Source organism: Opisthocomus hoazin, chromosome 22 (genome assembly GCF_030867145.1).
Source record: "Opisthocomus hoazin isolate bOpiHoa1 chromosome 22, bOpiHoa1.hap1, whole genome shotgun sequence".
NCBI classification, from domain to species: domain Eukaryota; kingdom Metazoa; phylum Chordata; class Aves; order Opisthocomiformes; family Opisthocomidae; genus Opisthocomus; species Opisthocomus hoazin.
This window is the reverse complement of record NC_134435.1, coordinates 7101286-7171012: the sequence shown is the minus strand read 5'-3', so window position 1 is coordinate 7171012 and position 69727 is coordinate 7101286. Positions and strand designations below refer to the sequence as shown.

The 69727-nt window shown below is 48.7% G+C and overlaps 3 protein-coding genes across 6 annotated transcripts; 2 read left to right on the top strand and 1 right to left on the bottom strand.

Annotated features, from left to right (window-relative positions):
* Positions 1-9410: 9410 nt before the first annotated feature.
* G3BP1 (G3BP stress granule assembly factor 1) lies at positions 9411-32199 on the bottom strand. 3 transcript variants are annotated; one of them, XM_075441402.1, is made up of 13 exons: positions 32080-32199; positions 21148-21169; positions 20407-20520; positions 19058-19139; positions 18487-18660; positions 17608-17698; positions 17035-17128; positions 16441-16645; positions 15567-15668; positions 14836-14947; positions 14293-14418; positions 14075-14205; positions 9411-11991 (listed from the first exon to the last, which is right to left on the bottom strand). In XM_075441402.1, exons 3-13 carry the CDS (start codon positions 20499-20501, stop codon positions 11785-11787), a joined length of 1419 nt encoding a protein of 472 aa, XP_075297517.1. In that variant the 5' UTR covers positions 20502-20520; positions 21148-21169; positions 32080-32199; the 3' UTR covers positions 9411-11784. The 3 variants fall into 3 exon arrangements, with proteins under 3 accessions (XP_075297517.1, XP_075297516.1, XP_075297518.1); XM_075441401.1 differs by lacking the exon at positions 21148-21169; XM_075441403.1 differs by lacking the exon at positions 21148-21169 and having other exon boundaries at positions 14075-14184.
* Positions 32200-35260: 3061 nt separating this feature from the next.
* ATOX1 (antioxidant 1 copper chaperone) lies at positions 35261-40414 on the top strand. 2 transcript variants are annotated; one of them, XM_075441790.1, is made up of 4 exons: positions 35261-35352; positions 36422-36497; positions 37846-38003; positions 40188-40414. In XM_075441790.1, the coding sequence occupies exons 1-3, from the start codon at positions 35347-35349 to the stop codon at positions 37977-37979; spliced, it is 216 nt and encodes a 71-aa protein (XP_075297905.1). In that variant the 5' UTR covers positions 35261-35346; the 3' UTR covers positions 37980-38003; positions 40188-40414. The 2 variants fall into 2 exon arrangements, with proteins under 2 accessions (XP_075297905.1, XP_075297906.1); XM_075441791.1 differs by lacking the exon at positions 40188-40414 and adding an exon at positions 39126-40172.
* Positions 40415-56319: 15905 nt separating this feature from the next.
* Positions 56320-66911, top strand: SPARC (secreted protein acidic and cysteine rich). The gene is made up of 10 exons (XM_075441745.1): positions 56320-56465; positions 62408-62477; positions 62694-62744; positions 62915-62999; positions 63417-63538; positions 63786-63906; positions 64071-64204; positions 64375-64523; positions 65228-65376; positions 65574-66911. Exons 2-10 carry the CDS (start codon positions 62421-62423, stop codon positions 65600-65602), a joined length of 897 nt encoding a protein of 298 aa, XP_075297860.1. The 5' UTR covers positions 56320-56465; positions 62408-62420; the 3' UTR covers positions 65603-66911.
* Positions 66912-69727: the final 2816 nt, after the last annotated feature.

The window sequence follows — 69727 nt, the reverse complement described above, 5'->3', positions numbered from 1 at the left end:
TTTTTTTTTCTTTTGCCTCTTCTGAAGATCTTAAATTTTAAGGCAAATCCAAGGCAATTCATATTATACTATTGGTTGTCCTTTATCTCAACTGCAATTTGAAGACCTTGCTTGATTTCCTAGTGCTGGTGGAAAAAAAGATTAAAGTAGTTATAATATATATTTTTTAAAAAAGAAAGGAACTTGTGAAAGGAGAAAAGGCTATTTTCAATGGTGCCATATTTTTCACAGATTTTATATAATCCTATTTTTGTACTGTACTACCATTCTTTAATAAAGCATAGTTCTTCTCCCTGTGCCAAGGACAGGTAATCTCTTCCAATATCCCATTCCTTCCTCCAAAACCTTGCTACCGGCAGCAGTAGATAAGCAATATGGAGCCCTTCTCCCTCAAAACCCAATCCCACCAGCGCAGCTGCAGCTCTGGGGTTGCTGCCTGCCAGCTGGACACTGTGCATCTCCTGTCTGGGTAACTGCAAGCAGCGGGTCCTGCCCTGCTAGAGCATCCCCCAGAGCTCAGTTCAGCAAAAGAAGTATCTGATCCCTTCCCTGCTAGAAAGCACATAAAACTCTCCCATTGCCTTCTCCAAGGGAGATGTAAGGGATATCTAGTGCTGCTTCTCCTACAATCGATATCTATCATTTGTATGGAGACATATAGTATTTAAACACAAAATTAAGATACTTGAGTATTCTTCAGAGTGCTAGGACGAGCAGCAAAGCAGAATCCAGTATTTATTCATTTTAGCATCTTCAAAATTACTTCAGGTCCTTTAAGTCTTCCCATCCCATCATCTCCTTAACAATTATTTCTTAAGGGCAGTTGCACATCTCTCTCACTCAAATGAATCTACACAAATCTCTTTATTCAAGTACATTGAATGTTCCTGTGTTCATCTCCCTTTTGTGACTTGAACTTTCATTTCTATGGGACTGTTCCTCAGCTCTGCAATGTTTGTAGGGCCTCACACAGATAGGTGTCTCAGTAAATACAATGCAAAATATGTGAATAAAACCATTCCTCCTAAGCGGGTAGAGTAAGAGAGTTACCAGGGAAGCGGTCTGATAGCAAAGCATGCACGAAGAGGACTCCTGGGGAACGCAAGGGGGGCCAGCAAGGTCTTTTTTGATTGTGCTCTGTGTGAAAGCAAAGCAGCGTAAGTCCGAGAGAAAGCAGATGTTTTGGCTATTCTCCCTGCAGGGCTCCACTTTTTTTAGTGATCTAGGTAGAGAGCAGCTGTTCATTGGAAATCAGGTTCTTACAGTCCCCATCTCCTGCTGGTTCTTCTAGTCCCAGTCTCCTTCTACTGTGGTGTGCAACAGAGGGCCCGAGAAGAAATAAGTTGTTGTGAACCAGGCAATGTGTAAGGAGTTGTTACACATTTTGCACAGGGTATCTGCTTGGAGCTACTCTAGGCTCTGCTCACAGCTGATGGGGAGAGATGGTGCTTGCATTGGGCACATTATTCTCCTCGGAGAACTGCTGGGATGAGCAGCCCTTGGGTGATGCCCTCAGGCGATCCCACACTAAGGGAACACTGAAGTGCACAGCCTGGACCGGAGACAGTGGAGTTAGCTTGGTAATAAGCAGCACAGGCTGAGCCAGGTGAGGAATCCCACCCTGTGATCTCTCTTGCAGCAGGCATGCTGTGCCCAGGAAAACGGACCTTATAATTTGTAGTTCTGCAGCTTTCCCGGTTCATCTCTACCCTCACTCACCCTGTCATGCTGTCCCAGCATCACGGTGCCAGCAAAGGACCAAAGGTCCTGGTACATGGTGGAGAACACAAACTACACGGCTGTCTATAAAGAGAGGGATGATTTCAGCACCTAGCAGAGGAAATTACGGTTAAATTGTCACATGAGGGTCCTGGCACAGACTGGAAGAGAAGGGGAAGGAAAAGGAAAAGCAAGAGCAGAGATCCATTTGCATGCCCCATCGCTGTCTTCTCCTGGCATTCAAGGCAGACAGTGCTAACAGGTATGATGCAAGAGTCAAAGCCGGCAACAGGAATTACGAGATTGTATTAAGTAATTGTGACCATAAAGTTTAGCAAATCTGGGTTGCAGTCCTCAGGCACTTTATTGCCAGTCTTCTGAGTAGAAATTGTGAGGGAGTCTGATCTTTGTGATGTTCCTGCTCCTGGGTCCATTGCAGACAGAGCACTGCAGCCCATCCTGGGGTAGGGCCGGCTGACAGCAATGCTGGAGACGGGTCAGCATTTGACCCGGGCCACGCACAGAGAGGGCATGTGCACTGGCAACAGACTCACAAAGGGGATGTTGCCACTTTGAGGGAAGGCAGGGATGACTTCGCATTGGCTTAACAAGCTTGCATGCTGTGCTTAATGGTGCCACCACTCCCACGTGCACTAAGAAGTCAGCCATAAAAAGCACAAGGGAGAAGGACCTCAGCAGCTTCCCAACAGCAGTAGTTCTCAGCAAGGAGAGAGGATACAAAACCCTACTACCTATTCCCAACCTGAGGTTCAAGTAAGTTGGTGCTTTCATTACAAAATCATCCATCTTTTCCTGGAAATGGGATACCATCACAAATAAGCCTGGCTTGAAATTAGATTTTAGATTTGCCACTTGAACTGCTTAAGTAGCTTAAGCCAGACAAGGACATCCTCTTCACCTGCCCAGGAAACTTGGCTGAGCCTGGCTGGGGCACGAAGTACCATCATTAACTACGTGCTCCAGCTCAGAGCTGCAAGTGTATCATTGCTGTGGCAGGTGAGTCAAGCTTGGCACAAGCAGAGACAAGTAGAGCTGGCCTGGAGCTGCCAGGTCTGAGGGACACAGAGCTCATGAGTAACTTTTGCTGCTAGCGCTTTTAGAAAGCTGGTCCCAGGATTGCTGGCACCATAGCAGGCTGAAGTCACCATCCCCAGCGGGTCTGCAGGAGGACAGGCCTGCCTTATTTAGGCACTTGGAGATACTAGGACACTCCTGGGTTACTTGTCTGACAAAAACATGAATCAAGCTTTAGACTGCAGACCAGTTGAGCCAGCTGGCCTGGGTTGAGCACACCACAGAACTTGGGCACTAAATTACAGGTCCAGGTTCAAGCCTGGATCAACCTTGCAGTAAAGACACCCGCACAGTCACAATTACAGTGGACGCCTAATAGTAGTGTTGCTTAAGTCAGCATTGCCCTGTCATAGCCCTGCAGAGATCAACAGGCTGCGACTTCTAACGATAGCATAATTGGGGCTTGGACTTCAGTGTTCCTTGCCCAACACCTAACCCCCCCCAAACACTGACCTTTATTGAACTAAAACTATGCAATATTGAACAGATTGTGCCAAGGGTGGTACCTTAGCCACCTCTCCTGGATATGCACTTAACACATTTTTAAATGTATCCTCATCACGGTTGCTTGTGATGGGCTACAGAACCAACACACAAGCTCCTGAGGAGCAGGGCCAGCTCTGGAGCTTGTGATGTGCCACAGATGGACACAGCTGTGTTGTGACCACAACTCCTAGGCCAGCTCTGCTCCTCTGAGGCTGCAGTGTTAGAATCATAGAAGTCCTAAAAGTTCAGCTCCCTACCCAAGAGTAGAGTGAGGGCAGGGAATCAGAAATGAGAAGGGAAGAGCCGATCAAGACTCACATAAGGCACATGAGCTTGTAGTAGTTACTCCTCACTGTAGTAAGTGCAGTCGTAATTGCAACCCCAGTCCATGTGGTCCTCCTGGAATTTGAGGCTTTAAATGCTACAGCTTGTTCTTTGAGGGGTTGGGAAGACAATTCATGAGGCTTGGCTTGCCCGGCAGAGGAAGAGGTATGGTACAGCATGGGCAGTGTCACCTCTAAAAACAAAGCTTGAGACACCAGTAAATAAAACAAGGAGGCAGAGAAGCGGCAGCCTCTGCAGCACAAGAACGCTGCTGGAAATACATCTTGCTGAACAACTGCACGCTAAGCTGACGGACACCAGTACATCCTTCACAGGCAGGAGTATAACAATCCCAGCAAGTGCTTGATTAGATGCATGCTTCCACTTGCCATCAATCCCACTTTTTATCAGGAAAAATGAAGAACAATGAAAAACACCACCACTAATGCACTAGGCTATTTTTGTATCTTCTTAGCATTCTGTTTAAGTAACCGTGGCCAGTGATACTGGTCACAGCAGTCGAGCTCAGCTCTACAAGAAATGCTCAGCTAGAGGCTGACTCCACAATATCTTCACAGAAAGGAGCACAAGCTCCTTTACCTTATGCTTGCCTAGGTTGGGGGAACCAAGGCTTTGAAACATTCTGCTCTGCCCTTTCCTACACTAAACTTGTACTGTTTCCTTTCTGTCCCCCTCTTCCCAAAACCACTTATGTTTCTGTCCAGAACACTTGTATTCTTCCAATTCCAGGGTTAGATCAGAAGCAGGCAGGGAAAATAAGCTCAGAAGCAGCACAGACCAAGCTGACAAATCCCCAAGTTCACCTACTCAAAGTGGAGAACTTGTAAGAACAGCACCTCCACCCCAGGCTGATGCCCCCTTCACCATGCTCCAGCACTGAGCGGGGTTACTAAAGCTGACAGGACAGTTGAAAGATACCCGCATTTCAAAACCATGATTGATAGGTCCCTCCCTTAAATCGGGTCAAGACAGCAGGTTAATTGGGGGATGTCAGCTTTGGGAGCACCCAAATGTGGATTTTGGGGAAATGAACAGTAAGGTCCAAACATTGACATTACGTGAGAATTTGAGACAGGAATGTAATCCACCTTCCCCTCACTGGGAAGAGCGATCTGTTGTGCTTGAACTCTGCCATTGAGCTCCATCCCTGCTCACCGCAATGTCAGAGCATCTCGCTGTACAGTCAGCGCTGCACTCCCTGCGACTGGTGCGGCAGGTCAGGAGGCACAGGCCAGCTCCAGAGGCGTATGAGGTGACAGACACAGACATTGAGGCACAAAGGCCAAGTGACTTAACTCACCATGTGCATGTGGAACGAATTATCCTGAAAAATGCACTGCCTGGAACATCTCAAGCCTGCTACGAAATGGAATTCATCTGCAAAAATATATGTTTGTGTGGCTCCCGAGTCTGGCCACGACACACTGACAGCACTGATCATGGCCGGAGCTCACCTCTTCTTTCATGGACTTACCGAGCTGAAGGAGAGAGATGACTGTTTCAAAGGAACTGAAACAGAAGGCAACTGTGCTAAAAGCCATCCACATGTGCGTTTGAGATGCAGTAAGACTTCAGTGAATTAGGATCAATAGATAGATGCCAAGATGAAGCAACACGCTACGGACTTCACCTAAAAATGGCCTGACACGCAGAGGTCACAGTGCATTTCATCGCAGCTTACCATCCCTGCAGCATTCTGGAAGCAGCCTTTGAAACCTGAAGATGCACAAGCCTGTCCCAAGCAGCTGTTTGTAACCACTCACCCGAGATCAAACAACAGCCATAAGCAGGCATAACACTGTTGTTGACTGACATTTCACAGACTGTGTTGTCTACTCACATTCCACCAGAGTGTACAGCATATCATGCTTATATTAAAACCAAGACGAGGAGTAACGAAAAACTTGCAACACTTAAACAATATAAAAAAAGGGAGAACCCAGAAATCTGTCCCTTGCAACTACAGACGCACACCCATTTACACTGTTTTGTAAATGAATTTATCTTTAGAAGAAAAATAAAATACTTAAGATATTTCTCTTCAGGACAACCATTGCACATTTGGTTTTACTTTGGAGGGGAGATACAAAGACACACAGCACGAATACTTTCTAATTGAAAACATACAAAACAAATAGAAGGGGGAACAGTTCAGGACATAGAGAGTGCATTTTCTCTGTGCCCTTGACAAACATTGCTCCCAGAAGCATTCACCTCACTGGTCAAGCCCCCAGAAATTTGGCATCTAGGTAGAATACCCCCTAAAAACTGAAAAAAGCAAATGAAGTAGTGGCATTGTTTTGTCCCATTTTCTGTATCCCATCTGCAAGCCATTTGTATGAAGAAAATCTTTGTTTCCAAGCCTGACTTAAAGCTCATTTGTTCCAAAATACAACAGCACCTTGATGCTGTTTATACCAGGGACAGCCAAGGGCTCTTGCAAACGAAGTGGGCAGGGTTTAGCAGTTCACAGCATTAGATGCTCGTGGCTGCCCCATCCCTCCGCCAGCAGTCAGTCGTCGTCCCCCCCCCACCCCGAGAGGGCAATACCAGTCACCCTCCGCTCTCCAGCAGAGCTCAGGGTAAGAAACACATGGTTTGCCAACACAGACCAAGACCTCAGCTACAGGACAGACTGCTGTGGATTATACCCTCAACCTCACCCATCCCTCAGAGTGCATTTATCACTCTTCTGTAAATACTAAATCCAGATTCAAACTACTTTTGCAATTTTTTTGTGTGTGCTTGTTAAAAAAAAGCAGGATACAGATATTTTCCTCAAGTTTGCTCACAATCCAGAAAGGAACAGCAATAAGGTCATAGCATTTTCTTTTCATTCTTCCATCTTAATGAGTCCTCAGAAGAAAACAGTGGCATTAAAACTGCCCCAGTTTAATCAACTCTTAATAGCAGCTGCCTCTTCCTTCGCTTAAGAGGACAAAACTCACCTCCCTTTAACTTCAAATAAGCTTCTTTGAAATACACATAGAAATAGTTCATATTCACCTGGTTTGGTTTCCTTCCTTGCAAGGTGGGTGCTAAAATACCAGCATCTCACAGGACAGAATCAGAAAAGGATTCACAGAGTAAGAGTTAATCAGTGGGCTTAAGGTAAGAAGAGAGGAGTGGGCAACGCCAGTGCTCTCCGAGTACCTCTACCGGTTCATTAACACAAGTCTTAAAATAATGGAAAAAGTCATTGCTTACGACTTTTCATGCTATTCTCCACCCAAGAACAGAGGAGGGACTAAAGAAATACAGAATATAAAGTATAGTACCCATACTTAGAACAAATTCAAAAAGTATAAGCATAATCATGAAGTGTCTTCTCCCTACCCACCTTAAAAAGGTATCTCCCTGGCTTTTCTACATAAATTTGTTATATATACTTGTATATAAATATATACATACACAAAATTGGTATGGCCTTACACTCCATTTAAGAATATTTTGCTACATTGGTCAGAGCGCAAAGCAACTGCTTCCTTAAAAGCAGCATTTTTACATCATGATGAAATAAACCTGTGACTTATACAATTTGCATGACCACGCAGAAACAGTGGCAGATTATTTTTCTGGCTTGTAAAAAAATTTTAAAATGGAAGATCTATTTCAGCAGTTTGAAGATGGAATGTAAAGTTTCTGCTGTTACATGTATATATTATATTTATTGAATCATAACATTCATGCTGATTCCAATAAAAAAATAAAGATTTTTCTGAAATTCTCTCCATGGGTTTTCAGTGCCAGAGGTTCAGTGCTGCAGCCTACACTGCTGGTGCATTTGTGCTAATGTAACATTTCACAAAAACACAGCAAAAGACTAGTTTTACTGTTAAGCCTTTTATTCTGAAGAATAATCTCTCCCATCTGTGACCTCCTGAGCTCCACCACAAAGGAATTCCTACAACAGCAGCAGTATCAGCCTTGTAACATGGAGAACCATAGCCTTCAGACTCCTGAACTGCTCCTTACTGCAAGTCCAGTCAGCAGAACCAAGCTTTCCACAAGCGTCATCAAGTGGGATGTATCATATCTCTAGTCTGTATAAGACACCTCTAAGCTGCTCTGGTCTTTCACACAGCAATGACAGGTACCCAAACAGAAAGTTCTGTTTGTGTTGTCATTACAGTACCCTGGATTTTAAAATCAGACACAAATGAACAGCAGTACTTTCAGAGCCAAACTATGCCTTATACTCTCATGCAAGCTGAAACAGGTTCTGGCGAAGAGCTCAGATGTTTGGGCCTAGGGTCCATATTAAAAAGGAAAAAGGTATTTCATGTACCATTTTGCAACCTAGGACATGGCATTATTTATACATAGCCTTAAACCTCTTCGGTAGACAAACTGACCTTGGTGCAGACACCAAAAGTGACATTTCAGAATGTTCAAGTACTGCCACTCGTGCTGATTCTCAAAAATGGACACGATAAAGTGCTTTTCCTTTCATAGCCACATGCTTTGTCAGGCTTGAAATATCGTCAGTGGAACACCAGATCCCACTTGGCTTGGCAAGTGGCATTTTGCAACAGAAAACAGAAGGGCAACATCCTGCCCTTCAAATATGAAAACACACCATTACTCTAAAATCTGCTATCTTTAAGGGATGATGGCATTTGAAAGTGTTTTACTCAATTGTTTCCTGTCTCATAACTAGATAAGTTATTAACAAACCCATCTTCCACACAACATGTAAACAAGATTATCAAGATCTTAGGAGAGCAGTTTTTCAAGTTACCAGGCAGGGTAAGCATGGTACTGCTGGGAAATGAAATAATCAGAGATAATTACTTCCTGCTAAAGCATGCAATAACTTAAGGAAACTGCTAGTGTGCCATGCGCTCTTTGCCTGAGGCAGCAATGTGTAAAAGAAGAGAAGCAATTAAAAAATTCACATTTTGTTCAAAAGAGATGTCCCTCCGAGAGATGCAGAATCAGCAGCTGCAGATATCGACTCCAAATCTTCAGATGTGCATCCAGAGCCACCCTTTCCACCAAGGAAATAAGTCTCCCAGGTCTACAGGACAATCCTCCCATGTGACATTGAAGAACGTTTCTCATTCAGATTCATGTTTCTCATTCAGATTCAAGTCAGAGCTCGCTGTTACCACATACCATGTCAGCACACAGGCTGTTTCCTACTCCAGGAGTAAATCTTCTCTGCGAAGCCCTACTTTCAATATGAATGTGGCTCATGTGGGTGCAACAGCAGCCTATGACAGGTCTGACCAACTTTTCTCCAATTCCTACTCCCCAAGAGCACTGGGACACCATAAGCACTGCAAACACCACCTCATCGTCTCGATTAAGTGGAGGTGCTAGCAGGGAAAGACAGTCTTATTCATTTGAGACTTCCCTGGGATTATTTTCGTTCCAGAGAGAGCTAGCCTACCTTTATTCTTAGAGGTTAGCCTTGTAGCTGTTCTAGCTCACTGTGGCCAGCTGAGGCAAATTGTATCATGATTTCTTCAGTCACCTTAATTATTAATGCACACAAACACTGCAGACATCAGACAAGAGATACTGAGGTTTTAACAGCACAGTCAAGGCAGAAACCAGAAGGGCTTGAGGCTACTAGAAAGTTTAAACAAAAAAGCCAATGCAACAACATTTTACAGCATGTCTTTTCAGCATACTTTGTTATTAGCTAGTCACAGAACCACCAAAATGGAAATACTAAAAGTCACTCTACATTTTGTTCAAGATGCTGTCAACATAACTTGCTCCTGAAAAGTGTTTCTTTACAAGACATTCCAAGAAAATGTTATGTAAATATTTTATTTTGCCTGTCAATCTGGACAAGAACATCACTTTCTGGGTTTTTTATTATTTAACATGTTGAGAGTCTGATTCATATAAAACAAGCATACACTTCACCTTAGGCCTTGAAATTCTTCACTGACATTCCTCAGCTTTCTCAACCCAGATGACAATGAGTCAGAACTGTCCAAGTCACACTACACAAACGGTGTTTCAGGCTTATGGGTGCTTTCACAGATTTAGTTAAGAGGTATAAAAGCTTCTATTAATAGCACTTTGATAAGTCTGAAGTGCAACCTGTTACTGCAGTTTTGGATTTAACATCAAGAACAGTAGAAACCCAACAAATGAGAAAAGTCACAAAGAACAAGGACAGTTCAACGAAAGACTTCCACTGCACACCTTCACCTCACAGTCATTCCTGATACAAAAAAAATGCAGAAAGCTTTCTTTTTTAGAAAAATACCGGTTACCACCACAAGAGGAAGCAGTATGTATTTCTAGGATGCTGGCTGTGAGAGCATACCACAGCTATTGCCATCACACTTTGCTCTCATCCAATTCACCAAGATTTAAGTCTTCAGGAACAGACTAAGCAAGTCAATCTGAGAAATATTCGTACGGAGGGAAGGGACAAATAGGGTAACACAACTCTGAAGATGAAGGTAAAATGAAACAGAAACCAAAACTCTACAGACATTTAGTACAACCAGGCTCAACCACTAGGTCTGGCAAGTAAAAGGCTAAAATTACTGTTCTGGAGCAGGTAACACCTATCTGCCCTTTGGGCAAGGGCAGCTCTGCTCTAGCTTTAAAGCAAGCAAAGGTCCAGATATATATATACACACCGCATACGCACAGCAATTATGTTAATAGAACAAAACATAGAAACAATGAACCCTGACACATATAAGCAGACTCACTAAGCAGCTCTTTCATATTACCCAGAGCTCTGAAGGTCTTATGTCGACTCAAAATTGCCATTTTCATCCAGATGTTTAACACCACACATTACAGAAATAATACTGCTTTGTGCAGTACAGTCTTACAAGATCTTTGAATGAAATTACATAGGTTTGTATTTTATTTTCCATTTCATCTTCTTTCAGAGGCAGTGGAAAGCATTCAACATCTTAACACCAGGACAGGCAGGTACCTCCTGTACTTCCAACAAAAATGCCATCCATCCACTTTAGGTCTGAAACAGGGGATGAAATTAACACCTGAACTGCAAAAATAACTATCACATACAGTATTTTGAGCTGTAAAGGATGTGACAGAAGTACTTCTGCTTCAGTTCTACTTCTGCAACATTTGCAATGGGGCCTGCCCAGCCTCAAAGTTATTAAATTCTGCATCCAAAAAGTACTTGCTTTCAATTATTTGAATGCAGCCAAACTGACGAACAGAAGGTATTATAAACCTCAGCTATAACCACCTCTACCTAGTAAACCTAGTGACTGAAGGAAGAACCTCTTCCCCTTGGAAGAATTCCAACATACTCTTGACTTGATAAAGCAAATCTAGACCTTTTTTATTTTTACTTTTTTTAAACAATTTGCCAAGACTGGAATGAGAGATAAATAGAAGGCACAACAATTTTGCTTTTTTTATACAAATACAAACTAAACATGAAAAAAACCTCCCTATTTCAATAAAAAAATTTCACAAGTTCAGGAAAAGTGTTTTAAGAGTCAAGTTCTAGATATTTAAAACTTCTCCCACAATCCAAAATTTTAAAGTGGTAAAACAGTAGTTCGAATTCCTTTCCATGATCATGTAATCAAACGAAAAGTTTCTACGGATACCCATTATTCCACTTTTACAGCGCCACAAAGAGAAAGGTAAATGTCAATTTTTCAAGTGGCAATATCTCCGGACCAGAGGATGTTCATATGACCCTCAAAGAATAAATCAATAGTTTTGTTTTCTGCCCTTGAAATGCTTGCCAAGTACTATGCTTTCCTACAGGCTCTTGAACGCATGCATGTGAAATATTCCACTGACTGAAATGCACCCAAACTCAGTAGAAAGGGGGAAGAAAAAGGAAAAAGAAAAAAAATTAAGAGACATTCCTTTAGGAAAGACCACTGGTACCAAAAAAATCCAGTCCATAAGTTTGAGGTGAACAAGAAAATTCAGTTCTTTCCTTTTTAAAATTCACTTTTCCTAAAACGTTGTTCCACAAAGCTGGAATCTGGGACAAGGACTAGAAAAAAAATCACAAAACCATAACACAAACAAAAAGGGGCCAAAATAGTATCAAACGTAGCAGTCTATAACAGGCTAGGGCCACATTCCAAGATACTCAAGGCTGAAATTCACAAATCTGCAGGAAAAAGGGTTTGCGCCACCATGTCAACATCCATGATGCATTCACTGGCGTTGCCCGATCCCCCTTCCAGCTCCAAATCCTGGCTTCTGGGACATTCCTCCACGTGGAGGCCCTCGAATCCCACCTCCCAGCCCCCCACGAGTGCCTCCAGGTCCACGTGGTCTGTTATCTCTGCGGTCACCCTCCCTGGCAGCTCGTGTTTTCTTCTCCTCCACATTCAGGCGCACCTCTCCCCTGAACATGATGGGCTGCAACAAAAGCAGAAAAGGTACTTCCATTAATGACTCACCAGTAACTCTGCCATGTCAAGCAGATTTCTGCAACCTTGTCTCTCATCCTCCTCTCCACAAAGAAAATTAAAGTGTTTTACAATTGGTTACTAGAAAATGGCAATGGTCAAATTATGCATCCAGTCTTATGGATGCACTGGAGAAGATATAAAAAGATGTGGAAGAGTGGCATTTGAAAAGCCATCTCAGGCTTAACACTGAGGATTCTGACACCATTTAGAAAAGGAATTGAACTATTAACAGTAACCTCCTTCTGTCAATACACGGCAATTCACAGTCTGACACCATGCGGAGTCCCAGCTGATTTTTCTTACAGCACAAAGACTGTCAGATCCCCTCTGCCACCTTGCTATACAGGCCAGTTAAGTCTTTCACTTAGGTCAAGCTCAATTTTCACAACTTCAGCATCAAGTGGTCACTTGATTGGGAAACCTCACTGACAAGAATAGAGAGGAGCAGGACTACAACATCCCACACAAAATGTTGAAGTCTGCAAGAACGAAGAACTACAGGAATAAGGACTCACTTGCTTCAAATTATTCCTGCAGTTGCACAACAGGCAAGAAGATCAAAAATATCACCCACCATCAGCACAGGCACAATGTTTGCTCATCAAGTGGAAAGACTATCCATTCTCTTCTACTGAACTGACTAGAGAAGTAGAACAGATCTAAGGATGCAGCACACTGCCCTCCTCTAGCCATCAGCTGTGCAAGAAGATCAAAGCATCATGTTACAGCCTGATAACTCCCACATTTTGCATCAGACAGCGGGTGCAGCTTCATTGGCTAACAGCCTTACAAACTCATTTATAGCAAAGCTTATCCTGAGAGAAGTCCTACAGTTTCAGGACATATCTTTGCTCAAAGCACTGGGCCCATTTGCAAAACAATTCAAAGTGTGGATACTACAAACAAAATTTAGTGCTGTTCAAAGCACGGCAGATGTGTGAAACAGCTTTTACAGGACTTTAGTCTACATAAAACAAAAAATATGACTACAGAAAATCATGCCCATCCATTACAATTTAAGCATTTACATGGGCTTGCAAAAAAACAAAAAAACCACAAACAATAAGAGATATTTTGAGTGCACCAACTTTGAAAGCTTAATACACATTCAAAGCCTAACTTGGAAGCCAGCATCCACTCTTTTCTAGCTCCAGTTACACAGAGTGGCACAACTGAACAAGTAAACAAAGTCCACAAATCCCTCAGCTGAGTGCACCTTTGGCACTCCCTGGACACGCAGTCTGGCACTCTGCTCTCTCCCACTGCAAGAGAACTCATCAGTGAACATTTCTGGTTTGTTTCAGCAAGAACACAAACATGCACATTTGTCACTGCTGAATGTGTTTACATACTGCTTACAGCTAAGAAATCGCTTAAGAACCCACTGTCACTGTACTACTTGATTGACTTTGGCCTGAATTGGAGTGGGAACAGATCTACTCAGCCTACTTTTAGCATTGGTTTCAAATCACCTGCTTTAGACTTTATCCTAGACCACACTGGAACTGCTCAGCACACAACAGTAGGAAAACACGTATGGGAGCAGCTCTTTACCAGTATTCAGATCTTGAGTCACTTCTCCTTGTGAGAGCTCCTAGGGCTGCTAGGCTTCAGGTGCATTAACTCGTCAAGCATTGCTACAAATGGTGCTGACATCCCACAGCTAAAGGTGTCTAGCCACATGAAATATCCCAAACTCAGACCAAATACCAAGCCTTAAAAATCTGCACCCAAGCTACCTTTCCTGTGTAGAGCTCAGCAACTTACCATTGGAAAAAGGCTCTACAATCAATCAGTTTATTATGTTCAAAGTTGTTATAAGCTACTTCAATGACAAAAAGATTCAACCTGTACAAATGTCATACAAGTCTTGGTAATAGGAGGGAAAGATACCCCACCTACTTTAAGATGCTTAAGAAAGGGCAAAGGGACCAAAGAACGGGATCAAGTAAAATCTTTTCTTGTTAGAGCAAGAAAAAACTCTGCCTGTTACCAACAGACCAAAACCCACCGACTAGAAGTTTATTTACCCTGCTGCTAAGGATCTTCTGAACTGGTTCAGGATCATCAAACACCACAAACCCAAAATTGGGAAGCTTTCCACCACTGTTGATGCGAAGTTCAACAACATTGCCATAGCCTGCAAGAGAAAAGCCAAGTTCTTCGGTCATACATTAGAATGCTCTGTTGACCACGCTTATGGCGGCAACCCCCAAACCCCAAGAGCACAGCAAAGCAACTAGCTTACTTTGGAAAAAGTCTTTAAGTTCACTTTTATCCACATCATGGGGAAGGTTCCCAACAAACAGCTGATGACTGTCTGGGTATCTCACAATCCGTCTAGTCTCCACATCGCCTTGTTCACCCTCACGAACTTGGAACAGAAAAGTAAAGCATGTTTAAGAAAAGCCAGTCCCCACAACAAACAAAAAAAAAACAAGTCATGGTCAGAATTAGAACCTTATAAAAGAATCAGAATACACACTCTATTCACAAAAAAAGGTAAGCATTCTACAACTAGCAAGTTTGCAACTGTTTGCTTTTTATCACCAGACTGAAGCCAAACGCTTGAGTAGAAATCTAGATACTTGAGCAAAATGCTAGTGAAACTCATCTCTAAAGGCTGCCAGACATTCAGACCAAGATCATTTAAAATAACCATATCCACAGAAGAAGTCATTCACTTACTGACAAAATTAATGACATTTTAAAAGCTGTAATCATCATATTGCTTCCCCAAAACCATCAAATAGCAGAAACCAACAGGTTTACTCTTTGTAGCTTCTCTTACTTGGTCTAGGACCCCTCTGTGGTGGGATGCTTGTTCGCTGCTCCCTCACTCGCTGATCCCTCTGAGGTCTCTGAGGTGGGGTCTGAGATTCAGGCTTTGCCTCAGGGCGGGGCTGTATAAATTCAAAAAGGAATTAAGAAGAACAAATCAGACATAACAGTAGGATTCAGCTTTTAAGAGCTCACTATCAAGTTGTTGATAAGGTAGCTTGAAAATACAGGAAAAAATCATAGTTATTACCACCTGTGACTAAAATGCATGTTAGCTCATAGTGGTCTACATGCTAAAAGCTCACGTCACTTGACTAAGTTCGAATTTCAAAGTCCCCCCCATTCAGAGTTATATACAATAAATTGTCTGCCCAAAGTGCAGTGGTAGTTACAGATAGACAGTATTAGATAAACTTATTTGGTACAAAATATCATACATGAATAGGCAGTGAAAAAAAATTAGAAGATTTGTCTCTTCTGTTAAGAGGGTGTAAACATTTCAGATGGCAGCTACATCCAGCACTTACATGAACACTCTCTGCTTCTCCATGAGAAACAATTCCTTTTCAACTCAAAAGCCAAGGACATTTTTATGAAGTCTATAATGAAACACTGAATTTGAAAGTCTTTGTAGTCTCCCTGAATTCAGATCATAAAGTAGGTTTCACTGTATTTTTCCCCACCTCAGTTTACTGTGAGCCAGTGTAGCACTTAAAACTTCTCTAGATGCTGGATTCCTACCTGCGAGACTGGTACTTTCACAACATGAGGTGGTATTCCTGATACTGGAACAGCTCCACTGGGAGGGAGGTTCTTACTGGTTACTGATGCCCAGGAAAATGTCTAGAAAAAAAAAATTGTAACTCAACTCCAGATGCCTTTATCCTTCTGAAACATATTCCTGACAGTATAGCTGACACACACAGGATAACAGTAACGAATTTTAACCTGTCTTTGAAATCATGGATCCAGCCAACAGCAGTTTCTCCACAACTTCCTTCAAGTCATTTCAATTTAAAAGACTTAGTGTAATGACAATACAGTCACACTTACACCCTATTTCTAAATTCTACATAGAGTTGAAATAGGACACAGCAGTGGCCTAAGACCAAGTAGCACATCAAGGTTAACCAAAGCACTGGTTTTTTGAGTACTCATTTGTCCACTTCTGCCTCCCTTAATACTCAAAGGTGACAAAAGTCCCCACACAGAAATAAAGGCACATTTCGCCCATTTTCCCAATTCAGCATGTTGTTTGCAGTCTGCTCAGAATCTCAGAAGCTCTTTACAAACAAGGAATCTCAGCCTCCCACTGCTGTCACAGTTCCCACACCTATCAAATATATAAGCCTTACCTTAGCTGCTGGTATTTTAACCAACTAGTTACTAGCTAGAATTTCATCCACCTGTTAGAGTACAGGAACTAATGAGAAGGTGGCAACTGGTCATGACAAGAGTAATTGGGGCAGGGGAGGAAAAACTACAAAGCATTTAAACACTTCTAACTCCAGATGTTCTTCCTCTTGCCAGAGAGAGGATCATGTTCTGCAAAATGACAGAAGAGTCAAACACACCGATGACACCACCACAGCACAGAGCCATCCTCTGTCATTACCCTGGAATCCTCTTGCACTGCAGGAGCTGGATCAGCAGGAGCTGGAGAAGGACTCTTTTCCACAGTCTCTTCTGGAGCTGACTCCTCTAATACCGGCTCAGATTTTTCTTCCTGCACCTCTGGTTCAGGCTCCTGTTCAGGTTCTGGCTCTGGCTCCGGCTCTGCCTCTGCAGTTGTCTCTTCCAGATGTTCCTCAATGTCATTGCTATTAGACAGCACCACAAAAAAAAGAAAAAGAGGAGGTATTGTACTTGATTCTATTACTGGGTGGTAAGGAATGTTATTTGTCCAATACAGAATCAGGTACACCACATTTGAGAGGAAGAACAAGGCTAATCTGTCTAAATAAGGCCACACTGCACAGGGATGCAAGTTTTGCATTGTTGCACTACAGAGCGGCAAAAGCATTACATCTACTGAAAATCCAGAGTCTCTGCGTTTAGCCTAACAGAACTTTGGTTTCAGCTGCCCAATAAACAGAAATCTTTTGACTATTAAAGAGCAAAATCACAGGTAGCAATAAATTCGTCTGACCTGTTCTACAAGCCATCTGTATTACACAACATCTGACTTCATCTAATAAGGTATTATTACCTGACAGCCTGCTCATAATAAGCACCAGTATCATCAGGAACAGCCTCAGGTGTCTGCTGTCTTTCCTCAGGTTCTTCCCCTTCCTCCTCTGATTCTAAATGAAATTAGAAAAGGAAAAAATACAGCACACACATCTTTAGTACTCAGTTCCAGTGTTAGGTATCTTCCACAGCATGCAGGTAAAGTCTCTGCTGAAGGGCACACGGGAAGCACTATCAAGATGTGACATGGAACAAACCTTTCCTTATACTTCTGTTATCATTTCAGTTACTCAGTTTCGACCAAGGTCAAATAACATGTTTCAAATACTTCAGAAAAGGAGATTTATAGCCAAAGAATCTGACTGCGACTGCTAAAATAAATCTTCCAGTTCTTTTAATAGAAACAGAATATGCCACAAAAATAACAATCATCTGCACATCACGATTCCTTGCTGGAGCTCAAGAACACTACAGGCAAGGAAAAAACACCTAGAACATGAAGCTTAAGATTTCCTCTGGTCTGGGAATGAAATGTTGATATAGACCTAGAAACAAGCATCTGCAGAACAATCCAAAAACTCCTGCTACTTACCTTCTGGAGGCTCAGTGTCAGAGTCACCAAAAACCTCATCTTGGTAGCGGAAGATATCATTGTGGACATAGAATTTGTTTGCAACAGAACCCTAGAAGCAAATTAAGGGGAGGAACCAATTCAGTTACACCAGTTGCAGTAAAATTGAAATAATGAGAAAACCAGAACAGCTTTAGCAAATCATCCTTTCCACATAAGATTAATCCAAACTTGCCTCCTTCAACAAAATGTGCATTATTCAGGAAAAAACAAAAAAGATGCACTATGCTAGCAAGTCAAGTACGTATTGAGCAATGGGAAAGATTCATATTAGTGCTTTTAGTCCAGCAGGAGCAAGAACTTCCTGGGGTTTAAAGTATCAATCCTCAGCTCCAAGTCAAACTGAAAAATAAAGTGATATTGCAATCCTCCTTCTTATTATTATTTTGTTATGTAAACTGTTTTGTTCAATAAAAGGTGACTATTTCAAAAGCCACCTCAAATGCTGAGTCAGCATTTTATACAAGTCTGGAACCCACATCCCCAAACAGCAAGCATTTTCCTCTTTCTACTAATTCTCTTCAATACGAGCACCAGTTGCTAGGAGGGCAAATCAAACATAAAATAACTTTAAAACATGTAAGGAATAAAATACATTCCATATACCTAGTAGCCAAAAGTTAGGACATTTACAACTGTAATTCTGATATCCAAGGTTAACATATGACGATACAGAAGTAGAGTCATTTCCTAAGGAATGTGCAGAACATTACTGCTGCATTTTGTGGCAAACTACCCTCCCAGTCTAACCCTCCAGATTCCAACACCAAACCAGACAAGCCTCATTACTCCTGACATATTAGAAGCACTATAATAACACTAGCACTCCATACAACATACCTCAGGTGCAAGTACAAATGTTTGCATGAATCTGCGCACAGGCTGCATGTTATTGGAGAGCTCTCCCATCACCTGGACTACAACACCATCATTGAGAGTAGCATGGGCATCCACATGACGAATCTTTGTGTGGCAATCCTTGAAGTTTAATGACAGCACCTTCTTGTGGATATCCTATGAAAGAATGGTATACAGGTTACACTGCAGAACCCATTTCTTCTAAGTCAGCAGCTTTCAAAGAAAGCAAAAACTTAACACACTGTTTCAGAATATATTCCCCAACTCCAAGCAAAAGCTTGGCAGCACGCTCTTTAAGTTTGCTTCGTAAGCAATTTTACATTATGAACTTTAATAAAAGAAGCATATGTTGCCTAACTATTGCTGTTTACAGTTAGAGAGTATTCTGGCATTTTGTCTGGTTTTTTGGTGTTTTTTTTTTTTTTTTTTTTTTTTTTTTACAGCCAGCACTTGGACAAAGGGGGCATGAATCACAGCTGGATACGTGTCTCTTCTCAACCATGCAGGTGACAAAAAAAGAAGGAAAGAACAGTAACTTTTTTCATGTACTTACAGATTGCCCATAGACCGCGTCAGCTGGTTTTCCATTGGAATCCAAGCCACCATGGACATAAGAAGAGTTCTTTCCATAAAACCTGTTGGAAAGAAATATTCTAACACTAAGCTTTGTTATGTAAGAACACTGAGCCTCTACATTAGAGTGCACTATGAATAATATACTTTCAAGCAAGTTTTCTGTCTGAATTATTGGAATACAGCCATATAATTCCCTTATCCTGTTAGCAGTTTGGGGGTGGGGTTTTTTCCATCAAAGGGGAAAAAGCAAAGTTCTCCTGTGTAAGCTGTAGCATTCAGATATGTCAGATACCCAAGCACTAACAGCCAAAACCAAAATCTCACAGGAGCTAGATGATCCAATCCCATTCTCCCCTTTCCGTACGAGGTCCCTACAGCAACTTAGTACCCTGAACAACCAGGATGCTAAAGGCTTCCCCTCAAGTTCTAGTTTAAAACTTGAGCAAGGAGCAATGGTACTTTTTCCTTTATCTAAAGTGAGGAAAGCACTATGGGTAAATGTTTCATTTTACAACTGAGGGATTACAAGCTAAAGTGTCATAAACACCATGGGACTGCATTCTGACAGCAGATAAAAGACTAGAACTGAATTCCACAGCACATTGTAAGCTTTCCTCTGACAAAAATGGACAAGGTCAGCTGTCCACCTAAGTGAAGAAATACTATGAATAAGTATTTCAGAGTTTGGAAGAACGAAGGTTTCAGAAATCACTTGTCTAGCTACTCAAAGCACAGCAAAACAAAGTATCTTCAAAAATGAGGTTAGTTCTAGCAATGTAGGACACCTGTCAAATCAAACACGACCAATACACATAGGTAACAGATTGTAGTTTGCTGTGCATTCATAATTTCCTTTAAGAAAGAGCTGCCGGTATGGCTGAGACATACCAATATAGAAGCATACACTTTTTACAATGCTTTTCCTATAGTCAGGGGATAGTCAGGGGGCACTGTATTAAGACATACTACAGAAATGCTTAACTAAATAACATTTACCCAATTTTCATTGATATTCATTAAAACTAGAAGTAGCAAGCAACACATTTCATTTTTTCTTCTTTTTCACTTAGAGTACATGTATAGCAGCATTTCAGTAACAACTAGAACACAGATATTTAAAGAATTCCTGTAACCTTTACTATCCATGTTTTAACCCAGCAGATCAAAATGAAAGCAAATTACACCCAGAGCCTGTCTTGAGTAAATGTGATTTTTTAATGTCCAAATTCAGCAAGCCCAGATGTGGTAATAAGCTTATCATCAATTTTAAAACACAAATTAAGAAATTCACACAGAAAAACAGATCAAAGTGAAGTAGAGCTTCACCTGTGCAAGTAGTCAGGTGCTTGGTTCAGCAGAGTATAGTACTGCCTCACGAATTCCCGCCCGACCAGCAGGGGACTTGGCTTCTCCATCACCATTTCTTTGGTCAACTGAAAACTACAAAAAACCCAAAAGCTCCATAAGACACAAGCATTTCACACTGCTGTTCATACTGAGAGCATAAGCCAGATAAGCACAGTGCAAAGCATGAACCAAAACTCATTAGCAGTATTACAGATCTGTTTTCAGAGTCATCACTCTGGTGCTAAGGGGAGGAGTGTTGGGTACCAAACCAGCGGTCGGAGAGCTTGCACGGGCAAACAACATTACCTCGTAACATGCCAGCATTTAACCATCCTACATACCCTCAGTAAAAAGCAGGTGGCAAGCAAGTATGGTTCTTCAAGAGGATTTTCTTAGGGGCTAAGTCATTTACAGTTGATCCAAGTTCTACTTACCTCACTTGACTTCACAATCAGAATTAAAAGTCAGACATTCTAAGGCAAAGCCTGTGCTACTGTATTAAGGGCATTTCTAAAAGATCAGAACAAGTCCAGTCTATTTTTATCAGCAGCACAGCACTCCTTGCTTGTGAGTAACAAGCGCTGTAGAGGAATATCGGATTATATTAAAATTACTGGCTACAAACAAATGCATGCTGCTCTTCACCTCTTGCTTAAATCCAGAAGACCAAATGAACAGTATCACCCATACCAAGGCCCAGGGGCAAATCGATCTACGTACCTTCTACCTAATTTCCATGGATCTGTAGATTACAAAAAGAAAGTCTTTACAGGTAGTTTACACAATATGTATAGCTTCAGTCCAGGTCAGTCAAAATCAAAGCACATTCCTGCATTTCCTTCCTTTCAAATACTCATACACACGGTCCAAACTCATAAAGTAGGTTCAAACTGGTAGGGAAAAATAACGACACCAGAGCACATTCTTGCTACCCAATACAGAAACAAAAGTAGATTTTCTGCTTCATACTCCTTTATACCAACAGGTAGCAGAATGGGTGCTTAGCAGACAGTTTTGCTGTTGATGTATCACAGACTATATATGATAGCCAGTTTTCCTGCAACTATTCAGCCCTGTAGTGCTGACAATAAAGAGCTAGTGAAAGCCCCAGCTGCGGCCAGTCAAGCAGATGTTATCCAAAAGGGCACTGAAAGACCACATGTGGCAGGTAGAAGAACTTTCTCACCATTATTGACCCCCTTCCCCTACACAACACTTCCCCAAACACATAGTATGCAAATTCAATATGCACATACTTCAGGTGTGTCTTGCAAATCAAAACTAATAGACTACTAACTAGAACCCCCTAAAAAGCAACTCAGGAGTCATCATTTACTTATCTACTTTTATTTAAGACTGCACAACTATAAATAGCTTCAAGAAGTGGTGGCAGCAACTGAAAAAAGAAAGTCAAACGAAGTAGTCCGCTAGCATAGACTAATCCGGATGGAGTCTGCAAAGTTCATGCCTAGGCAGTTACATTAGGACAAGCTTTCTCTAGTCACCGTACATAATGGCATCCTGTACCCTGGACAAACAGAGCTGCCCAGAACTACCATCTGAACAAAGCACGGGGGAAGAAAAAGCAGCTGCCTCTCCCATGTACTTGTACTAAGCCTTGTTACAGTTCACCCATCCAACTCCTTACATTTGTTGAATTTCAGAGTAGTAGTCCTTTAAATGCTAAGAAGTGACAACAGACTATGGCTTCAAAACACAGATGTGACCTACCAGGTTAGTGTTGTTACACTGACAGTTTCAAATGCACACCATATACAGTCCTCCCAAGGAAGTTACAACCACACTGCTGGATGTACCAGGAATGCAAAACAGAAGCTTCAAATCCCAGAGAGAAGAGCATACAAAAGAAGGCAACCTGGAAGTTGGTAGCTGGACAAAGCTAAGTGCAAATCAACCTGGCAAACTCCTTACTTAAACTGTGGACTAACATGTAACATACTGTAACCAAAAGACAACACAATGTTTATCCATATAGGCAAAAAGTGCATTTGTGTACTGTAAGTTTAAATACAGGGGAGGAAGATCTGACAGGCTCCAGAGGATCTGTACATGAGTGCCTGCCCTTTCAGAAGTGTGAGCATCACCGCCATACAAGGAAATGGTACTTGCATGATAACATGCAGAAAGGGCAAGACCAAGCATGACTTTGAACTTGAAAATATCCTCAAACAGCTGAAAGCTTCTGAATGTATTGAAAACCCTTTTTAAGGGCTAATTGCACAGAAAGAAAGCAATACTCCACGGCTGGGTCCAGCCCACAGGAAGTGCTCAGATTCTGCAGAACCCTTTCATTTTAGGAAGTTCCCAGTCATCTGTGGTTTTGAAGAAGCTTTCGAATTGCTAGTATAATGTATTACAGATACAGATGTTCAAGACCAAGCACAGTCTGAAGTGACAAAAGCCTCAAAGATATAAACTCATTTGTTTTCTAGTGCATGTTAAATTAAATCCCCACAAAACATCAGATGAGAAGAAAAAATGCCACAGTTAAAGGCTAAGTTGTGGGTACCACTGCTGACTTCCTCATTTAATTTTGTTTCCTGTCAAGCACTTGTGAAGTTTTATCATTACAAGGGGCAGGACAACCCCCTAAAGCAGTGGGAGTAGAAATGGCAGACAGACAAGACCTTCACTTTTAGATCCAGTTGTCTTAACTGACAATGCAAGACTTAACTGCTCCACAACAGTTAAAAAAAAACTTGCCTCTGTACTGTGAGTTTACTATTAGAAAATCAGTCCTATCATATCCCCCACAATCACTCTTGAGTATGACGACAAGAGCTCTACATAAAAGAGCATACACATGTTGCTTCTTCACTCTTCCTTTTTTTCTTTTTGGGGGTGAGGGGGAAGGTGCAGGAGGTGCACTGAAATTATCTGCAAAGACCAATTCCCCCTGGAATTCAACCTTATTCCTACAGATGTCAACAGGCAGGTTTTCTACTCAATTCCATTAAGTGCTGAATCAGGCTCTTTTGAGAATTATTTTCAATTGCTTCTAGAATATGAATGTACAAAGCTTCTCATCTTCAAATAATGGTGAGTTGTTACCTGTAGCACTCAAATCTCAACAGCTCATTCAACAAAAGCTCTTTCAGATTTCTCCAGTAAAAGAGACCTCATCTGTATTAATCCACTAGCACGTCATCTTCAATGCTGTACTGAAGACATACTGAAAGTAAAGTGGCTTGTGCTGATTATGTCTGTCATATTTACATGCTACAAAAATAACAATAAAAAAAAAAATCAAAGGACTTCCCTATTGCTAAGCATGAAAAAAAAAAAAAAAAATCTATCAGAACTAACTCAACATGGAAAGCAGAATAGCAGAGTGCCCAGTTCTCATTAAGCAGATCCGAAAAGAAATAGGAAAAACCTTTACATGACCTAATCAGGGGACAATCTGTTTTTACTCCTGCTGCACCTGCTGCTACGCCACCAGTTGCCATCTGCTCTTCTTCTCCAGCCAGCACAACCTGAATGATGGAAGCCAAGCATCTCCAGAGAGAATATTTACTCCCTACCATCATGAGCAATTCATTACTCTATTCCTTGACCTAAGAATAATCGCAAATATTTTATACCATATTTCTACTGCACAGAGCACAATAGTACCAAATGCTTGAACTGTCACTACATTGCTTCCGACAGCAGCTTATCCACACATTTTCAAGTCAACGGAAATACTGATGAAAGGGTGAAAATTGACAGGAAAAGCTGAAAATCAGATGATTTAAGATTCATTCATAAACAATCATTCATGTTACTCCATATCTGTAAAACAACATGGAGAACTCAAATTCTAACAAATACAACAACCCTGCAACATAACTAAGCCCTTTCCTTAAGCTAAGAGACTTACGGGAAGACAAATACCTCCTTTACAGTGGTTATCACCTGGCTGGCGGAAAATTCCACCATCTGTTATAATGCTCCTACTTGGCAGAAAATCAATGCTAGGCACTGAATTTCTAAAGTATGGTTATATAAATTAGAGCCATTTATGTAAATTCTGTATTAGCAAATTTAGATTTAGGTCCACAAAACCTATTAGCATATTTGTATTCAGAAAAATAACAGCCTCAAAGAACACCTAACATCTAGCATTGGTCAGTATTTTCTCACCAAATTGCTACACAGTGAAAGTGAAGTAACCATTGCTGTAAACTATTTTATATATTTTTTAAATCAGACAAAGAGTTTAGTCTGAATCTTGTTTCTACTAGACTTCCTACACATTATAAAAATCTCTAATGTCCATCATACAAGGTTCAGGCTCTCAGAACCCACTTAGCCTGATATAACAAGCCAGACAACGAGACTCCATTGAAATAAAAGCTGCAAGTCAGAAAATCCCAAGCTTCATTTCCTGAAGTGCATGGTAATTTTAAACCATTTCTGTCAAGAAAAATGTCAGCACTAACAGAAAGACAAGTCCATATTTGCACTGAAGTATATTCTAAACAGGTCACCGTTTGTTTTTAACATTATGCTTATACCTTTGCTCTCTGCTATTTTCACTTCCATATTTTTGACCTGTACTTCAGTACAAGAAACAGTCTCAAAAAATCCAAAGTTACTACAATGCATTATAGGTCTGTGATTGGAATATTGCACAGCAGACACAGTGAACAACCCTACAGCAGTTCATACTCTTTTGGCTACTTGCATGGTATAAGGTGACTCAATTGATACCACACTCCTGCCCATCTCTACAAGTTGGTAGAGTTTAGAGTATCAAAACAGTCATGTTCCACCCCTCCCCATCCTTTAATTACAGATTTAACTAAGACATTCTCACAGGGCTGTTATATTGCTTCCAACAACCTACTTGGCTTCTATGAAAAGCAATTCAGATCTTTCATTTCTACAACTTCATCTCTAACTATACAAAAGCAACTCTGTATGATTGATGTTACTCAGTTGTTTTACCCCTCTAAACCAGAATGCCAAACTTCTCACGCAACTCTACTCCCTTATTTTGATATAAATTAATTCCTTAACATAGAAAGGCTTTTTGAAAACTTAAGAAACACCCAGAGAACCACACTTGGAAAAGAAGTATCTGTATCTGATTCCATCACACTACAAACTTAGCAAACAGCAATTTTCCTGGGCATTAAGGGTCTGGTCAATAGTTAATAGGATTGCATAATTAAGTGTCATTTGGGATTTCTCCAAGTTGCTTAGCAACATGTGAGCATGTTCAAAGCCACAAACCATCTACACGGAGTAACCAGCACTAGAAGCAGTTACTACTGTTGATTAGGACAAGAAAAAAAATAGCTGGTACAAAAAAAACATGAAGAAAACTCCTAATATACCTCTTAACAGGCATGATATAGATTAAAAGTTAAACAGAAGCAAAACAATTCCAGTTAATTCCAACTCTTCATACATTTTACATGACTAGCATCTGCTAGTGCTGCTGACTAAGCAAAAAAAGGAAGCTGGTACCTATGTGAACTATGATACAAAACATTAGAGTGAACAATGAAACACAAACAAGCTAAACTTGCATCACCAGGCAAATTCCAGTGGCCATCTCAGCTGGGGATTTATATTGTTACACCAGCTTGCTTTCAAGTAGGAAGAGTAATGTAAACCTTTTCAAGGAAATGTATATTTAAAACACTACAAGATACCAGATACACTGAGATGCAAGATACCCTTCTTATTTTAATACAGCCTTAACTAGTTGAGGGGAACAAAAAATACCTCAGTTGTTGACCCCAAGCCTAAATTACGAAGTGCTGAAAAAGCACCTCAAATAAGTAGGCAACCAAAGTATCAAAACACTAATCTCCTTTAAAAAAAATGGTTCTCATTACTTGCCTCCCACTGGATGCAGGAGACAATGTCACAAAGAACAGTGTCACAGCAATACAGCCTGTATTTTATACAGAAGCCATTACGGACTTCTGTAACCGGTTCAACTCTTCTGTATTTTTGACAGATTCTGAGGGAAAGTATCCTGTTTGAAAGTTGTCTTAAAGGTAGCACTATTTCACAGGAGGCAAGACGCTTGGAAGCCAGATCCTGAAAGCTAAGTGATGGGATAACCTATCCAATAAATAATGAAATATTTAAAGATCAAACTGGAACAAGTTGTGAGGTTACCAGCATTCAACTCTTACTAGTATCTTCTGGAAACACATATTCACTAGGAACTTCCAGAAGCAGGCACTCCCCAGCCAAGATCAGAGCAGCGTGAAGTGCTAGATATTCTAATGCAGACAGAACCTTTATTAAAAATCTTTAAAACCACCACCTGATAAAACTTGGATCTGGATCCTCAAACTTAACGCAGCCATTTCTCCATTCACTACAGTAACTAGTTTCTACTGTATGACAACCACACAACCCCCAAGGTTCATAGGGTACTTGAGGTGTTACTAGGAGCTGCATCCTAAAAAAATAATCATGTAGCAATCAGAATGCAGAATCTTTGGGCAAACAGCTTTCTCTCTGCTTAATTATGCTGATGCTGCAGAAAGGCCGAGCAATACCTGAACCCCTTTCTGAAGCTCTTTGAGACATACTGATGAGGGACGCTAAAGAAAAGTTAGACATTACACCAACATATGGGTAAGAAAAACCAAATTAGAAGCTTAACTATTTTCTAATCAAAGTATCCAAGCAATCAATCCAAATTTAAGTGCAAAAACATTTTCGTTACAAGATTAAAAAAATAATTCAGAGCTACATTCAACAATGCCCATGCTAGTACTGAAAAACCCCTCTGCTTGCCAGTGGCAGATGGGAAGCCTTACTCAGCACAGCCCTTTAAACACTATCAGAATACAGATAAACAAACCATGAATTAATGCAGAAAAGCTATCGCTCTAGAAGTCAGCCTGTGTTTTTGCTAACCAACCTAAGTGTGATCCACAAGTTGATGGATACGATGGGGTCTGCCAGTTTGTAGACAAAATTCAGTGTTCCTTGTGTTGTTCAGCTCTGCCAAGCAAGAGATGAACTGAAGATGTCTAATGCTATTATTCAGAATCTAAAAGAACACTGAGAAATAATTCCTAGAGCATTAAGCTGAAAAGCAGAGACACAAAATACACAGAAGACTACCTAAAGTGTAAGGTTAAGCTAGTTGAGACCAGCATCTATACCTGTACAGTAAGGCATGTTCATCTGGGGAAGGAAAGAGATACTGGATACCATTCCTGCAGTTAGGAGCATAAAGGTCCACCTACTGTCCAAAGACAAACAGCAAATTATGTCTCACCATACAAGTCAGTCAGTATTTTTACTTTTGAACCACATATAGACAATTTGATCGGCCCCCAAGACAGTCACAATAGTCTGTACGTGCACCAATTCCTTTGAATTCCATTATGCATTTCCAGAAGTACAATTCTCAATTGCTGAGAAGCTGTATCCAGGTATGCTAGGTAAACAGTTCTAAAACTAATGGAACAGCTTCATCCCCTCTCCTTTTTGTACTAAAACAATTCTGGGAGCTGCTCATATCCTGCTTCAGTTTGACAGAAAAAAGCTGAAAATAATCTTGCCACTGTAAAAAAGTTAATCAAGGCTGCTGTAGAGGGACCTGTTGCAACATTCAGTTAAGATGATCTGCCCTGAGCCTAACTACTAATGCCTCACACCACCACAAGAAGATAGCTATGCTGCATTTAGCATTGCAGAAAAAAATATGGCCCTTGCGAATTGACAGAAGTCTAAAGTTAACTCCTTTCGAAAATCTGAGTTCTCAAAACCCAAAGCCTTGAGAATTCACAGAAATTTTCCTACACTGCTTTTTAATAATTCTAAATCAGATTATCCTATTTCTTTTTAATAATCCTGAATCAGCTTTCTCCTACACCTGGGTGAAGGACTTTCATTTCTAACTGGACTTATTCCAGCCTTTTTTACCCTAAAATTAGAAGTAATGTTTTCCTGTAAAATTATATTTTAACCATGCAAATTTCATCCTAGAGGGTGGTGTAGGATAGTGCCAGTCTGAATGGCTTGTTTACTCAATTTTTAATGAAAAAAAGTCAGATTTATGCCTATACTGCTCTTCAGATTGCTTCATGATAAAGCAGCTACTCAGACCCTATGATTTTGCCATTAGAATAGGTTTTGTTTTGACATCCAAGAGCTGCTTCAACAACTCGATGAAGCTGGCAGCTGGTCCAGTCTTCTTCTCTTAGGTCTGCAGTTTTTCCATTTGGCTCCACTGCAGCTTCTTAAAGCAAAAAGCAAAAGTTACTCACAAGCAGTCAGAAGAGGCAGATTAGAACACCTAGCTACACAGACATCACAATGAAATTCAAGCTCTCTCCCACTTGGATTCAAATCACCAGAACTAAGATTTAACAAAATATTTTCTGCATGCCAAGCAACAGATACCTATGAAGAGAGTCAACTCTTTCACTTCTACCCATTTTAGCCACAGAATACTCTTAACCTTCATAGATAGGCTGGATCCTGGCACTTAAAGCTGATCCATCACTGCATTGTTACACACTTAAAAACACATCAGAAAGCCTAACAGCAGCCAGAAGCAAAACAGGAAAACAGTACAGTGCAATGCAGAAGAAAATGGAAGACGGCCACCAATATTTTACAATGCAGTATTTCACATTTGTCTCAGCAAGGAATCAGGTTCATACCAGATTATTCGTACATAACTGACAGTTCACAATCTTCTAGCTCTGAAAGCAGTACTCCACCAGCCATGTCTTTCTGGAAGAGGTCCAGACTTAAAATAGCAAAACTAGGACCTCAGACTAGTATAATATTCACTGCCTGCAAAGTTTCAGAAGTTTTAGGGATTCTTTTAGAGTAGCTGAAGATCAGACTTTTTAATTTTTCCTTCTTTTTTTTCTTTATTACTCAATGAGATCGCTGAAGATTATCAAGTCTATTAGCAGTTTCAGCAAGAAGTTAGTAATTACTTCAACTCTGTAGATTTTATACAGGTACCTGTAAAAAAGTATCCAGTCTTCTAGACAAAACTATCACTTTCTCCTCTGGTTTGTTTCAAGCACAGCAGACTACAGCCAGCATAGCAACTAGCACCACCCTGCTAGGGTCTTGCTCTGCATTGATTTCCTCTGATTCTTCAGTCATCACTTAGCTAGACAAAAAGGCTCAAGTTCTAATATTAAAAAGTAGAATAATCAATTTAAATGTTTCCTAAGTCAAACAGGCCATTTATGCTAACCTTATGAGTGTTCTCAACAGGTACTACTGTTATGAACGGAAATATCAATACATACTTGTAGTAACACAATCTTTGCTCTATTTTACCTTCATCAGAAAGCGTTCCTCTGTATGTTTGCCTTACAATTCACAAGGCAAAAAAAGAAAACACTAGCTTTCCAGACCAACAAAGAGCTTACTGTTTCACCAGGTGCATAAAGATTTCATGTTTAAAATTACGATGTTCAAACCTAGAGTATCATCAGTTGTGCTGAACTCTGTCAATGCTGTTGTGCCAGCAGCTAAATGAACAGCAGAGCACTGGTCTTATAATCACAGCACAAAGAAGTCTTCTTGTATGTTTTTGTTGTTTCTTAGACTGCAAATGCAAAGAATCACTACAGAGGATCCTGATGTTTACACTTGACCCACATACACAAAGGAAATCTTGTCCACCACGTCTTCTACCTTAGCTTCAATTATGTTTTCTAGCCTTCAACTTAAGGAGTTCACACTTAAAAGAATACAACCTAGCAAAAAAAAAAAAAAAAGTAGTTCTCTAATTCACACAAGTCAAGAACTGGAGACCATTATTTAACATCCAATGTACATCAGATTCTTTTTAGAAAGATTTATACTTTAAAATAAGACACACACTTGTAAAGGTTCCACTGTTGATTTGATTATTTTTCCTAATAGATTTTGTACAATTACGCTTTCTAGCATGTTTTAACACCCCTGGAACATGCAATGCTATCAAAAACGTTGAGAGATCTTCATCACAAAAATGCCCTGTGACTACTAGAATATAAGACCTTTAGCACGTAAATACTTACACAGCTAAACTTCAATTTAGCTATACGGTCCATCCATTAAGCTTTTTTTTCTTTTAAAGCTAGACTCATGACTTCACCACATTAAGTATACTGACTGAAACACCCCAGGAAAAGGTGAGCTCAGTTCACAGGATGTGAACATGCTACCACCAATGTCACGGAAGTCTCACAGAACTATCTTTTTAGCAAAATCATTAGGCTTATTCTTTATGGACAGAGAATTAGAAAAGTAAAAACTTAGTCAAAGCAAAGATTTCAGAAAACGTTTGAAATGCAGTTTTTCTCTGTCAACTTCTGTACTCCCTTATTTTCCCAACAGCAATCTAAAGTGTCTTGTTAGCTAAAAAAAGTCCAATACACACATGCCACATTTGATTTGTGGCACCTGGAAGCATTAGCTTTCAGAGCTTGGTAGCAGTGTCCACATTTCCTAAAGCTGTCACTCCTGGCTGTGAGAGCACAGGCTAGACAAAAATAGCATACACTAGAAAGATGGCGGCTTGCTGCAAATGCTGCTTTCAACCAATTGTGAAAAAAAGAAAGACACTTCCTTTGTAAATACTTATTATATGCACGCAACCTTTAACACAAAAAGTCGCCAGGTAAGCCCGTTGAGAATTAACAACACATCAGGTCACCCAGATCAATACTAAAGTGTACCTGAAAGATGTGTTGAAGCCTTTTCTCTGGTTTTCCTCCAGCAAGTACATCTAAGGCCTTACAAGGGGCTGGAAAGTCTTCATACAAGCACTACTTGGCATTTAAATCTTGGCTCAACCTCAGATCCAGCCAAGGTCATGCGGTAAGCCAGGGCAAGATACACGCTCTCCCTCTGCTCGAATTATGACTCCTTTCATCTACAAAGATGGGGCACGGGAGACACCCACGACCCGAGGCACCGCCACGGACGACCTCACTGCATAGGCACCCAGCCTCCCTCCCTCAATCTACGGCTACAACGAACTACTGAGAGGAGCTACCTCAGCCGCACGCCAGGCTCCAGGGCGTCCCGCACCTAACCCCCGCCTCACTCAAAAAAAACAAAAAACGAAAAATGAAAAAGTGGAAGAACCCCCCCCCCCGAGTCCGTGAAGCCGAGAACAAAGCTCGCAGCTCCGCATCTCGGCTCGCACAATGAAGGCCCGCGAACAGCCGATCCCCCCCTCCACTCCCCCCCCTTCCCGCAAACAACGCTCCCTGGTAAGCAACCGCCGGCCAAGCGACGCCCCGCTGCACCGCGCTCCCGCCTCGGAGATCTCCGCCGGAGCAGGAGGCCCCTCCCGCCGCAGGGCCCCGCTGCGCAGCCTCACCGGGGGCTGCGAAAGCCCGGCGGCAGGGTGGGACGGGAGGGCGCTCGCCACAAAGCGCCGCCGGGACCAGGCGGGCCTCGCGCGCGGGACCGGGGCAACGGGACTGCTTCGGCGCCGGGAACGCGGGGGCCTAACGGGCGCCCAACGGCAGCCACCCCCCACCCCACCCCCCGCAACGGACCGCGGCCTAGCGGAGGGGGGGGAGGGGGGGGAGGGGGGGCAGGCCCGGTGCGTGCGGCCCGCAGCCGTCCCCCGGGAGGACGCGACCCCGCCGGTGGCTCCCGCCCGCTCCCCCCGCGGCCGCGGGCCCTCCCACTCACCTGCGGGCGGAGCGGGACGGGAGCGGGAGGCGTCGCTTCACCACAGGCCTGCCCGGCGGACGAGAAGCACCTCACGCAACGGCGTGCTCTGCCGCCGGCTAGATATATCCGGCGCGCAGCCTACCCCAGCGGGAGGCGGATGAGCCAATCAAAGAACGGCGGTCGCCTTCGCTCGGATGCTAGTTGGCCCGCAGCGGGAAAACAGGCGGGCAGATGGCTGAGAGGCAGCTCGGTTTACCAACCATGCGGCCTGGCTCTGCGGAGCAGTGAGAGTGATCGACACCTAGCAGAACCAATGGGCGATGGCGTTCCCCTGTCGCGGTGGGAAGGAAACTGATGGACTGCCCCTTCAGCCAATAGGACGATGTTACCCGCGCTACCAGGCGCGAAGGGCTGTGCCGGCCTGACGCCGTAGTGTGGTTGAGCCGCACAGGAGCGCCCTTGAGAAGGTGCTGGTAAACCCCGTTATAGATCGGGGCGGCCCCCTCTGCGCGGCACGGAGCGCGGCGGCCAATGGGAGAGCGCAGCGGGCCCTGACGGACAGGCCACCTCCGGCGTTCTTAAAGGGACAGGCAGGGCGCCACAAGGGGCGGCGTTCCGCGCCCAGCACCACCCCCTGCTGGAGGGAAGGGGACGGCGCCCAAGATGGCGGCGGGCGGGCCAATGCGCAGCAGGCCGAGCCCCTGACCGCTGCCTCTGCGGCACCCGGTCCCCCGCGGGGCCAAGCAGGGCCATTTCCTAACCCGCCTCGCAAGGCCCAAGGGGTCCCGAAGAGGAGGAGAGGGCCCTGGAAGCTCGCAGATCCTTCCTCGCCAGCAGACGCTGGTCCAGGGAGCCCGAGGAGAGCAGGAGGGGGAGGCAGCCGGCCTCCGCCAGCCAGCTCCCAGAAGGCCGTTGCTTCCCATTTCTTCGTGTCGCGTCCCATCCCAAACGCGTCTCTGAGGTGAAGCTCTCGGAGAGACATTTCGCCCTGTAGAAGCGAATCCCTCCCCACCACCGCGTCCCCGAACGCTGCCGGACACCCTCCCTGCGCTGCCTTGCAGCGAGAGACGCAGCCAGGGGACTGGCACGGGGCCACACTCAGCATTAATATCCTTCCCTCCCCCACGCACACCCTGGCTATTTATAGACTAAACTGCATCGCAATCTGCCAGTTCATAAATCAGCAGCGCAGGCTTTTGCAGAACCTCAGGTGAGACCAGCGACGCAGTGCACCAGCCGGCCAAAATCAGCTCTGCCAGGGGGACCCTGGGCACCCCAGAGCAACAGGGGGAGAGGAAATTCCTTATTTATAAGAAGGTCCCTGCAACGACAGCGTCCTATGCACGTCAAAACGCACGCCCTCACTCCCCCCCCCATGACGGAAGCTCGCTAGGAAAGGCAGTCGCGTCATCCTCGGCTCAGCCGTTCCTGGCAGGGACTCAGCCTGTGCGAGGGGAAGGGTCAGCCAAGGCCAGCTGACATCCCAGGACGCAGCTCCGGTCCGTCTGGCAGCAAACAACCAGAACCCTCCGCGATTATTTTCTCCGCGACAGGTTAGGCTCCTTGACGGGAAGATGCTGAGGCCCGGCACGTGGTCAGGAAGCATCGGTCCCCACGCAGCTCTGCCAGCTCTCCTCAGCCCTGACGTACCGCACCGTCTCCTTCCCTGGTTACCCACCGCCTGCCGAAGCACCCGGGCGGCTCCCGGCCTCCACCACAGCCTCGAGTTTGTAAGCAAGAAGCCTCTTTCAAAGGGCCAAACAGCCAGGGGAAAAAAACCCACAAACCAACAAACCACCCCAAAGCAGGCACAGAAACATCTTCAGGGGCCGCATCTCAACCTACCCTGAAGCAGAGACCCCCCCCCATCCAACAACCCTCTTTCAATGACTCAGTCTGCCAGAGCTCTCCTAAGCCAGCAGATCTCAGAACCTCAGAAGACAGAGAGGAACAAGCTTTCTGAAGCAGCCCAGCCACCCCTCACGCCTCTTGCCCCATCTTTATGGCCGTTCCCACCTCCCCCCCACAGCCGCTCTGTCTCTGTGCCGAGCCGTAGCCTTCGATGCGGGCAGGCAGAGCACCTGGCAGCGTGCCGGCAGCTGGTAGGGATCCACACCCAGCACAAACTTTCCCCACCGCTTTCTCCTTAACCCCTTCTGGCAGCTGTTGCCTTCGGATGGCCTCAGCCTTATCCCGCCTTGGGCTTTGTTGTTAACCCGGGTGGCATCGGTCCAGACACAGCCTCGGCGCATCTCCTCATGAGGAGTGGCAGCATTTTAGCATCAGAAAAACGGAGAGAGAAACATAACCGTGACAACTGGGGCTGGGTTTCAGCAACGAAGATGATGAGGGGACTGGAGCATCTCTGCTATGAGGAAAGGCTGAGGGAGCTGGGCTTGTTCAGCCTGAAGAAGAGAAGGCTGAGGGGGATCTTACAAATATCTTAAGGGTGGGTGTCAGGAGGATGGGGCCAGGCTCTTCAGTGGTGCCCAGTGACAGGACAAGGGGCAATGGGCACAAACTGAGGCACAGGAAGTTCCAGCTGAACATGAGGAAGAACTTCTTCCCTCTGAGGGTGATGGAGCACTGGAACAGGCTGCCCAGGGAGGCTGTGGAGTTTCCTTCTCTGGAGATATTCAAACCCCCCCTGGACGTGGTGCTGTGCAGCCTGCTGTAGGTGACCCTGCTTCAGCAGGGGGTTGGACTGGGTGACCCACAGAGGTCCCTTCCAACCCCTGCCATGCTGGGATCCTGTGTAACACACACAAAGAATTACATTCTGTCCCCAAAGGGCCACAAAGAGCAGCGTGGTCAGCGTCAAGACCAGGCCAAGGCGGGTCTGCACACCGGCAGCCCTCGGCCTAAGCCGGCTCAGGTCAGCGCAAAGCCAAGCCAGCTGCCCCCGACCCGGCTGCCCGACCCGGCTCCTCGGCCCCGACCCCCGCCCCCGGCCCGCGGGTGACTCCGCACCTCCCCCCCGCAATCCCGTGCGGTGGAGCTGCGGGGTAGAGCTGAGGGCGGCAGGGTTCTGCCCGTGCGAGGTCACCGAGAGGGGCCGGGGCCCTCCCGCCTGCCCCGCCGCTGCCCCCGGGGCACGGGACGAGGCAAGCCCGGTCCCCGGGGCGCTGGGGCCGGGGGCTGCGCGGGGCCGCTGTGCGGGGCCGGCCCGGGGGCGCTGTGCGGGGCCGGCTCTCAGGGCCCGGCCTCGGCCCGCGGGAGCTCGGCCGCGGCCCGCCCCTTCCTCCGCGCCGCGCCGGGAGCCGGGAGCCGCCGCCGCGCTCCGCCATGCCGGTGGGTGCCGGGCCCGGGGGCGGCTCATCGCGGCCCTCGGCCGGGCCTGGGGCGGGCGGGCCGGGGGGGGGCCGGGGGCCTGCGTGGGCCCGGGGACGCGGAGCGGGGCGGGCAGGGCGCTCTCCGGGAGCGGGAGGAGCCGGCGGGGCTCCCCCAGCCGCCGGGGCTTGGGCGCGCAGGCCGGCCCCGGGGGTCCCCGCGCTGGGCCCCGGCCCCGCGGCCCCCGGAGCTCACGGGGCGTTTGTGGGATAAAAATCATAAAAACGCCGGTTAAACTGGGCAGGGCTAACGGGAGCGGCCGGTCTCAGGAACGGGAGCTGCTTCCCGGGGCGAGGCGTGCCAGGGAGGGCTGCGGGGGGCAAAGGGTGGCTTTGAGTAAAAAGGAGTCTGGGTTGCAGGTATCAAATGAAAAAAAACAGCATTACTTTTCTTTTTAAATGAAAATAAAAAGCATGTGCTTTTAGGGTCCATCTGGTGCCAAAGGTTGAACGCCATGATTGGTGTTACAGGCAAGCACATTCACGCTGATCCAGTACCTCTCACAAGCAGTGAGGATAACACTGGGGCCCTGCTGGAGTGAAGGGGTGAAAAAACAGCACTCATGTTCCTGAAATTTCAGTTTTGTTAATATTTTTATGAGTTTGTTATGTCGGGGACCAGAGGCCTTGTCGACACGAGAAGAATAGGATGGGTGAGCACCGAGAACCTTGCAGACTAAGGCAGGGCAGTGGGTAGCTGGAGGCAGGAGGCTGGCTTCTCCCGGGCTCCCCAGGGCAAGTGGAGGGAGTCCGGCAGGAGCCCATAGGATGGCAACCTGTGTGGAGCGTGAAGGTGGCCCTGCGCTGAGTAGGGGCCGGACAACCTCCAGAGTCCCTTAGGGTTATGCTGTGAGGGACAGCACAAGGACCCCACAGGCAGGAGTACCGAGAGCTCTCGGTTTTGCTGAGGATCGCTTAGTTGGGGAGGATTTGAACCCACCTTCCCAAGGAAAAAGGCAAGTGCAGAGGACGAGTGCTCGTGGTGCACTGCCGGCTGCGTCCTCCCTGATACCCCATCTGCCTCTTTTCAGAAACACGAGTTCTTTGTGGACATGACCTGTGAAGGCTGCTCCAACGCGGTCACCCGTGTCCTGCACCGGCTGGGAGGTGAGTCAGTGCTGGGTGTGCGACAGCCAGCTCGCCGGAGCAACGCCAGCTCCGCGGCGGGATGTCAGTGCCCCAGGATCCTCCGTCTTGCAAGGGCAGTGCTGTGGGTAAAAGCTGGAAGTGGCTGACTGGAAACCTCTGCTGACCGCTCTCCTCTGAGCTTGCTCCGTAGTAACGAGTTGCTGATTGTTCGCAGGACTCATGTGGCTCTTGGAGAAATGTCGAGGGAGGGAGGAGCTGCCGTGGCTGCAGGTGGCTCTGAATCACCAGGGCCTTATCCTGAACCCTCTGGGAACCGCACTGGTAGACCCCTGCTCAGGCTGCCAGAAGGAAGGGAGGTGGATGACCTGCCAGGACATCCTTGTTCCCAAGGAGGCCTGGGGTATCTGCTGTGCTTCCCTAGATGTGTCATCAGCAGCCACAGAGAAGAGCTGCTGAGCAGCGCATTTGGTGGTGGCCTGCACAGCCTGTTTTTAATACCACCTGGAAAATTATAACCTGTGCCTCCTTTGTGCATGTACCAAGAGAGGAGGATCTGACCCACACTCTGCAGCTGTGAGGACCTGTCATCCTGCTCCGCTGTCCCCACCAAGCAAGAACAGCTTTCAGTCACCAAGGCGAAGGCCTTGCTACTTCTTCCAGACCCCGTTACCGGGCTGTGGTGATGCCACTTCCTCCGTGTGTGGTTGTCAGCACCTCCATCACTCTTCAACTTGCTGGCCAATAGCAGCCTCGTGATGATGTGGCAGAGCTCTCCAAGCTGACACATACCTTCAAATTTTGTGAAAACATGTGGCTGGATAGCGACGTCATGTCCAGATCCTTTCACTGGGCTGAGAGCGGCTTACCCATATTAGCCACTGGGAAATCCACATGGGAAAGTGTCTGCTCCCTTCCTCCTACTTACAGCTTTAGCTGGTACCGCCACTGAGGAAACCTGTCCTGACCCTGTCCTAACCCCTGTGCTGACTCCCTTGGTAGTGCCTATCCATGCTAAACCACAGCACAGGCTGAGCTGGTTGGAGATTATAGTGGTTGATTTAGACTCAGCTCATTCTGGTTATTGCATGAGTGGTTGTGTTGATCCAAGGTGGGGTGAGCAGATTAAAGCAGTTGAGAAGCTGTGGTGCCCGATGCAGCTCTGCAGATTTGGCTTCCCTCGTACCATTGCTGGCAGGATACCAGTTTGGTTTTGCTGGCTGGTGGTGGTATCAAGGTTTGTGGGCAGGAGGCACACGTGCATTTGACTGATGGCCTTAGGGAGCACAAAGGTGTGAGGGTGAGCTTTCCCCATGCTCACACCATTTGCCTGTTCTAGCTGTGCCAAATGTTTTTCCTTTCCTCTCAGGTGTCCAGTTCGATATTGACCTGCCCAACAAGAAGGTGTGCATCGACTCGGAGCACAACATTGACACCCTCTTGGAAACCCTAAAGAAGACTGGAAAGAACGCTTCCTACCTTGGGGAGAAGTCTGCGCAGTAGCCTTGCCTGGTGTGAGGAGGCTAGGTATATACCACGTGTATAAAATGCTGAAGAGAGAGATCTGAGCTCGTTCCAGGTCTCTCAGTAAAACAGGCTGCTTCCTGGGAAGCACAAAGTAGGAAAAACTTGCAGGTCCAGCTTCAGCAAACCCCCCATATTGGAGAAGCAGCAGGACTGCATACAGCCAGCACCATTTCTGTGTGGGACCCCTTAGCTACTCTGCAAAGCCCATGTGATCCCAACCGTGGTTGTAGTGGAGAAGTAGAACACAGACTCTGTGCCATTCCTAGGTGAACCTAGAATTTGCCAGAGCATATCATGCATGAAATCAAATCCCAAAGACATTCACAAGCTGACCAGAGAGAGTGGTGACCCCCAACAATATCAGGGAGGGTGATGGGACACAAAGACCCCTGTTGGTACATGATGCAGGGGGCTGGTTGTTAGCACAAGGACCTCCAACATCTGATTCTGTTGATATCGCTGTTAATACTCCACTGAACTCTAGGATGGAAAAAGAGCAGCACTCTGCTACCCGCATGGACTTAAAATGTTGGGTTTCAAATAGCTCCCAGTGCACACAGCCCCTGGCCAACTGGACTTCTGTCCCAAAGACAACCCGATTGTTGCAGCCTCTCGATTTTCCTAGGGTCCCGGCACTTTTGAGGACATAGAATCATAGAATGGTTTGGGTTGGAAAGGACCTTCTAGATCATCTCATTCCACCCCGTCTGCCATGGGGAGGGACGTCTTCCACCAGACCAGGTTGCTCAAAACCCTGTCCAACCTGGCCTTGAACACGGCCAGGGAGGGGGCATTAACACCTTTTCTGGGCAACCTGTGCCAGGGCCTCACCATCCTCATAGTAAAGAATTTCTTCTATCTAATCTAAGTCTAACCTCTTTCAGTTTAAAGCCACTGCCCCTCATCCTATCGCTACATGCCCCTGTAAAAAGTCCCTCTCCAGATTTCTTCCAGGCCTCTTCAGGTACTGGAAGGCTGCTGTAAGATCTTCCCAGAGAAGAGAAGGCTTCCAGTACCTGAAGGGGCCTACAAGAAAGCTGGAGAGGGACTTTTTACAAGGGCATGTAGCGACAGGTATGTTGATGTGCCTGAAACTTTTTCCTGACTGAAATGTTTTTGCAGACAGGGTTCAATTTCAGTGGAAAAGAATGAAGGAGGAGAGGGCTGCCCACCCAGTGTTCTTCAGTGTCCAAGATTATTATATTGCATCTCTTAAGAGCTTGTTTGTGTCGATGGAGCTTTCTAATCCAATGACATTGTTATAAATGGGCTGGTTTGCTCATCGCAAATACCCAGCACAGATGCTCCGAAACCAGTTCATGCTGATTTAATTCCCAGTCAGTAAATCAAATCGGGGATTTACACCAGCAGGAATTAAACTGATACAAGAAAGAACTGAGCTGATACTGATGTGTGTGTGCAATAGATCTGCATTGTTTTAATAGACTGAACAGAATGGATCTGAAATCTGCAATTTGTATCATTTCAGCAACCTCTCAGTGCTTCTTAGAAATTGTTTAAAATTGTAGCTTTAATCAAATAACATTGCTATTTAAAACAGAGAAACATGCTCTGAATTGATTAGTGCCTCAAATAGTTTTCGGCTTGTAGTATTGACTGCAGGAGTTGTTTTTGACTGGCAGGGACTTGTGGACTGTGCCTCAAACGCCTGCAAAAGTTAACCATGGCAGCAAAGCCAGTCTCAAATAATGTGGATGTGTCCCTTTTTTCCCTGGCCCTGTGTTCTCACCACTTCCCTTCTATTACATCAAGGCAGCTAGGGAGTCGGTTCAGCTGGCCGACCTGGCAGAACATTTCTCTCGATGCTTTGGTTTTCCTATTGGATTTAAACTGAAGCTGTTTGACTTCCCCAAGGATCTTAAGACCCAAAACCAAGCAGCGAGGTGGCTGGACTGCCCTTGCTAGTAGTTGCTGCTAGATCGCTTCAGTTGTCACAGGAAAAAAACCACTAAATTTAAGTTTTACAGCACTTTTCCCTCCATAGGGAATATTTTTAGGGGTTCATCTACAAAAGGAGGGAAGGAAGTTGCGTATCAGTGACATAGAGCTGAGGTGGATGGCTTTCCTTGGGTTGTGACCGGCAGAGGGCACCTGTGCATAACGCTGTCCCCTCTGTGCCCTGGTATTTTTCCTCGTTTATTTATTTATTTATTTGTTTTGCAGGCACTCAAAACATGACTTCAGCAAAAAGATGGCTTAACTGTTTGCATATCTCCCAACTTGCTCTGTCATTTGACCTTTACTACCCTGCCAGATGTCGGAAAGCAGAGGGCTGGCAGGAGGAGACAGCTGCGTCTTGGGCTTTAGGAGTGGAGAAATCTAGAGGAGGTGGTTATATGCTGTTTCTAGTCCCACAGTAAATCAAGGTGCTGCTTCTATCTTTCGGTGCATGTCTATGTGTCTTGTGTGTCTTTGTACTGCTTTAAGTGGTTTTCTGTGAAAGAGGTGGCTCTTAGAGATGGGAAACTACCCATTGCATGCAAGACAGGTCTCCCAGGATATTGCACTTATCCTTAGAAGTTGACTGCAGCCTCTGCCTGAGGGACACATCTCTGGAGAGCTGAACTTGAATGTCATGTAGATTCAGGGAATCTGTCTTGGCAGATGTCTTTCCATCACAGAACAGACAAACTTTCCACTTGGGATGCGCGTGCTGGGAAGCAGGGACTCTGTAAGTCAAGGATAACCAAGTGTCCTTTTGAGCTAGATGGGACCACGAGGCAGAAGTCACTGAACCCCAGCAACATGACTGAGCTCGCAGGCCAACCAAATTGCAAGTAGGAGCAGGGAGTGCGGACTCAGTCTAGGTTTAGTAAAGTGCTTTTTAGGGCACTGCATGACCATGTATATGTGAGGAGTCATCCTGGGATCCTGGGCCCAGCTCAAGACACCTGGATCATTCCCTTCCCCTAGCAAGTGTTCCTCTTGCCCCCTTCCCTGCCCACCTACAAAATTTCAACCAAATAGGTAATAGCATCATGGGGCTCTGATGCTGGGCAGGATCCCCGGGTGCTGCATGCACCCACAGACACAGCAGGAGAACGCCTGCGCTGATGAGAAATGCAGAGGGATGGAGGAAGGAGAGGGGTGTGGTAATTTCTCCGAGGTCTCTTATTTCTCAGCCCAGTGACCAGTGTTATGGGCAGTACTGTTGCTTTGCCCAGCTCCCATCCATTTAATTGAAGTTTTCAGCCCAGTGAGAGGATTGCATGTGTCTGTCCCAGTCTGCTGTCTCTCGTTTCACCTGGATGATGTCTCCCAAGCCTACCAGTCGCATATGACTTGTTCTACCAAAAGGAAAACCAACTGAAGTTTGAAGGAAAAGGTTACTCTAAGAGGTTTTTCACACTCATACACTGATTACTTTTGACATCGTTGCAATTTATTCTTTCCTAGAGTGGTTTAGTATTTCAAAGTCCTTTTTGACCATTGACCTAAAGCACAGTTAATTGCTGTAGATGCACTTGCAGGGGCTGGAGACACTTCAAGGAATGTGTTGCAGACACTATTTATTAGTTTTTAATTTAAGGGAAGCTAAAGGATAAAAGTGTAACATCACTGCATTATTTGCTTGCATTAAAACCTTCCCAGTGGCAGGAAGTTTTCAGAGCCAAGGCCCAGAACTGCAACCCATTTCTGCTTTGTGCCCGTGCACTCAGGTGCATGGCATGACACCTCTGGGCTTCCCGGTGAGCGCGTGAATCCCTTTCCCTAGCCGACCCCCCCCTTGCTGGTCTGAGCTGGTGTTTGCCAATGTTATTATTTATTGCTTTCAGCTTCCTCCTGGGCATGGCCAGTGCATCCACCAGCAGCTGGCTGCCCAGTGGCTCGGCTCTGGTGGCAGTGGGCTGGGGGAGGACGCGTGCTGTCGGTTTGGCATGGAGCTGAGTGGCACGCGGTGGCACAGCTGGCCTTGGAGCCAACAGTCCTTGCTCTCTGCGAGACTGGCAGGGTTGTGCCCACAGTGGATAACTCCCAGGCTGTCTTGCTGTAAACCAGGCTGCTCGTTCTTGATGTCTGAGCTGCAGCTTGTGCTACCCACACTCCCCCAGCTGCTCTGCTGCCCTCTCCCTGCTCTGCTGAACCATCTGTTTTGGTTAAAACCTGCTTATCTCTGAGCCAGACAAGTAGAAGCTTCTCCCCACAGCCAGCCTGCAGATTTTGTGCAGATACCTGAAGTTTCAGCAGCCATCTGCAGGGCTGCCTTCTCCCAGGCCTCCCCTCCGCTATACGGCTTGGGTGAATGGGCTGGACACTGCTTTCAGCTCTTGCCTGCTGCAAAAATGGCATTGCAGCTTCAGGTGGAAATGAGCTGCAGTGACGAGCTGTGGTCACCCCGAGCTGGCTGCAGAGCATGGTGGGAATACACGCTGCGCAGGGGGGAGAGGAACGACCCTTCACAAAGCCTGCCCGGAGCTGGTCTCCATCCACCGGAGCCGTGATGTCCAGGCTGGGGACTCTTCCCCTCCTGATCCCTGCCCTGGGCTTTAAGAAATGCCTCTAACTGTCCCTCGCAGCAAGTAGTCGTTACAGGCTGCTGTGCTCTACCCAGCCATTAGTGTCCTTTACAGCCCCTGTAATTCCCCTGTGTGCGCAGCATGGCAGGGGCTGCCCACAGCCGCTTCCCTGAGGTGTCCCTGCCACTTGCTTTCCGATGGAGAGACTCTGTGTGTAGGGTTTGTGGGCTTTCATACCTGATGGCCTGTGGCATTTGATGTCCTGCTCCTCATTCGGTGTCCCAAGCAGAGGGGACAGCAGACTGACAAGTCTGCATAGGCCACCTCTCTCTGGTGCTATACCCTGAGGATGCTGATGGGAGTGGGCACTTGGGAAAGCACCAAGGGCTCCCATGAGCCCTGCTCCAGCCTCCCTTGAGTGGCCCCAGTGCCCAAACCAACCCCCCCATCGTATCCCTCTTCCTCTGCCCCAGCCCTGTGGAGAAGTTTCTTCTCCAGCCGAGAGGAGGGAAGTGCTGCTATGGTCGCTAACCGCAGCACTCCAGGCACATTTAGTGAAAATAACAAAGAACCAGGACAACACCTATTAGAGCAAGGCTGGAGGATAATGCCCAAGCTGCTGCTTGTTTTCTCCACCAAAAGCCCAGCAGAACAGTATCATGTGTGCTCCCCCACCAACCTTGCAAGCTTATCGGGGGAACAGGGTGTTTCAACCAGACCAGGCAATCTGCAGAACACTCTTTTCTGCCTGCTTTCCTTCCCTCTGGATAAGATAAGGTGTTTTGGGAAGATGACCTGCTGATCATGCCTCCAGGACAGCGAGCATGGGAGGCTCTGCAGCAACACAGGGTGCCTTCCAAAAGGCCACCTCTCCCATGAACACGCAGAGTAATGACACCCTGTGACAGTCCTTGCTTTGGTGTGTGGGCTGCATTAAGGCTGATGACAGCTGGGCTAGGGAAGTTAAGGAAGGATGGTCGAGTCTGAACAGAGCAGCAGACCTGCAGGATGGCTGGCTGAGAGGCTTATGGAAAAGCTTTGGAAGAAAAAATCCTCCTTCATAGAGTCTAAACAGGTAAGACAGTCAGTACCTAGGCAGAGTCTCTTTGCTCCACCACTGCCCAACTTCAAGATCTTCAAACCCATCATTCATCAGGTTGGCCTGAAATTGGCCCCCAGGTTGTGTGTCCTGGAGAAGGGCCCCGACAAGCCTGCACTGATAACGTGGTCACAATAATTTCCACAGGAAAAAACATGCCAGACACTGAGGCTGTTTTCAGACAGGGAAATGCTGAGTTTGCAATGCAAACAGGAAAGGGTGGCACTTGGGGAAAGGAGCTTTCCTGTACCACGGACACCCTGGCTCTGCAGGACATCCCAGTGACCTGCTGGAAGAGGGACGCGTCAGCCCTGCCAGCTGCAGGACAAGCAGCTGGTGAGGTGCAATCAAGTGCATTGCCATCCATGAACATGTCCTCCCAGCAGCAGGAGTTCACTTCTGGTTTCTTCATGAGGTTCTCAGCCCACCTTCAGCTGAACTGTGACAGTCCGTGAACTGGCTCTAACAGCAGCACCAGTAAGAACTGGGCAAACCCGGAGGGGCAGGCTGTAAATGTTGTTTTGTTTCCCGTGCTTCAAAATTGTCTTTGCTTTTCCCCACCCTGTGGTATTTCCAACAGAAGGCATTTGCTTTTCTCGCCCACCCCGCTGCGTTTGCTGCGTTGCCCTTCTTGTAGTGCTGCTGTGCTGCTGGGTGTCATTTTTCACCCAGTGTTACCTTCCCTCGCTTTTTAAACCAAAATCTGATTGCAGTGGAAAAGTCTGCAGCCTCCAAAGCCCCGTCCTCTATCCACAAAAGAAAAAGCTGCTTTGGTTATCCCACAGCCGCCTTAAGCACCAGTGGCTTTTTGGCACTTTCTAATTACCTGCTGACAGGCAGGGGATGCTTTTAGCCAAAGGAGCAGTTGTACTCAGCTGAACCACCCAGTAAATGAGAGAATTTCCAAAATAGCACCGCAGGCTGCAGAAAGCAGACAGGGGACGGGAGATCCCCCTCGGTGCCTGCAAACGGTGATCCCTGATGGCTTGGAGAGGTAAATTGCTGTGAAATTTCAGGGTGGGAATGAAGGGTTCAGTTTGCAACAATCTCAGGAATTCCACAGGCATGTTGTATCTGGATGTTAAGACTGTTACACGGGGGACTCATTACCAAAAGACAGGGATTTTCGAGTCTTGTTCTGCTTTTAAATGTTTGCTGTTAGAAGCAATCTGCCTTAGGCTTCCACCTTGGCTCGCCTGCCTGCTCCCAGCCCAGGCACGGCAGTCGCAGAGCTGGGAGCTGGATGAGCACCCCGACTGATGTTTGATTTGCTGGCAGGATCATACCCCCATGCTCTTGGGATCAAGGCTCCCATCTGCAACGTTGCCCTGAGCAGCTGCTCTTTGAGCTAGAGCCGTGCAGCTGGACCTGGAGGTCCCCGTTGCACCGGGCTGGGTGTCCACAGTCACCAGCATCACCCTCAGTGGTGGTACATCTCTGCCGATGGAGGCCAAGCATGGTGAAACAGGCAGATAATGTGGTCTCTTGGAGGGATTCAAGCTCCCAGACTGGCTGGGAAGAGCTTGGTGGTCTCTCTGAACTAAACATGCTGGTCTTGGATTTTTTCAAGAAGGTCTACAAAGACCCAGTCTTCCTCGTCTGAGGCCAAAGCCGGGCTGAGGCCCCTCCGTCATGGGTGATGCACTGAGCTGTCCTGATGCTTGCTGCACGGACGTACAGAGCAACGCCAAAGGCCCTTGCTGGTTCCCTCTCCCCTGTCGATACACACAGATTCCCTGTGTGACTGTCACAGGCAGCCTTCCACGTTGCAGGTTCCCAAACAGCAAAATACATGAGGACCTGACAGACTGCCCCTCCTGTGGCAGCATAAATAGGAGAAAAACAAACAAACAAAAAACAGGCTTAATTAAGGACTTCAAGAGCAGGAAATGTGTACATGTGTGCTAGCCAGGGCACAAATATTTTCTTTCGGAGCTGCTTTCTCCAAGGGTTCAGCAAGGTGATCAAGGGTGGATTACAGAGGGAGGGCAGCAAACAGCTCCCAGCCCCTCCGGAAGGCAGCAGCCACAGGGCACTGCTGTTCCGCATCCTTCCCTGGTGCTCCAGCCTTTGGCTTTAGCCTCCCGCAGTACATACTGAAGCTATTCAACCATTTGGCTAAAAGCAGATGGGGAGAAAAAACAGAGGGAGAGAAAACAAAGTCAACTGAGAGGGAGAAAGGCAGCTTTTGTGCTGCCTCTGTTTGCAAAAGACAGCCCAGGCCCCTTTCGGATTAAGGTTGAATGTGTTGGACTCCGGAGAGCTGAGGTTCCCAGCCCCGCAGCTGCTGCAGGCGGTGGCATTCTGGGGCAGCGACAGGGAGCGGGTAGGGAGGCAGCTCTCATGAGCGTGGGTGAGGATCTTGCTCGGAGGTGCTGTGGGATAGAAGGGACACAACACAAGTTCTCTGGCTGCTCTGGGGGAAGTAGATCTGCCCTGTGACTGTTCTGCTACATGGACCTGTCCCAGGCCACCTGGAAGGGACAAGGGAACCTGGTCTGTGTAGGCAGGAGCCTTCAGCCTGGCCCTTCCTGCTATTGTCCCTCTGCTCATCATGCCTGTTCCTGAGCAACTCCTGAAAGACTGCTGGGTGCTACATAGCTTGGGACGGGTTTCCTCCTCACCAGTCCAGGCCAGTGGGTTGCTGTGCTGTCACTGGGGCAGGGCACAGCCAGAAGAGAGATACTGCAGCATTTCAAGAGTTCTCCACAGTTCCCTGTTCTCAGCCGGTATGAAGTTCCCAGGGCAGGACGGTCTCTGCCAGCCCGTGTGAGACCTGCTCACCTGTTTTCAACAGGGAGAAAATGTTAAAAGAACAAATGCAGCTCATTGCCTTGTGAATGAAATGAGAGGCTTGAATGGAGCAGGAGTCCACTGTGCCCAAGTACCCTCCCGCCCCATTTCAGCTGAACCAGATTCCCCCCCTCCGAAGCTCCTGCTCGGCCGTGGGCAGAGCTTGGCCCACAGAAGCCAGCGTCAGCATTGGTGCACAATGCTCAGCAATCACAACAGCGGCCACTGGCTTAATCTGTTGTGCACAGCTTTCAAAATAAACCAGCCCACGCAGCTATTGTCGGGGTGATCCCACCGACTGCATCAGAAGCCTGCATGGGACACGGGGCTGTCTCGAGGGCGGGCAGGGCTCAGAGTGGGGGTGCCTGGGGTGCTGCCTGCTCGGGACAGCGTTGTAGGGAGCAGCCCTGCTGTCCCTGGGGCTGGCTCTCCCAGGCTTGGCAGGCAAGCCAAAGTGCAGGATTGTAGCTGTGCTGCTGACCTACAAAGAGAGCATACCGTCCCTTGGCTTTTGCCTTGCCTTTGTGGCTCAGCTGAGCTGGTGGGGGTGAGTTATTCCTATCATCCCCACAAAGCTATGGGGCGAAGAGTTTAGGGTCTCCCTTTGGTGGAGAAAATCCTGATATCAATATTTGCATCTATATTTCCCTTTATTTTTCCCTTCCCCTGCCTCTGACCAGTGCTAAATGCTTGTGCCTTCCCAGGAGCAGCCAGCAAAGCAGGCGGCTCGGTGGGAACAATCCAATTTCTAGGGCAACCGGGACGGGACTGAGTCCAGAGCGTCCTCGACTCACAGTGCCGCTCTTATTTCTCCACAGTTTCCTCTCCATTTGCTTTCTTAATTCAGCCTGTCCTTTGCCAGGGGAGAAGCCAAAAAAGCAGAGATGTGGCACATCCAGAGTCCTCCCTGCTGGCTTTACAACTGCTGGGGAGTTTTTAGCTTTCCAGTTTCAGGAGCAGCCCTCCAAGCTTGCCCTGCCCTGAGGTCAAAATATGTCAAAGTACGGTCAGAGCAAGAGCATAAGAAGCCACGAGGCCAGCTCTGACTCTTTAAAGACTCCTCACCAAGGGTCCATGTGCAGAAGACAGGGACGTGTATTGCCAGGTAAGGATCATCATCCTTTGCCACACTAGCACCAGCCACCCAGGGCCACCTCCATCATGAATCTGCTTGGGGCAGCTGGAACTGCAGTTCCTGGTGCATCCAGAGGAAAACCAGAAAGGTGGGGACCGTGTGCCCCACCAACCATCTCGGCTGAGTGTCTCCAAGCCTCTCCTGCTGTCCACTTGTTTCTCTCCTCCCCAGCAGACCCAGCCTGTCCACAACTCCTCTAAACCTCTCTCAGTGTGCCAGTGGAGCGATGGGTGCTCAGCTGCATGCCAGGCAGCTCAGCAGAGAGGATGTGTTAGCAAGAAGCCAGCAAAACTTCTCCATGAACTGCCCAGAGCTCCAACAAACAGTAGGAGCTGCACTTGGGGTAGATGCTGGAAGAGCCACTTTGAGGCAAAGGGAGCTGGGCATGAACCAGCACCGCTCTCTGCCATGGAAAACAATAGTCCCAACCCAACGCAACCCAGCATGGGAGGGTTTTAAAATTCATCCCTAGAGTGGGATAACATAGAAAACCTCCAGCTGTTATTTTCAGATTTACAAACCCAACAGAGGAGCTGCCAACTGCTGCTGGAGAAGAAAACTTGTTTGTAAGTGCGTGCATAAAAATGAAAGCCAGGCATTGCTCCCCACGCCTGGCGTTGGCTCTCTGGCCCCCGGCTGGGCACGGCTCAGCCCCACAGCGCATGGGGGAGTGGGGAGGGAAAGTGTCCCTCTCCCACACTGAAAAGGGCCCTCCCAGGTTTGCAGAGCAGAGCTTACTCCCAGGCTGGGAGCGAGCGGCCAGAGGCCAGATGATTTGACTTGATGAACTTCGAGGTCTTTTCCAATCTTAATGATTCTATGGGGGTCCAAATCTTGAGCAAGAAGACATCAGTGCCAGTCCAGACACACCTCAGGCTGCGAGGACCTTTGCTCGTCAGAGTTAACCAGGGGTAGAGGAGCAGGAAAGGAGTCCTTGGGCACAGTGGGAGCCAAGCTTCGTTGCCCGCTGCTGGGATGCCCTTGCTGTCCACAGCTGCATCGGCCTCTGTGTGCATTAGAGGAGGAAATAGCTGAACATCCCCACGCAGGTATGGTGCAAGTTGCCTGGATCCAGCCGGGTGACCATCCATAAACCCAAAGCAAAGTGTGGTCTTCCTCCTGTTTTGCAACTAGTTATTTCCAGAGACGTCCAGACAATTCACCATCCCACTCATTGACAAAGCTGGTGTTTCCCTAATTTCCCAGTTCCCACCTTTTTCCCCCAATTGAATAACAGGAGATCCATGCTGTTAACAATCCACTCCATTAATCCTGGTAACAAATCCCAGGCAAGCTGGCTTCCCGAGGTGGCGTCGGCAGGCAGCTTAGTGCAGGAAAGGCGATGCGGCAGGCACCTCTGGGCCGGTCTGGGGGGAGTGACATCACCTAGGCTTGTGCCTTGCCTCGGTAATTTTCTCATTACTCTTTGCAGATACCTGATGTGATTAATGTTCATTAGCAGTCTCAGCATCACACAGGGAAGGGTCCAGGGACCTCTCCAGAGCTGCCATCTCAGGGAAGAATTTTTTCCATTAGTTTTTCCCATAAAAGAGAAGCTGAAAAGGGAGTTCTCCAAATCTGATGTGTTTTTAAACTGTGGTTCTCGTCCCTCCATCTCCTTAAACAGCTGCTGATAACAGACGCAGGGCATACGGCATGGGGAAATGCTGCTAATTTTAGCAGAAGGTCCCGAGGGAGGGACCCAGCTCTGGGCCAGGTGCAGGATGGAAAGTCACAGCGCTCGCTCAGGGCCCCGCACGACCTCGCTATTTTGGAGCTGACCATGTCCCACCTTGCCCCAAGCCCACAGACATGGTGCAGCATCAGCTCTGAGCCTTCCCACAGCCCAGCTATTCCTGCCCACAATGCCAGCTTCTGCCAAATGCTGGCCAAACTGGATGGTGGTTTTTGAATGGAAGTAAACAAGTTTCAGGGCTAAATTGAGATCCCCAGAACTCTTCAGACTGAAGCAATGACGGACGAGGTATTTTCTGCATATGCCCTCATATGGCACCTGTATTTTCATCCAGCAAAGGGGGCTGTGTCCTTTTGGGTTTCTTTTACCCTCTGATCAGTGAAATCACATCAAACTCCAGACAGATGAAGCAAATGATTCCTCCACTGACTGGCCCTTGCAAGGAGAAGAATATTTATGTGTGGCCATAAAGATCTGAATTGCTCAAGGTAGGAAGATTTTTAAGGGACCTGAACTCTCACCAGGGTAAAATCCAGTCTGGGCAGGGGAGTTTACAGGAGCTCAGAAGTGCACTTGGAGACGATCTGGAGGAAGCCAGCAAGCAGACATGGCAGGGAGGTCAGCACTTTCGCTATTGGTGTTGGCCTGGAGTGGCTGTGTTTGTAAATCACAGCATCAGGAGATGCTAAAATCCTCGAGCAGTTGTCAGCACTGCCCTGACCAGCACAACCTACCCTGTCTCAACAGCCTTTCACACAGCTGCTTCACAGGCTCAGCCTCCCGAGACATCCTGCTCCAAAGCCTTGTTGTGAAAAAAGTATTTCCTCCTGTCTCCCACATCTCTTCTTTGCCAGCTTCTAAGCCTACCTGTGACTGGCTTTTTCCTCTGTACGGGATCCTCCCAAATGCACGTTGCCAAAATCAATCCCATTTTGTCTCCTTCAAGGGACACCCTGTTTATGGAGCCTCCTGCATCCGGCAGCCTGGCTCGTTCGTCTGGTACATCTCAAGCCGGGGCTTGTTCTGAAGCGAGTTCAGCTCAAGCAGAAAGCGTCGGAGCAATGGATTGAAAAATGCAGATTCTCAGGGTGGACATGTGCAGGCTCAGCCGGGGGTGGCCTGAGCACCCCAACCACCCCAGGCACCCTGCCCGCTGTGCTGGGATGCAGCCGCAGCTCTAGCAAGGTCCGATTCCCATCCAGGGATGCTGTAATAGCTCACCGGTGAGCAATGCTAGAGGGGACGTGGCCTCTTGGGATCCCTCTGCACGGCATGAAGCTGTGTTTCCTGGCTTATGCAACAGCAGGACGGCCTGGGCTGTACAGCTGGCCGGGGTTGGGGACGGTGCTGGGAGCACCGAGCCATACACAGACCGAATTACTGCGGGGCAGGGCTGGCTGGGAGGGGGGATATTTTTATAGGGTTTTGCCAGCAATGGTGGTTAATAGGAGGAGAATAACGTCCTGTTCTTGAGCCTCCACAGGGAACTGCTAAACTTTCCAGACTTTAACTTAACAAGCAGCCCAGCTTCCTCATCACCAGCGTGCCTTGCTGTGCCCAAGACCATCTTTCCCTGTTTTTCTTCACCTCCAGCAGTGCACAAGCCTGGAGCAAAGGCAGCCATCATTTAAAGCCCATGTTCTCAGCTACCATGCTCCTGCAGCCAGCAAATTATGCTGGGGATGACACTAAGCCCTGCTGCCTGCTTTGCCTCATCTGTGATCCCGATCCACAGCAGCTCTGCCCTTCCCCGCTCAGCCCCACTGGACACTCACCAGTCTGACCACTGCATCGTGTCCCCGGCAGGGCAGCCACCTAAATGGGCTCCCAGCCACTCACCAAGGGGCTCCCAGCAAAGACATGGCCCAGGAAAACCACTCCTTTCACTTCCAGGATGTAAGGTTGTGGAGCTGATTCAACCAAATGAAAAGGGGTCTGGTTATCAGTGACTGTAGAGTATGTAGCCAATCCATCTAAGAATCCAGCTTTTCTAAGAGGACCTCACACTCATGACCCAAAAAAGCAGAGGCAGCTGGCCCCAGAGAGCCTTCTGAACCCTAGCATTTGCCTTTTGGGTGTTTTCCTCAACCGTGGTTATTGTCACTGCTTTCCAGATGGCGTTTGGATGTCCTGGAGCTGGCACAGCTTCACCTGGGTTCTCCCATCAAGGCTGCCATTTAGGAGAGACTTTTAGGTTGTGTTTATCCATGCAAAAGAGCTGCAACTGCAGCCCAGGAGCTTCCCTCTCTCTGCAAGTCCCAGGGGCTTGAAGGTGGATTCCTGTTTATTTCCTTAAGCAGCTCTATTCATAGCCTTCAAAAGCTGCCAAGCCGCATCCGTCAGGCCCAAGAGGACTCAAAAGTGCATCTTAGGTCAACATCAGAAGCAGGGTGGGACTGCCTGGAGTGAGCAGCATTTGCTGCACTTCTCCATTGGAAGCTTTATTGCATCTTCTGCAGGTCATAGATGCCTCTCCAATGCGTGGTCTCGAGCAAAAGCGAAGTTGGGCTGAGACAGCAGACTGCAATTCAGGGACACAACATCCCTGTGTTCAGCATTAATAGAGAACAGCCTCTTGCAGCAAGGGAGAAGTCATTTTAGGAAAGGCAATCAGGTCCTTTGGGTACTGGAGGCATTGGACTGGGACCAAGCTCAGCCAGGCTGGATGTGGCCAGACCACGCATGGGAGCTTCAAAGCGGCTGAAGATCTGTCCCATCTGCTGGTGCCCAGTGCAACGGCTCCAGGCAGGGCTGTGGGGACTCTGCTGCTGGGACGCAGTGGGGGCTATGGCAGAGGGGTTATAGCTACCACCCGCTCTGGGGGTAGCTGGGGGCAGGCCCAGCTGCGATGTTCAGACCTGATGCCCACCAGAGGCATCCAGGGCAGTGTAGCTGCGGCACACAGAGCTCTCTGCTTGCACATGGCCCTAGGGGACAGCTGCAGGAGCCCACGCACAGAGTGGAAAGAGCAAGCCATCCCACAGCAAGCATGTTCTGCCTCCTTGCTCCGCAGCCTGCTCCCAGGTCGTGACTCACCGCAGAGCCATGCGCAGCTGGATTTCCACCCGCTGCCCCGAAGCCCTCTGGTTTACAGCTGAAAATCTGCAATGACATCCACTTCTCCTTCTCTGTCTGCTCCTGGGAGAGACAGCACCCCATTTGCCTGCACCACCCCATTGAGCCAGCTCACTCCCAGTCCATCTGCAGAGCACTGAGGCTCAGGCTCTCCCTGTCCAGGCATTGGAAGGGACCTTGGCTGGGTGTCAGTCTGCTCCATCTGGACCAGACATCAGTCCTACTGCTGAGCCCATGGGACTGCGGAGAAGTAAGACAAAGACAGACAGTCTCAGGCAAGTTCCCAGCACAGTTTGGGTTCATCCTGCCCTGTGCAGTTGGTCCTTTCAGTGGCCATGCATCTGCTTAGTGCAAGTCTAGAGAGCACAGCCTTTCTGCCTCTGGTCTGCTTCTGAAATGGAAAAAACCAGAAACGCTCCTGCAAGACCTGCTGACACACTCACATGTAGCAGGAGAGCTGGGACGTTCCTGGGGTAAGCAGATTCCTGTCTGCTCGGCACTTACTCGTCTCATTCACCTTTTCCTGAGCTGGGTGCTGGGTTCCCTTTTCCTGAGCTATGAGGATCTCAGCCCCCAGCCACACACCCAGCGATGAACACGTAGTAAAATGACATTCCCACAGTGGTTCCAGGGCATCCTGTTTATTTATATGCACTTTGGGTTCATTGTTTTGCAGCAGTGTCCACCAGTGATTAATGCAGAAACATCCTCTCCAGAAAAACTCATTAGAGAATCCCTCCCAGAGCAGAGAGAGCTCGTTAAGGTTCCTCCTCTAAGGTTCCTCCTCTAAGATTCCTTAGATTGACAGATTTGTGAGTAGGAGACAGCAGGATTACTAATCCTCACTTGTATCACTTCCACCAAGCTGCTCACTCTCGTTTCTCTCCTTCTCTTGCAGCAGAATTGTTCCCCTCTTGGAGAGCACCAGGGTTTTCTCAACTGCGCCAGCCCAGATCTGCTCGACCTGGCTTAAAATGGGATGAAGGAATTTGGATTTTGAACTGGGGTTAGCTGGAGTTCAAACCTCAGCCCTGCAAACCCCTTGGCTTTGCTGTAAACTAAGCTCAGGCCTCAAGGGGTCTTGTCCTGTTTGCTGTTTCCATTGGAGTTTGTGCAGCCACTTCAGCTGGGAGCGAGTGCCGGCAGATCTGGTGTCCGTCAGCTGTGCCCCAACAACCCTGCTGGCACGTGGCCGGAGAGCCTGAGCTGGACCTCCAAGGCAGGCAGCACTGCGAGGGCTCCCAGAGCTGGCGAGGCCCCTTGGGTGACCTCCTGCACATCCAGTGCCCCCCATGGGATAAGATGAGCTTCTAGCATATATGAGGTCCAGTCTTCCTCCTGGTAGCCTGACACCAAAATCTCCTCTTTGATGGTCCTGCTAAGCCTTGTAAGTGTGGAGAGGACTTTTCAGGGCTTCCTTTGCAAGCTCTCAGTCATTTCTGGAGCTCCTCAAAGCTGCTGAGATCAAAGAGTCAGCCAGTTTCTCTAAGCTCTTGTTTCCCTCTCCATGCGATCCCACTCCATCCCATGACTGACAACGCACACCCGGGCCTGGCAGCGTGCCCCTCACGAGGAGCAGGACCTGGCTGTCCCCACCATGTGCATGGAGGACCGTGAGGACCCCTCACTCCCACCCACACAGGGCTCACCACCACGAGCATGGGGACCATTGCCAAGTGTGGCTGCATCACTGCAGCGGGCTGCTTTTACTTTCACTCAAGACCAGGGTTTAAGCCGCCACGTATATAAAGAAATCCCTGTTATAATTATCTTCCTGGCACTATCATTTGTTTAAGCCCTTAGCAGAGGGCTTAGCTTCAGGCTACAGTGCAAAGCACCGAGCAATTGCCACGTTGTCAGTTCGAAAAGACGTGGTTTCTTTTCTCTTCTTTTTTTTTTTTTTCCCTCCCTAAAATTTTTTCCAGATGTCTTCTTTTATTTTTTTTTCCTTAGGAGAAGTACCAGCAGCTGTACAATTTCAATGCGAGCCGTGACTAATCCAGCGCAGAGAGCATTCAACGAGAACATTCAACTCCTCAGGGTGCAAATCAAGCAAATGAAACTTTAGTTCAGGGGATGTGTGACCTCTGGAGCCAAACTGGACCTACGAGTGGCACTGAGCTGCACATGGGAGCTATGGACACTTGTGGTGGGAGGAGAAGATGCTCCAGATGCCTGCCACAGGCCGTTGGCTGCATTGGATGGACCTATGTGGTCTTAGACACCATCACAAAGCTGGCCTCCACATGGACCCGAGAGGGTCGCATGGGGTATTTATGGATGTCTCTGTGGGTGGTATCAACATCCACATATCATCACACAGGGATGGCTTTTGAGAGGTGTGTAGCCAAGTAAAGAAACGAGTGAAGAAGACTTTCTCCTCTTGTTCTTTGCTGCCAGCCTCCCAGGCTGCCTGTTCACAGAGATCGACCATCTCACTGGGAAGCGATGATGGTTTCTCACGGCCTCATTCCCTATCTTTCCCCTCCCCTTTCCCTTTCTGGTTTGTTTATTTTTTGTTTCTTGTCGGCCATATGGATGTTTAGTCTGACATCGGTTTCTTTCACTTACAGCAGAAGTGCCGTGAGGCTGGACAAGGACTGAGCTGATAAAGAATCACAAATCACAAAATAACAGGCGTCCTACAGAGCAAGGAGCCAGCACAGCCCAGCGGGTTCTTATGTTGACATCTAAATCCTTAGCAACATCAATGGGAAGAGTTAAGCACCCAGGTCGATGTCTCAGCCCCTCTCAAAGATAGTGTGTAATCACGAGGAACGAACCCGAACCCCAGGCAGCCAAGACAAAACATGATGTTGCATTTTGTTATGGTCTTGGGTGTCCTTCAACCAGCATCTGCAATCAGACTGCTGGTGCCAGATGACATGTCCTCAGTCCTGCTGCCTACAGGAGCCTTCCAGGAGCTCCTGGAGAGCAACCTTGCATTACCCTGGCCAGGGTGAGGGTTGGTGCCACCGGAGGATCACAAGCTGCCAAGAGCTGGACTATCTGCAGTGCACAGGGAAGCCCTGTATGACATGGAGACACTCTTCAGGGGTGCCCAAATTCCAGCAATTTGACAGCCTCTCCTTTTGGCTGCTGGTTTTACTTTGTGAGGCAGCGCCATGGCCATGCTGGTGCATGAAGGCGTGCTGCCTGGTTCTGCCAGGAGAGCAGATGAACCTTAAATCCTCTCAGTCATGCTGAGATGCAAGGAGAGAGGAGCTGGGTTTTCATGCTGAGCATCGAGAGGAACAGATGGGAAAATTCAACTCCAAATAGCTTCGCTGCCTGGCTGCCTCTGGCTGGGCAGCTGCTCTAGCTGAGTTATGATCTCTTGGGTTGAAATACTCAGTGATGTCTGAAAAGACCATTGGATACCACTGACCAGCAATTTCAACTGTGGGCTTTGCTCGATTGGTCCAGATCTGCTGGATGATAACCACGGCAGAGAAACCAATCTGCTGAGGGTCACAACTCCCAGCCCAGCACTTCTCTGCCTACTTGGAGGATATTTCAGACATGACATGACTCTCCACGTCCTCTGGATCATTCTTTCCTCTCCCTCACCACACGGCAGTCCCATATGGCAGCAGTGTTAGGAGAGAGGATGGAGGGGCGAGGACTCTCCTGCCTTCCTCTGCATCCACCCGTGGACGGGAAACACCAGCTCTGGGTGCTCAGCTACCCCCTTGTGAAACGGCAGCATGTAACGCTTTAATTGCAAGAGGCCAAGGTACCAGGAGGCACACAAACCAAGCAGAGAGATGGTGTTCCTCCCTGCTCCCCCTGTACTGTTAATCCGACAGAGAGCCAGAGCACTGACAAACTCATTGCAGCAGTGCAGGCAGCTGCTGTGACAACAACTCCGCCGGGAAGGTTGTGCTGGGGCTGATCTGTCCCTGCAAGAGACCCCCTTGATCTCCAGCCCTGCTTGATTTCTCTGGTCTACCCTTTGGACCCAGGCTGGGCCTCAGCCCGTCTTTGGGGCGGGTGGGACTGCCCACTGGGGAGAGAGGGAGAGGAAGAGACCGATTTGGAAAGATAGCGAGGAGGAGGAGGAGGAGAGGCAGCGGGAAACCCAGCCCACCCTTTGGCTTCCTCCTGCCTCCTTCTAAAACCTGCAGATTCCTCCAGCCCGTCCAAGCGCCTGAAGTTTCCTCAGCCCTGCTGCCGGGACTGCGAGGTATGGCCCGAGACCTTCGTGTTTGCCTTTGCCGCGCTATTTCTCCCAGCATGGGGGTCCCGATAGCCCCACTTGTGGGGGTCCCTGGCCCGGGAGCCGCTCTCCTGGCCCGTGGGGTGCATCTGCTTCTCGGCAATGCATCACTCGGGGTCCCACAGCATCTGCCTCCCCACCCCGAGTGATGTGTTGAGAGACCTCTCCTGACTGCTGCTCTTTCTCCTCTCCTCAGCGTCTCCGCTCCGGAGTCTGTTACTCTATTTCACTGCCAGCTTACCAACATTAACGCTTTGGTGACATCTGACTGTAAAGCTTTAACCTGCCCTAATGTTTCTGTCTCCTCCCCTTTTCCCCTCTGGGTTTGCAGCTGTGGGGTATTTCCTTAGCGAGATGCTCGAGACCAACGTCTGGGCACATCAAACCAACCTGCAGCGCAAATCCGGTCTAGTTACAGACCAGTCCCGATTACACCCAGTCTGAGGTGCGTTGGCAGGTGATATTTTACTCACCAGAATATCTAGAGGAAGAACAAAAGAGCTGTCGACTTCATAGCAGCATTATTTTTTTGTTTTCAGCACAGCCGCTCTTATTTCTCCTAAAAAAAATAAAAGGACACTCGGCTTTTTGTTCCAAGCAGACTTTGAAACCATTTCAAGTCCTGCTGCCCCGGTTTGCATAACTCCAGCTGATCAACTGTTAGAGATGGAGGTCACAGGAGAGGAGGAAAAAAGCTCTTTTTTGATTTTTTTTTTAAACTTTTCAGAACTTGGGCTCAGTCAGGCGCAATTTTAGGTCCACGCAGAAAAGCCGAGCGCTTGTTTCCTTTAAAGGCAGCCGCTGTCCTTCCCGTCCCGGTGACGTGCGTGCCAGCCTAACTCTGCTCTTTGTGTCCCTTCTCTAAGAAAGCTCCACTCTGTTGCATCCAGCCAAGAGAAGGAAACCTAAGGGGATGGGGGCTGAACACCCACCCGAACCAAAAGGCAACAGTTTCACGTTGGAGTGAAATCGGGGGCACTGGGAAGGTCACCAGTGGTCCGAGCCCCCAGTTACCACCAACTCGAAACAGCCCAAAAACTCAGCAACCCCGCAAAAGGACAAAAGTAAATCGCTGCCGTTTGTGAGGGTCGATCAGGCGAGTTTTAGGTGCAAATAAAAGGCTGTCACGTTCTGCTCAGCAGTTAAAGCCAAGCTATTGTCTGCCACATAGGCAGGAGCAGGGATGCGGGGGGTGTTGGGAGGGGGAAGAGGAGAAATAAACTTTTCAAACTTTTTTTTAAGCCCCTCCTTCCACAACCCTCTGCTCTTCCATGACTCAGCCCCAGAGGAATGTCGGCTCCCATGGAAACCCTTTCTGGGTCCTCTGGTCGGAGGGATGTCGGGACTGTTATCGCTGGAGCGGCTGTGGCAGGGCGAGCCCAGGGAATGCTTTGAAGATGGCTTGTATTTTTGCAGAATATTTAGCAGACAGTTTATTCTCTCTCTCCTTTGTGGAGCTGTGCGCGGATCAGCTTTCCGTATCCTCCAGGAGCCAGAGGGACCGCGTGCACCTGGCACACGAGTATCTGGGCTGCCTTTGGCACTGCCCCACGTCCAGCCCGAACAAAAGAAAAAGCTCAGGCAGGACAGCAAAATGCTGTATCGCCTGCCCTTCCAACCGAGGTCTGCCCAGGGCTCATCTGCGAACCACGGCTTGCAGCCCCGGTCTCATCCATGCACTCCTCTTGATACTAATTTAACTGTTTCCCAACACGAATGCGATTTGCAGCCTAGACAGACTGTGACAGCTCCAACCCAGCACACAGCTATCGTGGCATATGGGCTCTTGCCTTTCTGCCCATAAGGCCTGCAAGATCTGGAGCATTTGTGAGGGCAATCACAGCTGCTCAGCCCCCTGCAAGGGGAATGGGTTAATACAGCGCAGGGGTGTAGACGTGTCTTTAGTGACTCTGCATGGACAGATGTGGTAGATGACAGATGTTTTTTTCCCCTGTGTTTTCCTGAGAGTTTGTAAGCGTGTGCACGAGCTAAATGGAATTTTACTTCTATCTAAACCCGTCTTGGCTTTCTGAGCCTGCATGCTTTGTGCCAGGGGATGGCACAGGTGGCAGGAGCCAGCCTGGCTTCTCCGCAGCCCTCTGCTCCTGCCCCGCTCCCCTGGGACCCAGCGCAGCAGCAGCACGTCCACAGAGCCGGCACCTCCAGCAGCACGGCCCGGACACGCAGGGACCTGTTCGACAGGGAGCTTTATGGGGACTCGTGCAAACAACTCTGACTTCAGCTTGAATTTTAGCCCGGGAGCGGCTGGCTGAGTAAAGCTGAGAGGGTCTTGCTTGCACAGGGAGGTCAGGGACAGACGGCAGGCTCACAGCCCTCGCGTTGCATCGCTGTGGTGGCCACACTCGGTCACCCATCTGCATCTCGAAAACTGGCCCACGGTGGGATTTTTAGGCAGAAGCTTCTTCTGTGCCAGTCCTGCCTTTACATTCAGTCTGAGGTGCTGGGGCATGTCAGACCCTGCAGAGCCTTGGAAGAGCAATGAGCAGATGGAGGGTGGGCGCAGCAGACCCCACCGCTCGGGCTGGCGGGGAGTCAAGATGTGGGAGGCGTTTTGCTCAGCGATTCCCCACTGCTGCTCTCCTGGTGATGGGAGGTAGCAGCGGGGCTCCTGGCCCGGGTTATGGCAGAGGCAGCTGGGGTCATCCCCATGGCCTCAGGGAGGAGCGGTGGAAGTGGCCAGGCAGACTCCTCCCCACGCTAACGTGGCATCCCGAAGGGCTTATGCAACCCTGGCCAGGGCCAGCGCCACAAGGGCCACGCTCCACCATCCACGGAGCCTCCTCCGCAGGCTGCGCCCGCCTGGTCCTGGCCCCCCTCAGCCCGCAAAGGCCCCCAGGCTGGGCAGGAGAAGGCAAGAGGAATTGGCAGAACCCAGCAGCCCAAACTCTCCTCCATGCATCACTGTGGAGCGTGTTCCTCAGTAGGAGAAACTTATGGTAGTGCTACAGGATGGGGGGGAGGGAGGAAAAGAGTTTGCCAGAGCAGCCTGCTTTGAATTTATGGAGGTGCTGAGGGTCTGTGTCAGACCTCTCCACACCCCACGGCTCTCTCGTTAGCCGCATCGCTGCAAAATGCAATGAGCAGCCGGCGCAGAGGGATAGCTTGGTCTGCGCTAGAAAGGGAGCGACGAGACTGTGTTCGCACAGCGACTGGGAGCTGAAGTCCCTTAGGATGCAAGTGGGGTCAAGTGTTAGAAAGACAGTGCAGACCATGGGTCCTGCAAAGGGGATGGTGATATATTTGTATTCAGCAGCCCTCTTTGCACCACAATGTGCTGGCTTCTGTTGATTCCTTTAGGATACAGAAGGGTCTAAGTCCCCACTTGTAAAATCTCTTTCCCAGCCCTGTTGTCCTTGGTCCAAAATCATGTCCTGCTGTGCCCCGTCGCTCTGCCCCTCACGCTGCCCTCCGCCCTGCGCAGGGCTCTCGCAGAGCGGTGCCAGGCATCCCAGTGCAGGGCCCCTCGCAGGCATCCCCCCGAGCACCTCCAGCTGGGGGATGGATGCTGAGCTCATGGTATGGCCCAGCTGCCAACTCCAAAGAGCATCCTCTTGGACAGCATGACCATGGTAGGTCCACAGGGAGGAGGACTTGCACCAGTGACTTGTTCTGTGGGCCAGGCTTTTCTGCTGGAGCAGCTCTGAGCACAGGGCTCCTGAGCCGTTATTTCAGGACTTTTGGCCACCAGGCATTCAGGAAAGACCATGCCTTCGCAGAACAGCCAGGGGCTCACAGATGCTGCAATGTCCTCTGTGCACAGGCTATGCCTCCAGGAGGATGTTGTTTTTCAAATAAACTTGTTTTCCCATCTCCGGCGCGAGACAGCTCTGCAGACCTTGTTTGCTCAGACTCTTTCGTGCTCCTTCTTCCTCCAAACATAACACTGGCAGCTCTGGCCGTCCGCTGGCTCCTAGCAAGCACGTCATTTCCTGACCCCAGCTTACTGCATGCCCACACTTTGAAACTCAGGGTTTTTTGGGGGCTTGGGGAAATCATCTGAGAAGGTTGGGTTCTTCTTAATGCCATCTTCTATGTGTACACACATTGCCCCCTCCTCCAGGCTGGGCACTGCTGTGTTTCTGCCCAACAAGCATCACTGAATCTCAGAGCATCTTCCAAAGCAAACAAGCCCCTTGGGAGAAGCCCAAGAGAAGCCTTGACAAGCCAGGGGACGGCAGTAAGGGGGGAAATGGCCAGATTCACCAGTACTTTTCCACACACCCCCCCCTCACCCGGCAAACCACCCCTCCAGAAGTGAAGAACCGGTGATCTCTCCTGGCAAATGCCAGGAGAGCTTTCAGCAGCCTCCAGAGCAAATAAAAGTGAGGGGAAGGGACGGCGCGTACCGAGCAGCAGAGGAGGGAGCCGCTCAGCTGCAGCCTTGCCAGAGCAAACGGGTTCATCCACCCCCACGCACAGACCCTCTCCCTGCAGGTCCTCTGACCCACCACAGCAGCCATCCCCTCCACCCCGTGCTCCCAGCTCTCAGATGTCCCTGGGAAGGTGCCCTCCACACCCTGACACCTATTTCGCACGGGCACCCAGCCGGGGCTGGGTGAGGCTTTCAGACTGGGAAGAGGATTTCAGCCTCTGCATGGCCAAACCTTGCTAAATTGGGATGCACAGCCCAGCCTGGCTGGTGCCCTGGCAGCACAGCGTTGGCGCAGATTTATACCCAGAGACCTGCCACGCACAGGGAGGAAGGGAAAAGATGCACGGGTGAATTAGATATCCATCCATGCTTGCTGGGAGAGAAGGCGGCACCTTGTCCATCACTTTCTGTCCCAGCGAAGCCGTCCATCTGCCCAGCCCCAGGGAGCCGGTGGGCTGCAATGCCCCGGCCAAGCAGGTGGAAGGCGAGCGGAAGGGAGGCAGCGGAAGCCTTGGCATGGGGACAAGTCCCCTCGCTGGCAGGAGACAAACCAGGGGTGTTTCACTCTCCCGACGGGCGGAAGGGAGCGGGCAGCCCTCGCTGTCAGCAGTTGGATGCCACCGGCATATTAAGCAACCAGCTGAGCTCCTCTCTGCCCGCACACAGAGGGGCTCAATCCTGCCAAACAGGAACCGAGGGGGCAAGGACAGGGCGATTTCACCAGCTGCGCTCTCCTGGCTCGCATCGCGGCCAGTGTTAGCTGGGCTGCCTGACTCGCCCGTCCTACAGAGTCCCTGCAACAGCCCACATCGAGAGGCTGCAAAGGGCTTGTCCTCCTGGAGCTCATCTCCCAGCAGGACACAACCCCGATGCGTCCTGTATCCCTCAAACCCAGTTTGGGGACCCTCAGCTCTGAGCAGGAAAATGAAAATCTATAGCAGGCCCCCAAAATTTGGGGGTGCTGGGGGTGGGGTATTGGTCCCTGACACCCAGAGAGATGTCTGTGTTCATGTGGGAAGGGGTTTTCTCCAGGATTTAATTGTCGAGTGCCCCATCTCACTGTCTCTCTCTTCTATCTTTCCTTCCTACACTTTCATTTTCCCTCTGATTGACAAACAAAATGGTAGGGAGTTTCATTGCCTGTACCCAGTGCTCATATCAGGGGCTTTTAAGATGAAAAATTGGGGTTTTTTGGTCTAAAAAAGCTCCTGTGAAGGACAGAGGAACTGCCATTTTGACCGCAATTCTTCTAAAGGCATCCAGGAAAGCAACAGAAATCTAAACCCCCATCATCTCCTTTTGCAAAATTAAAAGAATGTGTTTTGAAAGCATGATTTGGCTTAAGGTTTTGGCTAGAAAAGACAGCATGTGGGGCTGTAATATCGAACAGACAAGGCAGGGAATAAAGGGAACGCCCTTTTCTAAGCGTCGGACTGCCAGTCGTGCGCTCAGCCTGGAGCCGAGCGGCACGCAGCGGCCTCCTTCCTCATCCCTCCTTTTCCTCTCCTTTATTCAGGGTTTGCTGAAAGATGAGGGCCTGGATATTTTTCCTTCTCTGCCTGGCAGGCAAAGCCCTGGCAGCTCCGGTAAGTACGGGAGACAACGGAGCCTCCCTGCTGTCAGGGTTGTCCATCTGATGTATCTGGTGGGGGTTTTCTTTTATAACAAATAAAGCCCCGAGGTATGGGGGACAGCGGGGGGAGAGAAAACCCGTGGGTGGCCCTGTCACCTGCCCTGGTGGGTCACCCCCCTTGGGACCATCCTCTCCACGGACCCTGGCTCATGGTCCTTTTCTCCTGCAGCAGGAGGCTCTGCCAGATGAGACAGAGGTCATCGAAGACCCCACCACAGAGGTAGGTGACTCTGCTCCTCCTTGTCACCCATCCCTTGCAGCACCCACCGCCCTGGGAAGAGCATCTCCGAAGCACAGGGGAGCGGGAGCAAAGGGAGGGCTGCTCTGCCCCTCAGGAATGGGGCCCAGCTCTCTGCACATCCCTACCAGAAACACCGACCTCTTTTGCAGGAGCCCGTGGGAGCTAACCCTGTCCAGGTGGAGGTGGGAGAGTTCGAGGAACCCACAGAGGATGTAGAAGAGATTGTTGCAGAGAGTAAGTCACTTTTCCCCTGCCCTCCAGCAGGCAGAGACACCATCCCTTCCCTGAATCGGGGAGCTTTAGCTACCCCAAGCAGTGAGGGACTTCTTTGGGAAGGGCTGTAGCACAAGGCCAATGCCAACCTCGATGCACACTTAAAAGCAGAAGAGGTACATGACCTCTTTCCTACACTGGATTCTCCATAACCCCTTTTTTTGCAACAGAAAAGCCATTGCATTTTGTGGCTACAGAAAGGAGCCCTTGGGCTAATCCTGGGCTTCTGGAGACCCTCACATCTTCCCAGTGCAGGGAGAGATGCTTGGGGCTGTGTCTGGTGAAGTGTTTGTCTTTCCTCTGTGCTGAGATGCCCCAGGCAGCTTGTGGGAGGTGAGGATGGGGCAGGCACTGACTTTGCTCCCTGTCCTCTCCCAGACCCCTGCCAGAACCACCACTGCAAGCACGGAAAGGTGTGCGAGGTGGATGACAACAACTCACCCATGTGTGTGTGCCAGGACCCCTCCAGCTGCCCAGCCACCACCGGCGTCTTCGAGAAGGTGAGGGCAGAAGCTGCTTGATCGGCCGGAGCAGGGAGGGACCTCACATGGGACATTGCCAGCGATGGTGGGGGAGACAGTCAGAGCCAGGGTGGGAGGTCCCCAGCTGGCCTCAGCCAGTAGTGACCAAGGAGCCATTATCCACCAGGAAACAAGTTAAACATCTCATTTGGAGGCTCTCCCTGCTGTCCCCGCAGCAGGGCTGGGTTTCACCATACCTCACGCAGCATCTCCCCATCCTGCACAGGTCTGTGGCACCGACAACAAGACCTATGACTCCTCCTGCCATTTCTTTGCCACTAAGTGCACCTTGGAGGGAACCAAGAAAGGACACAAGCTGCACCTGGACTACATTGGGCCTTGCAAATGTAAGTGGAGCCATTCCATTAGACAAGGGGAGCCCTAACCTGAGCATAGCCCCTTTGCCCATGGGCTGAGGGAGACCAAGCTCCAGGCAGATGCAGAGCTGAGGTGGGAGGGCACTGGAGCTGCATGTCCAGGCGCTGTGCTGACCACCGTGTATGGCTTCCAGTCATCCCCGCCTGCCTGGACACAGAGCTGACCGAGTTCCCCCTGCGCATGCGGGACTGGCTCAAGAACGTGCTGATCACCCTGTACGAGCGCGATGAGGACAACAACCTGCTGACTGAGAAGCAGAAGCTCAAGGTGAGGGGCTGGGGAGGGTGCCTGGGAGCTCATCCCACCAACGGATCCTGGCACACGTGGGGAACCCATCCAGAATGACTTGTGGACACCTCATGTAAAGCCCCTCCCAGGATCCCCCCTTGCACCCCATTCCTGTGCTGACAAGGTCTCCCTGGCCTCTCCTATGACAGGTGAAGAAGATCCACGAGAACGAGAAGCGCCTGGAGGCCGGTGACCACACTGTGGAGCTACTGGCCCGCGACTTTGAGAAGAACTACAACATGTACATCTTCCCCGTGCACTGGCAGTTCGGGCAGCTGGACCAGCACCCCATTGATGGGTGAGTGTTGGTAGAGCAGGATGGGGGCCCCCACCAGCACCCTTTCCTGCTCGAGGACCAGGGTGGTTTGGTGGCAGAAGGTGTCAAGGCAGGCTGGACATGTGGCACAAGTGGGTGGCTGGTGGCAGAGGCACAGGCAAAACCCTGTGGAGGGACAACCCTGCACGTATCTGGCAGGGGTTGAGGCAAACCAGGTAGGGGTAGAGGCAGTTTTGCCTTCTGCAAAAAGCTCTTCTGTAGAAAGAGGAGCCTCCCCCAGCCCCAGCTGCTCCCATCTCCCATAGATGTGGAGTTTCTGTCTTAGATTTACTGTCCTATGATAGTTCCCTAAAATATCTTAGTCCAAAGGCCCCAGGATAACTTCAACAGCTGAAAGAGCAGCTGCTGGCTTAGCCGTGAGCTGGAGATGGACATGAGAGCCATCACACGCAGAGACCCATGGGGTGGGGGCAGTTGGTGAGGAACCCCAGCTGCTGGCTATTTTGTGTCTAGCACAGCCGGCTGCAAAAGCAGACACCGGTCATTGAACTCAATGACAGTGGCAGCTACTGGGAGGGCACTGGGACAGCTCTCAAACCAGACGGAGAGCTGGGGCCAGCATCGTGCCCTGCATTGGGCCCTGCACCCGGCAGAGCATCTCCCCTCCCGCGGGATCGCAGCTGAAGCTGGTGGGCAGCACATTGACTGTGTGGTCACCTTGGCAGGTACCTCTCCCACACCGAGCTGGCCCCGCTCCGTGCCCCCCTCATCCCCATGGAGCACTGCACCACCCGCTTCTTCGAGGCTTGCGACCTGGACAATGACAAGTACATCGCCCTGGAGGAGTGGGCCAGCTGCTTCGGCATTAAGGAGAGTAAGTACTGAGCAGGGAGGGAATGGGGCTGGAGGAGACACCCAAAAGTACCCCCAGAGACCCCACTCGGGATGAAATGAGGCATTACAACCGGTCCTGGGGAGGGAAAAGCAGGGCAGAGTGGGGAGGGGATCGCAGGAGCAGCGGGACCCTGGGAGCATCCACCTCCTAACCTGGTCTCTCTCTTTTCCTTCCAGAGGACATCGACAAGGATCTTGTGATCTAAACTCCCAGCTTCCTTCTCTGCTGCCAACTTTGTCTTGTTTTAACCTTCCCACTTCCTTCAGTTTTTAAACGGCTTTTGTTATGTTTTGTTCTTCCCTGGGAACAAGGTGCTAATATAGATCTAAACATACGTAGTAAAGGTGCTAAGAGAAATAACAGTCCTCGTTCATAGCCTAATCTATTACCACTAGATTACTCACTCGGCTGTTTCCACACACTCTGACCAGCCCTTTCCCTCTCCGACGTGTCTTTACCATTGACCGACCCTGTTCCTGTCCTAAATATCCGCACCGTCTCCGTATCCGCTCTCGGATCAACTTCTCTTAACTTCTTACTAACAGCACGTTCTCAGACACGTCAGCGCAGACGCAGAGAGCTCTCAGCCGATTCACCGCCCCCAGTTACAGATCGCCAGCGAGGGAAGGCAGAGCCAGAGGATGTAGGAGGACTGGGCTTTTCGAGCAGAGCAGCTGCGGGTGACGTTGTGGTCACCCAGGTCATGGTAGATGGGAAGGAGAGGGGTGAGAAAGACAGAGTGGCAGGATTTTGTTTTCCCTTGGTTTTTTTTTTTTTTCATTCCCAGGGCTTGAATTTAACAATCATTGGGCACAAAATAAAAAGAACTAATCAAACAAATGAATAGGAAAGCACACAAAATTTGAGACAAATAAAATGAAACGCATCCCATCCTGTAAAATCCCTTTGAAAAATAAAGGTTTGAAAGTGCTACGTGCTTTACCATTACTCAGTGACCGTACTGCTGTCGCGTTTTCTGTGCTGCAAAGAGAGACTGGGGGCGGCCGCCTGTTCCCCCAGGCCGCGTGTGGCTGACCTTGCTGTTGCGATTCTGCTGTAGCGGAGATCAAGCTCTTGGCTCTCCCCAGATCACAGTGCCCTTGAGCATTTCCCATCTCTGCCTCGGTCGTGCTTAAATTCCAGCCCTGCTCTCCCAGGGAAGCTGTGTCAGGCTTGGAAGGGACATTTCGGCTCAGAAAGAGGGGTGCTTGCCACATGCTCGAGGGAAAGGCTGTAGTACTTTTTTTCCTGTTGTGGATTTGGGGGTTTCAGAGATGGGCAGGAGGGAAGGGAGAAGGTATTTAGATTTTGCTTTATAGAGAGGGTCCTGACAGGAGCAAAGGGATGGTTAAGTCTCACAGGCTGAGAACTCTTTTTTTACCTCTGAATGTTCCCTGTGCCTTATATTATTGCCTTATATTATTAAATTCCTGCCACAGTGTGAGCAACCTGATGAGTCTGTGTAATAAAAAATACTGATTTGAAACACTGACAATAAATGAGCTTGCAACGTTCCTCTGTTCTGTCCCATCCCGATGAGGGGGATCGCACACGCAATGCCAACCCCATGCACGCATTCAGGGTGTCAGGCAGGCACCCCAGCCCTGCAGAAAAGTCTGGACCAAGGTAAGCTGAGGTGCTTCTGCCAGTCACATCCCACCACCTCACTATAAACAGGCTTGTTGGGGGACATCGGATGGATAACGCATGGGCAGATGGAGCTGGAGCAATGGAGGCAGACATGGTCACTGCAGAAGCCAGCACAGACACTCACACAGCTCCGAGGCCCTCGCTTTCACGAGCAATAAAATCCCTGGGAAAGGCTAAAAGGCACAACAGTACAAAATAACCACTGCCATTTGCATGGGCTAAAAATATCCACGTTGCAAGAGCTCTGGTCAAGCTGCGAGGGCCCCCGGTTCACAGCCGGCTGCTGGCTGTGCTGCGGTCCCCACACAGCCGCAGGATCAGCTCCCACGCAGGGTCGCTCCGGCTGCAGAGCCCTGGGCAGGTCCCACCGGGGACAGTCACTTTGCAAGCGCTTCGGCAAGCTGTTTGAACCCAGTGGGAGAGCTGGAGCCCTGAGGGACCAAGCAAAGGCTTTTCACCCCTGCCTTGAACCCCAGGGCTCATCCCACCCAGCCACGCTGCTTCCCGGAGCCGTCACCCGGAGGGAGGTTTCTGGATGGAGACAAAGCACGTGCCTCGCCACCTCGCAGGTTGCCACTGTGATTTGGCACATCAAGGGGCACCGCAGCCCACGACTCCCACCTGCGAGATCCAGACCGCTGCAGCAGCCATCGGCTGCCCAACCACCTCCCAGCCGGGAGAGCAGCTGAGAGAGGAACTGGGCAGGGGGAGGACAGGAAGGCAGGTGGGGACCGGAGGAGAGCGGCCACCCCGTGCAAACCTGCTTTCCAGTCGCTCCCTCTCAGCCAGAAACTCCCACTTGCGCTCCTTCGCCAAGATGCAGCCGCATTCGTCCCAGCTCCAGCCCTCCCCGCCAGCGCCGCCAGACAGACTCGGGCGGCTTCGCTCCCGTGCAAGGCACGGCTTTCCAGCCCTCCTCTTCTCTGCCTTCGCCTCTGCGCAGGAATCGGCTCTAAATCACTGCAAGCTCAGGAAAGCACCAGCAAAGCCGGTTATCACAGCTCAGGAAGGCGAGGGGATACTTCTATAAGTCCACGTCCCACCCCATGGGACAACACTCGTGTCCCAGAGGTCTGGCAGAGCCCAAAGCACCTAACTCAGTGCTATTACAAGTGCAGCTGTCCAAGCATTAACTGAGCATCAGAGTGAGCTCAGGAGGTTGCAGCTGGGCCTCCCTTAACCCTTCGAAGGTCATAGCCTGAAGTATCAAGTTGCTGGAATTTCACTGCCTTGGGGCAAATGCCATACATGGGGTTACATCAGGACTTGAGGAATAAGCTGGCCTTTTTAAGCATTCAGACCTAGACGGTGAGCAAGGGTGGAAAAGAACAGCCCTTTCCCTGTTACAGCCGAAAATGAGCCTTCCAGTGCCTGCACAGCAGTAAAGAAACTCGCCTGTCCTTTCCAAGTGGAAAGTCTCCCTGTGGTTAGTGCTGACTGAGGACACAGTTTGCAAACTTGAAAAAAAGAAAACAGACAAATAACGGAGAGCTCTGGATCCAAAACCAGCGCGACACAAGCACAGGCTGACCCGAGTGCTACAGTGCATCTGCAGGCAGAGGTGGTTCGTGTTGCTGTGGTTATTCAGGGCAGCACTACAGCTCAGTGAGCATTGTCCTGCCTGCATTCAACAGACAAAAGATGGGAAAGACAAAGATTCATGCAGACATCAGTGCCTTTCTGGCTGTTTTCCTGATCCTTGCTTTTATGAAAGCAGCTGACTGTGGCATATACGCCGCATTAAGGTTTGTGCCTTAAATATTCAAAATGCAGCTGATGCAAAAAGGTGACAAGCAAGGATCACTGTGACTATGCCAGCCTGGACTCCAAGGCTCAATATCTGCAAGGTGCAGCTGCACCTGGAGATGTTTCTGCTTTAGCTAATGGTGCCACTGGAAACCCACTGGGTTAAACCCACCCTGAAGCATGCGTGAAGGCTGGTATTTCGCACGTGCTCATGCCTCATTCGCTAAAATCAGTTCTGCAGAGGAAAACTGAGCCATGTAACCAAGTGCTTTAACCCACATTCAGGCAGCCCTTGGCGGTGGGGTGATGGAGTTATTGTTTACCTGGGAGTTTTTTGGAGTGTAACCCAGCAGTTAGATATCTCTCACAGCAGTTAAAGCCTACCCTGATGTGCTGCAGACGGGGGAATCTTGTCATGACCCGCAGCGTGGGTCCCATGGTGCTTGGCGGGCACAGTGCCAGGACCACCTCCATTCCTCTGCCCAGCTTCGGCTTGCCGCGCAGGTCCTCAACTGCCCATATCCCCTGAAGAACCTTCTTTTGGCTCAAACCAGAGTATAGATTTCCAAGACAGCCAAACTCAGACAAACCCAGCCCTACCTCCAGCGTAGAGACAACACCAGCAGAAAACACCCCAGGGGATGGTGCATCTCCCCGCAGCCAGCCCAGAGGCAGAGCAGGAAGGGGGGCAGACGCCCCTTTGCCCGCCCCAGGCCAGGGGAGCTGCTCCCAGACCAGGGCTTTGCCCCCCGCGGCGGAGCCTCTTGGCCACAGCAAGATGTGGCCCCGCAAAACGCAGCCCTGGTCCCTTTTGGGGCTATGTCCCCACCAAGCTTGGCCATCACGCCCCATCCCATCCCACCCAAGTGGGTCCAGCCCCCCTCCCAGCCTTTTTGGAGCAGGGACCACTTCTTAGTCTAAAGGACACATAGCT

Excerpts from the sequence above, each read along its gene's own strand:
- G3BP1 (XM_075441402.1), bottom strand. The coding sequence starts at position 20,501 with ATGGTGATGGAGAAGCCAAGTCCCCTGCTGGTCGGGCGGGAATTCGTG. Across the intron at positions 19,140-20,406 it reads GCACCTGACTACTTGCACAG|GTTTTATGGAAAGAACTCTT; the intron begins GTGAAGCTCTAC and ends TCTTTCCAACAG. Across the intron at positions 14,419-14,835 it reads ACAGAGGGGTCCTAGACCAA|TTCGTGAGGGTGAACAAGGC; the intron begins GTAAGAGAAGCT and ends TTCTGTTCCAAG.
- ATOX1 (XM_075441790.1), top strand. Across the intron at positions 36,498-37,845 it reads TGTCCTGCACCGGCTGGGAG|GTGTCCAGTTCGATATTGAC; the intron begins GTGAGTCAGTGC and ends CTTTCCTCTCAG.
- SPARC (XM_075441745.1), top strand. The coding sequence starts at position 62,421 with ATGAGGGCCTGGATATTTTTCCTTCTCTGCCTGGCAGGCAAAGCCCTG. Across the intron at positions 63,907-64,070 it reads CTACATTGGGCCTTGCAAAT|TCATCCCCGCCTGCCTGGAC; the intron begins GTAAGTGGAGCC and ends TATGGCTTCCAG. Across the intron at positions 64,524-65,227 it reads GACCAGCACCCCATTGATGG|GTACCTCTCCCACACCGAGC; the intron begins GTGAGTGTTGGT and ends TCACCTTGGCAG.